Raw genomic sequence first — 56,903 nt, forward strand, 5'->3', positions numbered from 1 at the left:
CTGTGATCCAGAGATCTCCATCGCAGGTCTCTCAGCTGTGGGAGGAAGCAGTTCTTAGAGGGAACATGCCACAGACAGACCTAAAGGAAAGGCTTTCTTCTTACTGCTCCAGAATTGAAAGGACCCTCTGGTTTGAGGGCCCTGTGTAGAAGATGGTGGGTTGCACATGACATCAGGACCAGGGTGCCCTCTACTGTCTGAATTTGTTCTCTTAACTTTAACAGTTGCAGTGACCCAAGTATCAGAGGGGTTGCCATGTTAGTCTGTATCAACAAAAACAAGGAGGAGTCCAGTGGCACTTTAAAGATTTATTTATAGAAGCTTATGCCCAAATAAATCTGCTAGACTTTAAGGGGCCACCAGACTCCTCATTGTTTTTGTTGCCGTGAAGTGATACTACAGTAGAAAGGGGCCCTAAAATCTGAGCCAGGAAAAACTCTGGGCTGCCACTTGACAGGCATTCATTTGAACAGTTTCTTTGGGATCTGATTCATGCCTATATAAAGAATGTATATAAATAACATACATAGTTTGAGGTTATCCCTCTCTCTCCTCTATTGTCGCTGTGTCATCTGTCCTGAGGTCATGGGGGGAAATGGAACTAAAAAGCCAAGGTCCCATTATCACCCTGAACACTTTTTGTTTATGTTGTATCTCACTCATCTTCCCATTGTGTGCTTAGATTGCAAGGTTCTCGAGGCAGGGACTGTCTTTTCCTTTGGTTTGTACAGGGCCTAGTCATTGATCTGCAGTAACAATAACATTTATATGCTATCTCTCCCTCTCTCCCTCACACACACACCCACCCCTGAGGTCCAAACAACTCCGAAACCTTAAAGCTATAACTCCATCAAAACTACGTAGGCCTTAGCAGCAAAATGCAGAATTTCCCCCTGATCTTGATGCAATTCAGCATCAAGCTCATTTGAAAGGTTCATGAACATTAGCAAACCTTTCAGGGAATATGATTCAAAGTTAAAGCCGATTTGGACTGAAATCCAAAACCCAGCCAGTCTGTTGTGGTTTCACAGCAAACATTTCATACAGCTTCTGTTTGTAGATTAAAAATGCTAACAGCTAATAATGCCATGGGGCTAATATTGCTCACCTAGACTCACAGATGTTCTCAGGATTAATTAATATTGCTGTTCTTCACTCCCTGCCCTATGCTGTTGGGTACTGTTGTGCTGTTAAACACCTGTGGGGTTACACTCCAAAGGTGACTGCACTTCAGTATGAAGAGCAGTTCATTGTATACGTAGTTTGAAATGATTGGGAAGAAGGGAACTGTATAAAAGATGTTAATTACTATTTATTATTATTATTTTGTATTATTCACTCAGGCTGAAGTGCAGCAGCTGTTTAGCAGCAAACAGCAAGAACACTGCAACAGTGAGGAATGATGGTGTGAAGAATATCATAGCCAAATGAAACTGCAGAGGGAATTTAAATAGGCAGAAAAAAGGCACTGGAATTAATCCAAGATACCGTGGTTAGTACTGCAACTGTTGGGAGAAGTTCCATGAATCTTTAAGGATCCAGATCTTGGTTTTGTGGTTCCTGTCCTGTTCCTCTGGGAATCCTTTACAATTCCTGCACATTGTTTTCCCATTCCTTTTGTATCCAACCATTTTAACACAGTGAGTCCAAGGCTGTTCTATAATCCTCAGAAGACATGTTCTTGCCTGTTACTGTCCTCAGACCCACCTAATCCATTCTTCCTCCCTCCTGATCCAGGAAGCAAATGCTAGAGTATATGAAATTATAGTCTATAGAATTATAAATGAAGGTGTTGAATGCATTATTGCACAAGGTGTTGTAACTATGGCCAGGCAGATGAGGCCATGTTCCAGTTAGGATGAGTCTGAGGCTGCGACTCAGATTATAGGAAGACTCAAGGTTTAGATTCATGTTGCAATGTGCCATAGCATTGTTAGATTTTCCCCTGCCACAAAGTCAGCTGATTTTGGACAACTTCTGCCATCATGGGCCACATTCAAACCAGATCTGGAATCAGGCCACTTCTGGGTTTAACTCTGACTCCAACCCGAGACATAACATGAGACCCTAGAAAATTGAGAGTGAGAAGGATCAGATCTGTGATTCCATTTGGGTCCATATTTGTCCTCAAGGAGCAAGAAGAGAGTTGTTGTAAATCTCCATGGTCTAAGTCATCTTTGGTTCTCTGTTCCCTGTCCAGTTGTGAATAGTAGGTTTGATTATGTGGATACCTCCCAAGAAGGAATTGGACTCCACCCTCTAGGCGGCTCTGTCATATCACCTAACTGCCCACATATTATACAAATCCATTCATACAAATCTGGATCACATTCAAATTTGAGATCTAAAGGATCAAATCTTCACAGCCCACCAATAATTTTGACCACCCATACTCACATTTTCAATGAAATCCATCAATATAAGCATTTTTCATTCCATTTTTTTGCCAAAATAACACATGGAAAACTGATCCTCGCTCTGTTTCCAGCCAGACCTGAAATTAAAATGTACCAGAGGTTGTAAATGTTGTCTGATCTGGACTTTTCAATTAAACCCATCTTAAGAACATAAGAACAGCAATACTGGGTCAGACCCAAGCTCCATATAACCCAGTATCCTGTCTTCCAGCAGTGGCCAATGCCAGGTGCTCCAGAGGGAATGAACAGAACAGGTAATCACCAAGTGATCCGTCCAATCACCCATTCCCAGCTTCTGGCAAACAGAGGCTAGGGACTCTTCAGAGCATGGTTTTCCATCCCTGCCCATCCTGTCTAATAGCCATTGGTGGGTCTATCCTCCAGGACCTATCCCCCATTAGTCGTCTCTTTTCCAAGATGAAAAGTACCAGTCTTCTTACTCTGTCCTCATTATGGAAGCCATTCCATATCCTTAATCATTTTGATGCCATTTTCTGAAACTTTTCCAATTCTAATATATATTTTTTTGAGATGGGGTGACCAGATCTGCATGCAGTATTTAAGATGTGGGAATATCATGGATTTATATAGAGGCAATATGATATTTTCTGTCTTATTTATCACTTTCCTAATGATTCCCAACATTCTTTTAGCTTTTTGTCTGCCACTGCACATTGAGTGGTTGTTATCAGAGAACTATCCACAGTGACTCCAAGATCTCTTTCCTGAATGGTAACAGCTAATTTAGACCCCATCAAATTGGGATTATGTTTCCCAAGGTGCATCACTTTGCATTTATCAACATTGAATTTCATCTGCCGTTTTGTTGCCCAGTCACCCAGCTTTGAGAGATCCCTTTGTAACTCTTTGCAGTCTGCTTTGAACTTAACTATCTTGAGTAATTTTGTATCATCTGCAAATTTTGCCACTTCACTGTTTACTGCTTTTTCAAGATTATTTATGAATATGTTGAACAGCACTGGTCCCAGTATAGATCACTGGGGGACACCACTATTTACCTCTCTCCACTCTGAAAAGTGACCATTTATTCCTACCCTTTGTTTCCTGTCTTTTAACCAGTTACTGATCCATGAGAGGACCAGTCTTCCTCAGTCTGATCTATGACAGCTTACTTTACTTAAGAGCCTTTGGTGAGGGACTTTGTCAAAGACTTTCTGAAAATTTAAGGAGACTATATCCACTAGATCCCTCTTGTCCACATGCTTGTTGATCCCCCTCAAAGAATTCTAGTAGATTGGTGAGGCATGATTTCCTTTTACAAAAGCCATTTAGACTCTTCCCCAACAAACTGTGTTCATCTATGTGTCTGATAATTCTGTTCTTTACTATAATTTCAACCAATTTGCCTAGTATTGAAGTTAGACTTGTCCACCTGTAATTTCTGGGATCGCCTCTGGAGCCTTTTTAAAAACTTGGCATCACTTTAGCTATCCTCCAGTCAGCTACGCCGATGCAGCACCAGAGTGTAGACCTGCCCAAAGTTAGAACATGTTAAAGCCTCCGCAGTGATGTTGGTAGGTCTCCTGCTGTGACATTCTATTCCATAGGGTGGCATCCTGGGATTGTTGCTCGAAGGCCTCCACAAATCATCTTGCTCCGGTGTACGGTGACTAGGCCACAGTTTTTAGCTACCCATTAGCAGTGCTGACAGCCTACACCGCCTGAATAGGATGGCACCATTTAAAGGACACTGACATGGCTAGTAGAAACAAAATATAACATACCACTTCTTTTCTCTTATTTGATTGTAAAGCTCATGCGTTTCTTTGTGGGGTTTTTGTTGTTGTTATTGGTGGTGTTGTTTTAAAATAAGTGTTTTGATACTCTTTTTTCTAAAAAACAAAACTACTGGAGGCCCAGATCTTACAAGCAACCGTCCTGCCCAATAACAATACAGAGACAGTAACAAAGTGTGGTCATGCAATGGAGGACACAGATATACTGTACAATTAACAGAGGAACAAATTTCTGTTTGCAGCTTCCAGAGGTTTATTATAATCAATAGCAGTTCATTGTTTTCCCTAAAAAAATGAAAGAAAAATCCTTTTGACAATGGACTTTTAAGTCTTTGATTTCCCTTCAGCAGTAATAAGGAATTGTTAACCTTTAGACTCACAGTTTGTGTGTGAGTGAGTTAAGGATTGCTTTCGGAAAACCCTTAAAAGGTTACACAGCTAAAGAAACAAACTCACAGGCTGCAGAAAACCTTACTCACTATTTGTGTAAGGCAGTCTGGGTTTAGCAGGGCTCTGATATTAATATTGCAATTTTATTACAATTGAAAATCCAGAACCTGTGGTTATATGTCAGCACATTTTCAATAAGCAACTAGATCCACCACTGGGGCAAATCAGCAGCTCCACTGAAGTCAATAGGCCATATCATCAGCTAGTATAAACCAGCGTAACGCAATTGGAGCTAGACCCGTAGTTCACACCAGCATTAAATGTTTGGCTGGGCAGAACTCCTATCTCCACAAAGGCACAGCTGTCATATATTTCAGAGAGCAGTGTATTTCCAGACAGAGTGTTGTTATTTACTTGGAGTACAGGCCCATAGTAAGAGACAGCTGAAATTTGTAGGGCTGAGACTGTGAGGGACACTTAATTCTGAAAAGCACGTAAGTCCAATTGGACTTAAAGTTAAGTACATGCTTAAGTGCTTAATAGGGATGGTCTTAAACAAACGTAAGTACTTACCTGAATTAAAAGTGTTCAGTAAAGCCCCAAGTATTTATGAAAATATTTTTGCATCATGGAGTGTAGCACAAATTACAACTCTGGGCAGATCTTGCTCTTTTCTGTAATCTATGTGCAGTGCTTATGATCTACAGTGCTTGTCACTGTAGAAATGTTGATAGACAGAGATATATCTGTGTGGCACTTATTATTCAGCATTATTTATTATTCATTCAGAGATTTCGGTTGTCCAGTCAAGGAGCAGAAACAATACTGTGTGTTTTGATATGAAACACAAAGCATCAGTTGAAGTGAACAACCTGTAGTCTAGAAGTGATTTGACCAAAATATTTAGTGGCTACTTCTAAACGGTGAGGATTTTCAAAGACACTGGGGATCGGAGGGCTAAGTATTTCCTATTAGAAAAGGGGCTAAATTCATCACCAATATTATTTGCAACAGATATTCTGGCCAGTTCCACCTGTGATGAAATGAACACAGGCATCACGATTTTTTTAAGTTGCTCATGAAGGTGACAGATCAAAATTCAACCTCCTTTTAAAAATTCTTGTAGATAAATTAATTCATCCTGATTGTGAAGAAAAACAGAAAATCCCTGTTGGTACCTTTTACACGAGGGCAGAAATGTAGCTCCCATGTCCCCCCCGTTAGAACTGGGTGACCTGCATGACTCCTCTGAGCCAGACTCATCGGATTCCACTCAGCCAAGGCACTGAGGACACGGGTGCCGGGCAAACCAGGCCAAGGCCTTTGGTCCTGCCATGAGGGCAGGGGCTTGGACTCGATGACCTCTCGAGGTCCCTTCCAGTCCTAGAGTCTATGAATCTATGAATCTATGAATTAAATTTGCAAATTCACACCCAGAACTAAAGTGAGGTAGACTTGCAAAAAAGCCAAGAAAACTGTCAGTAGAGGCCGATTGAAGAAGTCACTTTAAAAGTCAGAGACTGTGTCTCATTGTCCCAGATCTAGAGGCCCAGCTTTTCATCAGTTGCTAACACCACTTTAGTCCCTTGCTAGGTCTGGAGATTAATGGTTTTCCAGCTTTTGGCAGGTTTGGCGGATTAGGCCCTCTTGCATCTGTGTGCGCTGACAATCTACTGCTGGGTATTGGAGCTGCCGCAGGGGTTCTGTTCCTTTGTGGCTCAGGATGCAGTGAGGAGTTTGGGGACAGAAGTGGAATAGAGGGCGGGCACCTCTTTGCATTGCCAGATCGTAGCTGTAGAGAACGGCTGTGATATGCAAATTGGCAGAACTACTGTCTGGGTGCAAAGTTTGCCTTGGGGGAATGACATGCCAGGGACTGTCTTCAGCTGTGATCTTTCAAGACTCAGGAGGTTGAATGAGGGCAGAGAGGAGACGTTTCATAATATTTTTCATCATTAGCTATTTAGTTACTTGGTGCAGCTTCAAAACACTCCTTTAGATTTTGTCAAACTGCTCCCCACAACATTCCATCTTGTTCCTTTCAAGGTCAATAGGTTTCCAATATGATGGCAGAGCATGTATAGTGGTTAGAGCAGGGGATAAGAGATCAAGACTCACCTCCTGGGCTCTATTCCCTGCTATCTCACTGATTTATTGTGTGATCTTCAGCAAGTCACTTCATTTCTCTGTGTCTCAACGTACACATCTCTACAATGGGCTTAACAATAGGACACTGTGAAACCTTTACAATGAAATTCAAAACCTTTGACATTTGGATGCTTGATTCACCACCTCCTCAATGCAGCCATTGAGGTGTAAAGCTGGAATAACACCATGGTGAACCAGAACCTGAGATTTTAGTATCCTGCTGCAAATTTGTTTAAGTGTTCCAAGGTAGAGAGAAAACTAAGAAATGTCAGGATCTTTTGCTTGAAAATAGTTCAGGATTTAATTTAGAGGAAAATACATTTTCAGATTAAAAACATGCACAAATTTGAAGTTTTGGAGGGGTTTATTATGCAAAAACTCCACTCATTTCACCAAAGATGAGCAAAAAGCAAAATTTCTGGACCAACAAGTGACCCCAAGATGAAATAAGTAATATTTAGTTTGCAGATGGTCATGATATTTTGTGAATCCTTTGGCACCCCATTAGTTAAACACCTTCCTTTCTTCTCTAGCATGGCAGAGCCTTAATAAAATACTCTCTGAAAAACACTGAGATCTTCAGATGAAAGGCAAGATACAAGTGCGGACAATTATAATATCTTTGAGACATCTACACCAGTAACAGAGCTGTTCAATTTCATACCTAATGAGATTCATTTGTTGGTCAGTTTCAGCAAAACTTTTGTTATTTTGTGTTTCTCTTCACCAATTACAAGTTGCTGAAAAGCACTGTTATTATGTGTTGCAGAAAGCATTTCTGCATCTCTGATTGCAACATATTTGGAGGAAAAGAGACGTCAGCTTGGTATTTCAAATGTTTCCCAATTAGATGCTTAGGTATTAATGTTCAGACATGTTTGATGCAGGTTTCTTGTCAAGGCTGTTTAGTAGTTAAACTAAAGTTGAATTAAATTGATAAATGATGCTCTAAAAAAAATTAAGAATTCCAGCAGGGAGATTGATTTGTGATGCCCTTTTAAGAAGAATGTACAGAATGTAGTCTGCATTGTTAGCTGCTTGGCACACGTCTTTCAGTATCTGAACAAACAAGAGTCCCAAAGTTGTTTTCTGATGAATTATAACATTAGATACACTCAGATGTTGATGATACATTTACACATTTGCTGGAGCTCTGTTGCAGGAGTAGTCTGGCCTCACACGCTTGTGACACTTGGCAAGCTGAAAGCATCCCACCAGCCTGTTAACTGGCTCAGATTTATTGCTTGGTTCATAGGACCAAGATACAATGTCTCTGAATTCTCGAGGAATAGAGGCTAGGGACCATAGCTCTCTGGTGGTCCAGTCCTGGTGGTTTGTGACATATGAGGCTTTTAAAAAAAAATCACATTTTTCTGATTCCACTCTTGCCTTTCTTCCTCCTGCTTAAGCCAATTTAACCCAATTTTGTGGCCACTAAACTGAGAACTCTTTGGAACCAAGCCCATGCTGTTTGCTATCATCTGAGGAACCCTTCATCCAACAACAGAGCAGCTGGACAGCCTGTCCCCAGCCTCCTGGAGTGATGATCCCATGCAGTACAACGGCTAAGACAAGAGAAGGGTGGACACTCTAGGACCTGTATGAAGGAAGAATGTGCTATGCAGAAGGAAGTTATCTTGTGGCCAGTATAACAGACACGAGGGATCAGGCAGATAATGCAAGAGTTTGCTCCCCTTCTTGAACCCGAGGGAAGGGCAATCATAAATCTCCACCCTATTACTTGCCACTTGGACCAAGTGCTTAACCACTCTGTGCTTCATTCTCCCCCCAGGCCCCAGATAGCTGTTAAATTACTTCATATGATACTCACTCTTGTAAAGCAGTTGGGAATCCTCACACAAGAGGGTGTGCTGTAAGGTAGTGCAGCACATTATTATTACAGAGTGAGGTGTCTGAAATTTCGGGTGCGATAAGCAATCCTGGAAATGTTGGGAGTCCCACCAGTCACAGTAACTCAAAAGTGCACATGGTGGTTGATGCTAGGTGTTTAGCAGGGCTGTGCATGGTATTGCTCTGTACTGAAATACTCATCACTTTCAGCACATCCTTTCATATGTCACTGCTCTGCCATGACTCCTAGCTACTAGTCAACCTGTGGAACTCTTTGCCAGAGGATGTTGTGAAGGCCACGACCATAACAGGGTTCAAAAAGGAACTAGATAAGTTCATGGAGGATAGATCCATCAGTGGCTATTAGCCAGGATGGGCAGGGATGGTGTCCCTAGCCTCTGTTTGCCAGAAGCTTGGAATGGGCACAGGGAATATATCACTTGGTGATTCTCTGTTCTGTTCATTCTCTCTGGGGCACCTGGCATTGGCCACTGTTGGAAGACAGGACACTGGGCTGAATGGACCTTTGGTCTGACCCAGCAGAGCCATTCCTATGTTCTTATGTTATGTTCTTATGTACTCTACAGTGAGCTTGACAGTAAAAACCACTCCTTGTACAGCCTTCAGCTCACTCGCTGCGTGCCACTCTGATTGCTTGATGCTGCAGGCAGAGTCCTTTTGACATGTGCACTTATTCAATTTGTTGTGACAAGCAACTGGGTCAATGAGGAGTAATAAATAGCAATAAACAAGAATGGGAGCATAATCCAGTATCCTGTCTCCAAGAGTGGCCAACAGCAGTAGTTTCAGAGGAAGGGGCAAAAAACCCCGCAGAAGATACCTAACCTCATTAGTGAGAGTCTAGTTAATGCCCCAAAGGAGACAGGTTTATACCCTTTCCAAAATTCTTGTTAGTTTTATATATAGTACAGGATGTTCTCACTCTCCATACAGATATCCAATCCGTTTTTTGAATCCTGCTCCTCTCTTGGCCTCAATAATATCATGTGGCAATGAGTTCCACAGGTCATTTGTGTGTTGTATGTAAAAGCATTTCTTTCAATGAGTTTTAAATGGCTGGATTACTGGATTTGACTCCCATGAACTCAGTCAGAGGAGTGGAAGTGGCTTTAGGCTTCATTTCCTACCTTTTTACTATAGTTATCAAGAAAGCGCTTGCACAGGGGAATTTTGACACAAGCAATGGGTTCCAAAGAAACACTCACTGTGGTTGCCATCCCACCTAAGGAGAGGGATATGAAGCAACAGCCATAGGGCCTGATCCAAAGCTCCCATTGACTTCAACAGGCTTTGGATCAGGACCTTACACCTTATCTCCAGAAGCTAAAGAAGTTAAAGCTGGAAGAGATCTATTAGCTAAGCTAGTCCATCCACTTTCCCGGCTAGTGTGGGATTGAAACCTACCATATGTTCTCTAGTGTGAGGCTGATTCCCTTTCTCAGGAACTCCAGCAGCAGGGCTTCTGACACTTCCACGGGGAGGTTATTCCTCAGTTTAATAAACCTCCTGGTTCAGAAACTGCTCCTGATATTCATCCTGAATTTCTCTTTCATTCCTTTGATCCTAGTTGCAATCTCTTGGGGTGCTACTTGCTCTTATCACTGAGAAGAACCTACATTTCCAAATCAGGGTGTGTGGGGGAAGACCAGCTGCATGACACTTCATTGGGAATTACGCAGCTCAAACCCTAGCTGTGCTTTTAAAATACTGCCTCTCAGGAGTTATAGTGCACCAGTCTGGAAAAAGGGCCACGCTTTTACTATCAAATTAATATACTGAGCCAAATTCATCCATTGATTTTAATGGGATGAATCACTTTTTAGCCCATAATTTCTTTTCTCAGATGTAGAAATATTCCTGAGTCTCCTGTGTATCCATGAATATAACAGATTTTTCATCCTGGACTAAAGTAGGGTTTTCTCTCAGTGTTAATTTCAGCACCGGTGAATTATGTTGATAGTGTATCCTATATGTGCTATTGTCCTCTTTCTTCTTGTTCTTCTCATGCCTGTAGATCAGAAAGAATAACACTGTCGGGGCTTGATATGATGCTGTATCATACTCTCTTCCTCTCTTCCAAAGAAATCAATTTCCAAGCAGACGTATGCCTCGGGTATTTCCAGATTTGTGGAACCAAGCCTTTTACCCCGACGAGGCACCACAAGCTGCATTTTATACAGAAAGCAATTTTCCCCAGCAGATGAAAGCTTATGGCAATGTCTGCTCTATTATCTAGCTTCCTGGGCTTTTTCTCTATTTGGGGATTAATAGGGATGGTGTAATTTAGACTCTGTAACAAGCTACCTATCATATACACATGGATTTACTGAGTTATCAGTCTAGCCACACACTTGCAACTTCGCTTTAATTAAATGTAGTGCCGAGGACAAGGAAAAGTTGGAAGACTGAAGATTCATATTTCGCTGTCCACTCAAAGAACAGGCACAGCTTAGGCTGCACCTTAGCAAGCTCGGGCTGCAAAGTCCAATGCAAGAGCGCCCCAGGCAAGACCTCAAAGGACCAACCTCTGGGTAGGTCAGTCTTCATGATCATTCGGGCCCAGGTCCTCAATAAGGGAAGTTAGGAGCCTAAATACCTTTGAGGCTCTGGGCCTCACCCTTGCTTGCTATCCTAAGGGTCCCAGGGTGGTCTTGTAACACGGACAGCCATCTTCTAGGAAATGACCTGTGTCCAGTAACTCACTTCACACGGGGCCCCAAAGAGGTGTCAGATGGTACCAACCTTTGGTCACTGCAACCCAGGGTGGCCGGAAAGTGATGACCTAGGGTCTGAAAGGTTCATCATCCCATAGGTCAGACATCTGAACCTCGCACAGATGTAGCAGGAGCACCAATGACTTAACTGCATTATTCAAAGCCTACTTATGCTCTCCAGATTTCCCCATGCATTAACTGAAGATTTGTGACTATTACCATGTGCCATTTCAAGCTTCATTTGCAAGTAATAGACTTTTATGGCTTAATTTCTCTGAATTCTAAATTAATGCAACTAATTAAAATGCCCCAAAGTTTTATGTAAATAACTAATTACCATTTGAGACAGAATAGTAAATTCGAAGATGCTCACACTCTGTTCCCATAGGAGAGAGGGGCCCAAGCCTGTACCTGGTGTTGTCAGTGACAGAAGTCCCATTGACTTCAGTGGGTGCCAGATCAGGTTCTGACCTCCTGCCTTGGTATGTGCCCAGACCAGAAAAAAATGATTGGGCCCTGACGCTGAAAAGTACTGAGTGCCCTCTGTTCTCCTTCTCTTCAATGGGAACTCAGCATTGCAGGATTAGGGCCCTGGTAGCTATGTTTGACACCAGGGCTTACTTGAACAAGGAACACATTAGAACTCAGATGGGAGCCTTTAGAAATACCAAGTGGTGTGTGCATGGGTAGGTGGTGGTATGAGATAAGCTTTCCAGCAGTTACAGTTTTGAATGACACTGTCATTTCCAGGCCCCAGGGATTCTCGTCTATGAAGTTTTCCTTCACGAGGCAGCATGTGCTAGTGGTTAGAGTAGAGACTGGGCATCAGGACTCCTGGGTTTTAATTCCATCTCTGCCACAGAAGGTATGTCTACACTGCAATAAAAAACAGCACACAGCAGTGAGTCTCAGAACCGGGTCAACTGGTTTGAGCTTATAAGAACGACCGTACAGGTCAGACCAAAGGTCCGTTCAGCCCAGTATCCCGTCTACCAACAGTGGCCAGTGCCAGGTGCCCCAGAGGGAATGAACAGGACAGGGAATCACCAAGTGATCCATCCCGTGTCACCCATTCCCAGCTTCTGGCAAACACTACGGGGCTACAAATACCAGTGTGGACATTCAGGTTTGGGCTGAAGCCCGGTCTCTGGGACCCTTCACCTTGGCTGGTTTCAGAGCCCAGGCTCCAGCCCAAACTCCAGTTCCAAGCTCAAATGTCTACACTGCTGTTTTTATCCCTGTAGTACAAGCCAGAGTCAGTTAACAAGGGCTCTGAGACTGGCTTCTGTGGGTTTCTCATTGCAGTGTAGATATACGTGGAGTCACTTCAGACAAGTCACTTAACCTCTGTGTTTCAGTTTCCCACTTCATACAATGACCACACTAATACTTACCCACCTCAGAGGCCCAGGGTGGGGAGGAGAGGAGGGGTGCCTGTAACACACTTTGGGAGCCTCGGAGGAAGGTGTTCATAGAATCATAGAATATCAGGGTTGGAAGAGACCTCAGGAGGTATCTAGTCCAACCCCCTGCTCAAAGCAGGACCAACCCCAACTAAATCATCCCATCCAGGGCTTTGTCAAGCCAGGTCTTAGAAACCTCTAAGGAAGGAGATTCCACCACCTCCCTAGGTAGCCCATTCCAGTGCTTCATCACCCTCCTAGTGAAAAATTTTTTCCTAATATCCAACCTAAACCTCCCCCACTACTCCTTGTTCTGTTACAGGAATGAGGTGAGTTAGGATCTGGGAGGTGGATGAATGACTAGTGTGGGGGATAGAAAGGGATATAGGCTGCCCTCAGTAACAAGGATGCAAACCATGGGGGTGCATGTGTGCGTCACAGCTGAGTATATAGTGGAGTGATAATGAGCCACCGCTCATAAATTCCAGTGGGCTGAAAAATAAATTGTTCTTCCCTGGAAGCAGCTTTTCCTATCTCATCTGCGAGCCAGATGTGGGCTGTAACAGATTTGTACTCCTTGTGGGTCTGGCCCAGAGTGGGATGGAGAACACATCCTGGCCAGTGAGTTACATGCGCTCCCTCACATTCGTTCTGTTTACCCTTCACGCCCCTCCAGTAGACTTCAAAATATGTTTTTTTCATTCTCTTCCCCTAGCTCTCTATCTATACCAGGCCTCTCCCCATGGTCGTAGTGTATAGGAACAGGGTACTATCCCTTTAAATAGTTTGTGAGCCTTCTACAGGTGCTCACTATGTTCTGTGTTTCAGAAGCCACCAGTACCCAACAAGAGCAGCAGTGCATATGTAACACCGACAGACCCTGGTCGGCAGTGGGCAGGTTTGAAGCTGGGACCTCTGAAGCTAAATGCATGAGCTAAAAGCCAAATGACTGTAGAGCAGACTCATTAATGCTCTCTAAGTGGTCTCGGTGCCACTTGATGGGACAGAACACCGCACCCAGGAGGTGTGTGGGTTATACATATATGCTGTATACATCCCATCAACACGGTTATCTGGACTGCACCGTGCCCCCATGATTTCTTCATATTGCCAGTATTGTGTGAAGAGACGTAGGCCCAGCCGTGGTACGTCTCGTCTCTCTGATTGCAGAGGCTGTTCTGAGGCCACTGGCTGATTGATCTGCTGCCCTGGAGGGGGCGAGGAACAGAAGAGGGCTTAAGGAGGATTTTTTGAATATATCAACAACAAAAGGCCCCAGCCTCCCGCCCACAGAGTCTCACCTGTATTCTTTGTTCTCCTCACTTGAATCCCCCACTGTCTATCTATTCGCACATGAACACGTCCACGCTGCCAAAACCCTGGAGAACAGACAGAGCAAAATACCTTCTGGGACCTCTTCTTTCCTTCCTCATGGCTAGTATTTCCCACTCCTGTACCAAGGAGCCAGGTTCTGTAAATCAAATAGCGATTACTGCAGACTAGCTCTGCAACCACTGGGGCTGGCTTGCCCCACAGGATTTGGTGGGCTGAAGGTGGGGGCTGGAATCCAGCACAGCCCGGTTTGCCATTCCTTCCCACCCCATTTCTAACCATCCCCGCCCACCCCGCTACCACCACAGGGATCCTTTCTGTGCATTAGGGAGCGAGCAGTGAGCATGAAGCAGAGACAGCCTCCCCCAGCCTAAATCTGTGGGCAACACCCCCCCCTCCCTGCCTGCAAAGCAGCAGGAAGGGAGCCAGGGCCCTTCTGTGCTGGATTTGTCACCTGTAACCCAAGGAAATTCTTTTCCTCCCCACTTGAATCCCATCAATGGCTATTAGCCAAGATGAGCAGGGATGGTGTCCCTAGCCCAGGGATAGGCAACCTATGGTATGTGTGCCAAAGGTGGCACGCAAGCTGATTTTCAGTGGCACTCACACTGCCTGGGTCCTGGCCACCAGTCCGAGAGGGGCTCTGCAATTTAATTTAATTTTAAATGAAGCTTCTTAAACATTTTTTAAATCTTATTTACTTTACATACAACAACAGTTCAGTTACATATTATAGATTTATAGAAAGAGACCTTCTAAAAATGTTAACATGTATTACTGGCACACGAAACCTTAAATGGTAGTGAATAAATGTAGACTCGGCACACCACTTCTGAGAGGTTGCCAACCTCTGCCCTAGCCTCTGTTTGCCAGAAGCTGTGATAGAGTGAGAGGAGATGGCTCACTTGATGATTCCCTGTTCTGTTCATTCCCTCTGGGGCACCTGGCATTGGCCACTGTCGGAAGAGAGGATACTGGGCTGGATGGACCTTTGGTCTGACCTAGTGTGGCCGTTCTTATGTTCTTATGAAATCTTTTATTTTAAAAAATATTTTTAATTGTGTTTTCAGAAGCCATAAACTTGGAGGCTCAAATCCCAGCTTGTGCTGGGCTGCTCTGCTAGTTAGACCACAGTCAGGGCTGACCAGCTGCAAGTTGTGTCAGCAGCAGGTGGTTTTTCTAGAAGAAGCAAAGCTCCCTTTCTTTTAAGGTATTGGTCCTAAATGGTCTCAACTGCTCCTAAAGAGCTGCCAGATATGGCTGCCTCTGCATCCTGGCTGGAAAATTAACCTCTGAAAAGCCCAGGCTTAATTTCAGGATGTAGGAGAGGTGCAGCAGGGTTTAGTTTTTGGTTCCTACAGGGGTCGCCCAAAGACTGGCAGCCCCATTGCAGTGCGGTTGTGGGACTTGACTTCTGATACACTGTGCCTATGTCAGCTGATAATGAACCCTCAGAGGGGAGATATTGCAGCATTCACTGCTAAACGATTCCGGACAAGAAATTAAACTTGAAAATGCATTTCAGACTGTGCCAGGTAACCTCACGCTAATGCCTCAGTCCAAAACTCCCATGCGGTGTCCAATATGTTACCAGTAACTCAAAACTGGGGGTGGAAATGCAAGTGATTTATTCTCCTCTTGTCTTTTTTCCATCCAGCAGCTATGGGAATTACAGAGGATTGAAATACAAAAGTCATTTAAGTTTTTAACTGGAAATCTCAGCTTTTTGCAACACAGTAAGAGAAGGGCAATCAGGGAAAAGATACAAATGCCAGTGCAACTTAAAATGATTAAAAATAAAAGACCCAGTATGAGCATATATAGATGGTTTTAAGCTTCAGACCTTTAGCACCTGTTAGCTGCAATTTCCCTTTAAAAACCTCAAGGGGACAAATTCTCTCAGTTGATAAATGGATTGTATTTCTGGCCCACTCCTCAGTGTTCACCTTCACTCAATCTGCCTTTATTTCCATGAGCTTTAGGTCTAATTCTCTGCATTACTGTAATGTCAAGAGGTGCAGTATTGGGCTAAATCCTATGGAGACACATACTGAGAGACAGTACCTGCCTTGAGAATGTATCTTTCAAACAGAGTGGGAGAAAGGAAAGGTTCTTATTCCCACTACACCGCTGGGGAGGTGCGCCACAAGGAGACCAACTGATTTGTCCAAGATCAGATAGGAAGTCACTTGGCATAGCTGAGAACTGAACTCAGTTCTCCTGAGTCTCTATCCAATACCCTAGCCAGAAATAAGCTGCAGGCTTACTGTTGCATGCCTCAGTTACTAGCCATTGACGGACCTATCCTCCTGATGGTTGACCAAAAAAAACCCCTGTTGTTTCCCCTCCTTTAGTCTCTTAGCATCACCCTATCACAACCCAGCTCACATGCAAAACTGTACGGCCAAAGAGTCTCTATCTCCTGCAAAAGTGGAGTACAGAGTCTATACCAAACTCACAAACACATGCCATAGACTGTTACTGGAAAGATACTGTTGTAAAAGCTGTATTCCCCTATGAACTATTCAATAAGAAAGATCTCATGCCAATCGAGTTATGTTTAGGGCCTCAGTCACTGTAACATCTGTTTGCCAGATGTTTCTCTGCAAACTGGTATTTTGGACAATTCATTACAAACTCTCATGGGAGACTTTTGGAGGTACTAAAATGTTACACATCCGGTTCATGGACCATTACGAATTTCAGCTTTCCGTAGCTGGCTATTTGTTGAAAGCAGCTATCTTGTTAGTTCTAAGCTCTTGTGCGGTATAAAAAAAGTGTGCAATGGAGAAATCCACCTTACACATAGCTAATGTTGCCTGATGTACAGAATTCCTTGGGTTTTTCTTTGAACCAGACATAAGGCTTGAATGATTCACCTCTGCTTTCTGCTAGTTTTACTGCTATTGGCCTGGAGCACGGGAGCAAACAAATGGGGCTGCCCAGGGGACATGGAGGGCAAAATCGGAGAACAATGGAATTGTCCATATGTAATGATGATGATGCATGAGAACCTCTTTAGTGCTTTCTTCACTATATGGAAGAATTGTTTCCCCTCCTCTAGGTGGGTGATGCACTGGAATCTTTGGCTTCCTGTATCAGAGGGGTAGCTGTGTTAGTCTAGATCTGTAGTCAGGATACCTGCCCCTGGACATTTCCACTACATGCATCCGACGAAGTGGATATTCACTCACGAAATCTCACGCTCCAAAACGTTTGTTAGTCTATAAGGTGCCACAGGATTCTTTGCTGTTTTGACTTCTTGGTCGCCTACAGGCAGTCACTGATGAGGATCTTTTGCAAAGTGAATGGACTGTAACGAATGCAGTGCTAGCAGTTGCATGCCTGTACTTTACCAGTACACCAATGTTCTCTACCGTCAAAGCACCCCTATGGTGAACACAGTGATAGTATGTTGGTCACAAATCACAGCTCATGACATTGACTGACTTAGCTATGCTGGCAGAAATCCCTAGCGTAGCCCTGGCCTGAACTGCAGCAGTAGGCAACCCCTTGGCAAGTGGCTGCCACCAACAAGAGCAAGAGAGATGAGGGCTGTGTGCCTAAATCTGAGGCGTGGGTCTCAATGCAGAGATGTGTCGCAGGCTGATTTGGGGCTGAAGTCTAGGACTGGGTCACAGTGTGAATCCCACAGTTATCTATAGCCCTTCTGGAAGAAGATCAGGGATAAACAAGACACAGTCGTAGGTTGTATTTTGATTGTTGCACACAAGGGAGTCAACAGGATTGTCCCGGATTCTTTATTCAAGCAAACTCACATTAGCTTAACAGCTCCAACATCTTGTTCTCCAGTATGCTCCTTTGCTTTTCTCTACTGTTCCGCAGTCTGCATCACACTTACTCCAGTTCTAATCAATGATCATGAGCTATCATGCACCATAATTTTTAAAAAAATAGAGGAATCCACCTTAACCATCGAGCACCACTGGTGAGGAGAGAAACGGTATGAGATGAAAGAAGGCTTCATGGACTTCTGGAAAAAAAGAATCAATTTGTCATTAGAATTTTATTCTGAGGGTTATTGTAATAGGACCCTGTTGGACTAAATTCTGTATATATGCCTCGTAAGAGACAGTCCCTTCCTCTAGTCAGCCTCTTGGATACATGAAGTTGTTCAGAGGTGAGTAGAACCCCCTGTCCCCACCCCGTCCAACTTATGTTTCATAAGTTTTAGGGCAAGTCAAAATTGGGCTACCAATTCCTTTCTGACTTCTCTCTTAGCCAGATATAACAAGTTCATGAAGGAGTGGTGGAAAACTAATTTAATTATATGTATTAATAAAATCTAAGGCAGAAGGGAAAATACACGTCTGTCTGTAGGGAATAACACCAGAGCTTTGTTTAGAGATAAAATTATATTAAATAAAGGAAAAGGCCTAACACTAGCTAAATAACTGAGGGAATAAATGTCTTCCTTACTTGTGGCACCTTAAATGTGTCTGTCCGTTCACCCATCTCACAGACCTCCCTTCCTGGTCCTATATTTCAGGCAAACGTCCCTCGTGAGGGTCTGCCCCAGGTAGAAGACATGGATGTAAAAACTTCCTCCTCCCCTCCCAAGAAGCTCTGGCAGTGAATTCCAGGTTTGCAGATCTTCCCCCAGTTGTGAAGACCAGGTCCTTTAGAAAAAGGGATAATGGATGGCTGCAGATTGGTGGGTGTTGCAGTATTTCTTGCTGCTCAGTAGGTGGTGCCCTTGTCACCTACCAACGACTTTCGGTGCCTAGGAAAAAGTGGGTTGTCGTGTTGATGGAAGTGAACTGATGTCATTCAGAAAAGGCCCCTTTCTAACAATAGGCCGCAGCCCATCGAAGGCAGCCTCCAGAGTCCAAGCGGACAGAGGGACACAATTCAGATCAGAAGAGAGGAAAACAAAACCATCAGCAAAAGTCCTTGAAGCCGAAGGTTTACTGGGCAGACGTTGCGCTTTTGGAGGGAAAGAGGAGAGCGACTCCACGAGAAACCCTAGGATGAGAAAACACTGGCCATTCAAGGGTTTAGGCTCCCAGCGCTGCAAAATACTGACTGCAATAGGGTGCTCATGGGAGGAAAACCTCTACCAGGAGCATTTGCAGGATTGGGCCCTTATGCTGGAAATCTTACTGACCATTTTCCAGTGATCTGTCTGGAACAAGGTTTGCCTTGATTTTTTGTTTCAGGCCCTAGATCTCTTATACTGGTACAGGAATCCTTGCTTAAATTCACAGGTTTCAATTGATCAACAAATGGAGGTCAGGAAGGAATTTTCTGTAGAACAGCAGTTCTCTAGCTTTTCAGGGTCTGTATCTCTCCTTAAGCAAAAGAGAGAGATTTTCATGGGCCCACCTCAGCTTCCCGCTTCTCAGTCCATGATGGCTTAGGGATTGAGATGTGCCCCATGTTGCAGAAGCACCAGGAAGGAATCCACAGACTGACAACAAGAGCTATAGTTTGAGAACCACTATACTAGGATGTCCTGGCAGGGAACTTCATCTAGAGAAGTGAGCAGGGATCATCCATTGGGATTAGATGGATGTATCCATGTGGTCAGTTTCCTATGACTATAGAAAGGTGGGCGTTGGTGGAGATCAACCCAGAAAAAAGTTCTTTAACTTTTCAATAAGGGATCTTACTATGCCCACAGAGACATGGCAGGGGTGATACATTGAACAGTCTTAATTGAAGCAATTCTGTGTATTCTGCACTGGAGTTCCTGACAATGGTATCTTACTGAAGTGCAGGAAGGGAATTTCAGGGAAATAATTGCAAGAGGAAGAAATCTGAAATTAATTCTGTGATGGACGATTCCTTTGAAGGTCGAAACTGTACAAGTAACAAGGTTTTCCTACCAATGCTGAGGACACATTTTTATGCAGTTAGATTTAATTTTTTAAAGACAAGCTCAGGAATGGGTATGACAGTTAAGTCAGTTAATAAAGCTGAACAGAAACAATTGAACAAATAGCACTGGCTTATTCAGCCTTTTCTCTGGCATGGTACATATGTCCCCTCCAATGTATGAGACACACTGCTGTTCAGAGCACATTGCTATGAAGATGGCAGAGATACCACTTCAGCAACCCCACCCCCCAGCCCCAGAAGAAACCCTGATTCAATCAGCTAGAATTCCTCCCCATCCACAACCTGGCCCCTTTACATCCCTGCCTGAGAGTGCTGTGGCAGAAGCTTGCCCTTAAGTAGAGATGGGCTCAAACCAGATCCAAACAGCCAAACTTGGAGGAAGCTGAATCCATATCAGGCCCATATGAATCTTTAATGATAATTAACAAAACAGGATTGATTTTGCGTGCCCAATGTTAATGAAACCGCACACCTCTTCAGTTGCAACCCCCCCCCGCCCCAGAGAGGTACACCTGACTATTACCGGAGCTTTGTCAATCGTTACAGCACATGATGGCACCACTGCCTAATGTTTAACTTTAAATTATCGCAAAACTCCTTCCCAGCAACACCGTTTGTGTTAAATCTGCAAGGCCCAAAATTAATGGCGCATTTCAGCCACGGGCTGTAAACCTCCGTGACAATCTAGTAATGAATGTCAGACAAACCAGAGCTGGGCAAACAAAGCTAAAGTGCAAAGCGTTTTCCAGCTATGCTTTAGCAATAACATCTCTATGCCTCTATCCTTGGTTTCTATCTAACATTTACCTATCGATAGCAAAGCCATATGGATCTTTGGTTTCCAGATACCTTTTGCTCAAGTTATTGTTACATTATTGCCGAAAGGGATCTGGGGGTCATAGCTGATCACAAGCTAAATATGAGTGAACAGTGTAACACTGTTGCAAAAAAAGCAAACACAATTCTGGGATGTATTAGCAAGATTATTGTACGCAAGACATGAGAAGTAAATCTTCTGCTCTACTCCATGCTGATTAGGATTTAATTGGAGTATTGTATCCAGTTCTGGGCATCACATTTCAGGACAGATGTGGACAAATTGTAGAAAGTCCAAAGAAGAGCAACAAAAATGATTAAGTATCAGAGGGGTAGCCATGTTAGTCTGGATCAGTAAAAGCAGCAAAAAGTCCTGTGGCATCTTATAGACTGAGAGATATATTAGAGCATGAGCTTTCATGAGTGAATACTCACTTCGTCAGATGCATGTGACCTGCATCTGACGAAGTGGGTATTCACCCACGAAAGCTCATGCTCCAATACGTCTGTTAGTCTATAAGGTGCCACAGAACTCTTTGCTTTTTTAAAAATGATTAAAGGTCCAGAAAACATGACCTATGAGGGAAGATTAAAAAAATTGGGTTTGTTTAGTCTGGAGAAGAGAAGACTGAGAGGGGACATGATAACAGTTTTCAAGTACATAAAAGTTTGTTACAAGGAGGAGGGAGAAAAACTGTTCTCCTTAACCTCTGAGGATTGGACAAGAAGCAATGGGCTTAAATTGCAGCAAGGGCAGTTTAGGTTGAACATTAGGAAAAACTTCCTAACTGCCAGGATGATTAAACATTGGAATAAATTGCCTAGGGAGGTTGTGGAATCTCCAACATTGGGGATTTTTAAGAGCAAGTTGGACAAACACCTGTCAGGGATTGTCTAGATCAATGCTTCTCAAAGTGGTGGTCCGCGGACCGGTGCCAGTCCGCGAGCCATCGGCTGCCGGTCCGCAGCGAGTTTCCTCATAAGAGTGTCAAATAGGATAAATAATATGGCACCAGTCCCTGGCACACTGGAAAAAAAAGTGCTGTTCCCCCACATCAGATATTTTGAGAAGCTTTGGTCTAGATAATACTTAGTCCTGCCTTGAGTGCAGGGGACTGGACTAGATGACTTCTCAAGGTCCCTTCCAGGTCTATGAGTCTATGAATTTACATGCTTTACATTAATTGAAAAATTGGTGTCTTTCATACACACAGCTTTTCATGGACAATATACTATGCTCAATTTTATTATTCTACTGTAGCGCCAAGGAGCCCTAGTCTGAGTATAAGGCAAGAGATGACAGATGGCCACAGACAGATGGAGGAGCACAAGGAAACAATGAACCAATATTGGTCGGCATGATCAGCTCTGGTCTCAGTACACCACTGGTCTAACTATTATCAAGGTTTTTGTGAGCATCATGGCAAAAGCGAGTTTTAGGGAGGGTTTTGAAAGAGGACAATTAGGTAGCTTTGTGGATGTTTACGGGGGGCTCCTCCCAAGCATGAGGGATAGCATGGGAGAAAGCATGAAGTTGTTTGTTTGAAAATTGAACCAGAAGGTGAAGGAGGCTGGGATCATAGGCTGGCTGGAGGTGAGAGTCGACCTCTCGATACTGAATGAGAGATGATGGGTAGAGTGGGGCTAGGCCATGAAGGGCCTCAAAAGTGAAGACAAGCAGCTCCTGTTTGATGTGATAGAGAAGGGGGAGAAAGCGGAGGGATGCAAAGAGAGGGGTGACGTGGTCAAAGAGACAGGCATGGAAAATGATCTTTGCAGCAGCATTCTGAATGGATACCAGCAGGGCAAGACTGCATTTGTCAAGGTCAGAGAAGGACACCCGAGAACATGGGTCTAAAGGGACTTGCAAACTCCAGGAACTTACTGTCTCATGATTCTTCCCTGGGCACAAATTGTGGTTCTTCAGTGTGCATTTACATTCTGCAGTCGTCAGATCTGTGGCTCTATCAGAATGGCTAATAGATCCTGCTACACCAGAAGGGAGAATGTGCCACTGGGCTGTGTCATCTGAAGATAGCAGCTGCCTGCACTGGGTAGGAACAGGCTGAAGAAGACGAACCATCTTAACATTACATATGTATTAGGGACACTGAGGTGAGTCTTATGTCTCCCTCTGAAGTAGCTAGCATTGGCCACTGTCAGACAAGCTACTGACACTGACTAGACTGGACCCTGTCCTGTCCTGGAGGAAGGATGGGTTTATAGTTAAGGAACTGGCCTGCGAGTCAGCTGATGAGGGCTTGGTTCTGACTCCCTGAGACTTTGAGTTAGTTACTTAGTCTCTCTCTCTCTCTCTCTGCCTCAGTTCCCTATCAGTAAAATGGGCATACTTTGACTGTCTCCTCTGGCTAGGTTGTAAGCAGGTGCTGTCTCTGGCTATGTGTACATACAGCACCTGGCACAACGTACAACTGACTGGGTGGAGGTTTCTTGTAGTAATAATAAGTATGAAATTCTTACCTTGCCTGAATTCACCAAACCTCAATGATCTGGAAAAGAGAGTTTGAAATCTCACAAAAAATATTCTTCTGATATCTGTAGGGTGTTCCCCACTTCTGCTCTGCCTGGAGACAGTGCAGAAATATCCTTTCTCGTGATATTTAATTAGGCACTGCTGTGTTCAAACCAGATCAGGATGATGCCAGTCACATGACAACGAAGAACAATCAACCAAACTTTTGACTCTCAAGGTTCAGTTTCGTCTTGAGGGATGGGCCCAGATTTGGGTTGCTTTATACTTTTATCTGAAGTGGATTGCCTACTCCGGCTTGGAATTATGCCAGAATCCACCCTGAGTAAGGGGATGACACCCCTGGAGGCTCAAGAAATAGTTCTTGGTGCTTCTTTCATTGTTAGAAATTAAAGATCAATGGCATAACCCAAAGCCCTTCGAAGTCAGTGGAGATTTTTCAGTTTACTTCAGTGAGCTTTGGATCCAGCCCAAAGGAAATGCTTTCCCTCTAGCTCACAGTGGAACTACAGCTTAGTAAATATCATGCAGCCAATAAAGGCATGCTCCTTCTGAGATCATGTGCAATAAAATAATGGAACAAGGATAAAACCCCCAACGCCCAAAGCATACAAACAAAAGAAGAATATGTATCCAAAAATAAGCTCTTCGTGCCATACCCTACTCACTCTATTATGCTTATGCACTGAAGCTGATGGAACTGTTTGCGTGAGTCAAGCAAGCATGATTTTCCCCTGTTGATGTAAGCCAGCCACCCTTACTCTCTCTCGCTCATTGAAGTCAATGGGCATTACTTGGTAAGGACTCTTCCTGCGAGCTAGGCCTGCAGGATGTAGTTCCGTGTTTGAAGCAAGTCCAGGGAAATGTACAACGTTGTGTTAATATGGAACCAGGCGTTAGCAACAGGCGTTTTTGAAAGCTACAAAAGGATTGGAACATTTGCAAGGTGCTGACCTCAAACTAATATTCCTTTAGGACTCCTGGCTATTTGAGTGTGTTCATGCAAAGCAGCATTCATTCCCTGGCTATTATTCCTGAGTCACAAGGAGCTATTGGATAATGTATTCCATGGCTCAAAGGACAATTTATAGGGATGTGTAAAAGTTCCAGCTCATATGTGATCCTATAGCTGCAGCGATAAAACAGAGCCTTACAGGGGCTTCTGTTGTTAACAATGTGGAGACCCAAAGCTCAGTGTCTTACCTGGCTGATCTCAGAAATTGGAGGCCTGTGTCTGACATTATTCCAGGTAACAAAATCTTTTACTGGGGTCAGACTTTGATTGATTTTAGGGCTCTGTTGAGCATGTTTTTATTCTTGGTATAACTTGGCAATAACAACATCTGAAAAATATCTGTAAAGACCTGCCAAGCAGTTGGGATTTTATATTCAAAACCAATTCCATTGAATGTACTGATATTTTTCTTTTAGTATATGAATCCTTTTAATCAATATATGGCTGTTAAAATTAGAAAGTGCATGTCTCCAGCCGAATTAGTAGGATTTCACTGAAGACAGTTTATCTATCTATCTACAGTGTTATTCAGGTATTTATGTGTGTCAGTAACATAAGGAGTGATCGCTTCACACAGAGACGTTTAAAGAATGTGAAAGATAAGTTACATGTGTTCATTCATCCATAAAAAGCACTCACAGCCACATATGATCCTGGTGATAAACTGTCTTTGTTTTTTTCACCTGCTTTCCTCATAATTGGCAGAAGTGAGGCAAACAATTAAAAAATGATACCCCACTATGTGTGTGAGACTTGGCAGATGAGCACAATTTGAAAAGGGCACGTCTGGAAAAGTTCAGTTTGAATTCTCAGTCTCTTTCTGTTTCCCGTTTCATTTTAAACCCTCCATGAAATTTCATAGATAATGTTTTATCTTACACTCAAAGCCTTTTGTTATACCTGGGAACTGATTCTGCTCCTATTAAGGTTAATGGCAATGCAGACAGGAGTGGGCCCATTATAGAGCCATGTAAGATGATTTATTGCTGTTCGGGGTGTTGCTAGGATTGTACAACATGGCTCTTACACTGATCCCCGCTAATTAGAAATGTGATACGTGATCTGTCCAAATAGAAATCTGTCTTATATGCAAAAGAGCTTTTCAGTTTTGACTCAAAGGAGGACACAGATTTATATGCCTGTCAGACACATGTAAAAAGAAATATGAAGTATAGCAATTATCTGCAAATTATGCATCATTTTTATTTAAGAACTGAATCTAATTTGTCACATTTTATTTATACTGTACCATTATTTTACTGCAATTTGATACTTGATTTATTTTTTTCTGCAACAGAGCTGGAAAATATGTCCAAAAATTTCCCCTGATATTCATTTGAGATTTTAAATGGATTTGATTCAGCTTGTGCTTATCAACTGTTTTGTTCACTTTTCACAGATAAGTTGGAAAATGCAGTTAGTGGCAGGAATGTTTGCCAGATTGAAATGAATGTTATAAAATATTCCCCCAAAGCAACTTTCAGATTCATAGTTGCAAAGCTTCACACCAAAGACCTGATTCTAACAGTTGCACAGTCCTCCAATCATGGAACAGAAACATTCCGAAATGACTCAAATCACAAATATTGAACATTCACAATAAAAGTTTTGCAAAGGAGCTACACACCCACAATTATTCACAGACACTGTTCAGCAACCGATTTTGAATAGCAAATCAATGCCAGTGTTGTAAACATTTCTGATTATGCTTGTTCATATCTCTTTGCTCTTGGACTTTGGCATGTCACTTAGCAAAAACATATGTCACCCATTAGCACTAAACATCTGAACAGGATGTCTTTCTCCCAGCTTTTATTAGAACACTAAGGATCTGAGCAAACTAGATGGCAGACTTTCTGCTGATTTCCACAGGAGCTGGATCAGGCCACTAACAGAAAAAACTACGGGCCCAATCCAAGAAACTTTATCAAGGCTCTTATTCTTCTTTAGTTCGGGAGACAAAATCAATGGGACTGGTCACGCAAGTAACAGTCACAAGATCAGGCCCTGAATTTGTCTATAGGTACTTTTCAGTTCAAATAGAAAAGGATTCTATTAACAAGATACTGTATTTGCTCTGACTGGTTTCCACGTGTGTTTCAGTTAGCAGACTCTGATCCGAAATGTGAACCTGATGAACTGTAAGTACTCACTCTCCACATGCTCACTGGTTATTATTTTGGATTTGGAATTTTACAGGCAATGCAAAGTAAGGAAAACACAAAATAATCTATATGCTCTAAATAAGAGTACCGTGTTCATACCATTAATATAAAAAGGGATAGCAAGCATGCTAGCTATCTGAGCTTAATTTTTCTTCAGAAAGAGAGAGATACAATGGGGAGATACCCAGCTGTTTCTTATGATAATGTATAATTTTGTTGTTTTGTTAACATAGAGAGAACAATTGCAATGTACAATGTATTTGAAGGAAAATAGTTATACACATTTGATTTAAACACATCCCACTAATTAAATGTTGTACCACTATAAATTTGTTAATGGTGCTGGTTCTTCCACCACTCAAATTAAGGACAGCACTTCAGCTGATTTCATGTCACTGGGCTCAGCGCTGTCCCAACATGTTGTCTGTTTCTTTAATTGCTAGATGTGTTAATTACAATGAGGAGCGCCTCAGTGCCTGGTATGTCTGGTAAGTACTGAGCCATTCTTAAGACAGAATTGGCGAAAAAAAGAATGTATTGATATATAGACAAGAAAGCTGAGTGAATAATTAACCAAACCAAAAAATTCAAAATCATTTAATTTGGGGTAGAACCAAAATTAAAATGTTTTTGGTTTTGCGAGGTTTGGGTTTGGTTTTGTTTTTATGTTTTGGGGTGTTTTTGCCCTTAAAAAAGAAATTGAGTTAAATTTCTAAATAAAACGCCATTTTGAAACAAAAAGTTGCCAGGTTTCATTTGGGATATGTGGGAATGTACTGTTTTGACTTTTTCTAATTTTTTTTCATTTTTTATTTGACTGACAGTATTTGCCAAATTTGACCTGAAACTGCATTTTTCAGCAAATAAAATATTTGACTGAAAAATTTCACCTAGCTTCTAAGAGATATGGAGAGAGCAATCGATAACAAGGAACATTTGTCCTCACATTTCACCTGAATTTTCTGTGCTTAAACCCGTTATTTTGTGTTCTGCCCTGACTGGATCATTTCTCCTCATCCCTTTTACTGTTTGCGGACAGCAGAGCTGATCAGCTGAGCGTTTTTAATGGAAAAAAATCAAAATTCTTAATGAAAAGTGTTTTTGCAGAAATTCTGAATTTTCAGAAAAAGCCAGCCAGATGGGAGGGCCTGATCCTAGGCACAGGAGCAATCAATGGGACTTTGGCCATTGGCTGCAACAGTTTGTGCAACTCTGGTTAAAAAAAAAAACTGCCACTCTCCCCCTTCCCCCCCCAAAAAAAGTTTTGCCAAAAATGTTTTGAAGTTTTTTGTGCAAGAGAATTTCAATAATTGGACCAACTTTGCCCTTCTCCTAGTTAGCAGGTCTCTTCTCACTCCCCCAAAACCTGCCCTCCTGCCTTCACTTCTGAAACTGTTTGCAGTTGCCACCTGCTGTTGATTGTTCCATGTCTATGTCTCTGCTTCAGGTTATTGATCTTGTTCTTTCTGGCCATGATCCTGTCCTGTGGGATTCTCTTCTGCCTGCAGTACTGGCTGAAACGGCGGAGCAACTTCCCTTCCCGGCGCACGCTCGCCATCTTTGCGCTCAGTGACTCCGATTCTCTTGGTGGTTAGTTTCCATCTAGATCTTTGCGGGGCTTCTTGTCGCTAAACCTGCTCCTGTAGGGTCCAACCCAAATTCAGTGGCAGGGCCATAGTTCCCTGACTCGGCAGGTAAAGTGATGCTGCGTTCAATCCAGTGATCTGGCCTCCCACCCAGATGAGAGTTACTGCCCTGGGCTTCCTTCCTGGAGAGCTGTCCATCTCATGGGGCATTTAAAACAATCATTAGGCCTCATATTCATTGGAATATTGTCACAAGGGAACACGGGCACTGGGTTAATTGGTCCCAGCCCCTCTCAAAATGGACCCAGGGCTGGTCTCCTACAGTATCTGGGGGTATCTCCATTAGCTTCAATAGGCATTGGATCAGATCTTAAATGAGCGCCCCTCAGAAGAAACCCCAAGGATGTCCCATCAGACCGAGTGCATGAGCCCTGATAATCCAAGAGGAAAGCCTGGTAGCTTTCTGGGTCAGGGGTTCAGAGCAAACACTAGGCTGTCTGGGGCAATCACACCAAACCAAACACTTGACTCTTCTAGTGTTGGCAGATTGAATTCAGAGCTTCCCAGCCCACAATGTATAGTTAGCTGGTCCCAGAGCCCTGAGATGCAGCTGCTGCATGTGCATGGCAGATTTCTCTTGTAATTTTCTTTCAAGTGACAGGAACCATGTGATACTTCAATATCTCAAGCTAATGTAGCTCTCACGTCATCATCATCGTCCTCTCCCCTCCCCCCCCCCCCACACAGTCACCTCGGTCCCCCATGTGTGGTTTCACTCAAGGCTCGCGTATGGTTACCAAGAAAAGCTCCATTTTTCTCTTCCCAGTAAGTGAAACTTCTCCATATGCCTTTTCTGGAGTCCATGCCCACTCTCCAAACCCAGAGCTGTGCCCTTCTCCCGCCCTGCACGTCGGCAGCAGGGGGACTGGATCGCTTCCTTCCTACGAGGATATTATGACGGCAGGCAAACACTAGGGGCCTGATTCATACCTCCCTGTGTTACTCCAGATCTACACCAGTGTGAGAACAGAATCAGCCATGAGGCTGAAGAGGAGACAGAGGAAGTATTTTATTTTTAAATTAAAAGGGGGAACAAAATGCTAATAGAATCACACCCACTTTCCCGTTACACTCCAAAGGACTCTATTGCAGAGAGGAAGTTTTCACCTTCCTTGCAGGCTCAAGATCTGGATCTGAAGTTCAGGATCCTCCAAAGTTTAGATCTGTCTGTACCCAACATTTTTGATTCAACCTGAACATTTAGCCTATTTAATATCCTAATTCCTCCCATGTACTTGCAGCTCCCTGCCTTTCAGGAGCAAAGGCTAAGACATGACTAGGCAGCAGCTTCTCAAGTTGGAAATAGATGGGTTTGCTTCAGTCAATTGGCACCAAGCCAGCATGGCACCAGGCAGCGTTAGAGTTACACTGTTATACTGTGAAGTGTGATGTAAATATTCCCCATGTAAGTGATGGACTGTTTGCCTCCCATGAAATGCGTAGTATGGTTTAAAAGATACAGACAGTGGAAAAGTGCAGCAGCTTGAAAGGCGGCAGAGGGTCTCTTCAACTGGAACCAAATTAAAATGTTGCTCTGGTTATTTTCAGTTGACGTAAATACTCTTGATTTCAGTATTAATATTGTGCCTGTCTAGGGTGACCAGATGTCCTGATTTTATAGGGACAGTCCCAATTTTTGGGTCTTTTTCTTATATAGGCTCCTATTACCCCCCACTCCTTGTCCCAATTTTTGACATTTGCTGTCTGGTCACCCTGTGCCTGTCTCCGCTTCGGTATCTGTCATAACCAGAAAAGAATGGCGCTCAGCACTGCAGCTCTGTGTGCCGGCCCAGCCCCAAAGGCCAAAGGGGACCAGCATCTGAGACCACTGCCTGCTTTCCCATTGCCACATTCCAGGTCGGTTGACTTCCTAAATTCACCAGTGCTGAGATCCAAGATTCTGGTTTTGGCTTTGAAATAACAATAGTTTATAAGTAATCAAACAGAGCGAGCTCCATAGGTGGTCTGTATTTTATTCTGCACAAAGCATTATTGACTTATAATTATTCACTTGGTTCTAAATATGTTGCTTCTTTTAATTTCATTGAATGTCACCTTCTAGTCATATTACTGGAGAGGCTAACAAGCAAAGAGGGTCCAGTTTTCACAATACATCCTCATTTTGAACACATTCAATAATTCACGTTCCTGGTAAAGAGGGTGACTCTTCTCTCCAATGTCCAGGAGAGGGCGATACAGACTATCAACAGTGATTAAGGGGCTTTTTGGTTACATCAAAATTGAGCTCGCCACAGAGAACAGGTTATGGTTGCCGTGTTATTGTGCGGGTTTAAAATTTGGTTTGTTTCACATTTTGGTGCTTTTGTTATTCGAAAAATAAAATGGTTTAATCCAATTGTGTTCAGTGGCATGCTTGCCCTGCAGTAATAACCCCCACAGTGCTACAGGATAAAGAAAATGAGCCAAAGGGAATCACAGAAATAGGCTGTGATGTATTCATGATTGTGAGATGACATATGTGACCACAATACATCCAGGCAGCCTGCTTTAACACTGGGGAGCAGCTTATGGGGGAAAGGTCCACCCACTGAAGGGCTCAATGAGATTGTTTGAGGTGTTTTTATTTCACCGGGCCGGTGAGGAAGGCCTTGGGCCATGGTATCTTGCTGCCCTTATCTGGCTCACTGATCTGAAATTCCCAGCCCACAAGAGCCAGGTATGCTTCACACTGGTCTCTACTTCACTAGATTATCTACAGGGGGAAGGTCATCAGAGGCAAATACCAGAAGGATACTGGTGACAGCTGGGAAGTGAGTAGGGAAACTTGCATTTTGCTCTGAGGCTGGGAGTTCCTTTCCCAGATCGGCAGAAGAGCTCTGTGTAGCTCGAAACGTATCTCTCACACCAACAGAAGTTGGTCCAATAAAAATATATATACAGGGTCGCCCAGAGGGGCGGCAAGAGGGGCAATTTGCCCCAGGCAAACCAGTGGATCCTGCAGGGGCCCCCACGAGAGTTTTTTGGGGGCCCCAGAGCAGGGTCCTTCACTCGCTCCAAGGGGCCTGGAAAACTCTTGCGGGGCCTGGGCCCCCAGATTTTTTTCCGCTCCCGGTCTTCGCCGGCGGGGGGGTCCTCTCGCTCTGGGATTGAAGGACCCCCCGCCGGAGAATTACCGCTGAAGCGGGACCCACCGCCGAAGTGCAGCCTGGTCTTTGGCGGCAATTCAGCGGCGGGGGGGCCCCCGCCGCAAATCTTCAGGGCACTTCGGCAATGGGTCCTGGAACGGAAGGGCCCCCCGCCGCCGAATTACCGCCGAAGCAGGGGCCCCTCGCTACTGAAGACCCCAGGCCCCCGGAATCCTCTGGGCGGCCCTGTATATATATTCCCTCCCCCAGCTTGCACCTCTAAGGAAACTCAATGCAGTAATGTCAGGTTTTGACATTCTACCCTGCCTGGTTTGGGCATATAACTTCTCACACTCACAGACACACATCTGCTCATACTGGCAACCTCCACACTTCAAGCCGGATCAGGATGCACTTCAGGATGAGCTCAGTTCCCACCAGGGTATTGCAGCATGGGGAAAGTGGCCATTGTCACTCGCCATGCTGCACATGTACAGTGCACAAACGGAAGACCTTCCTCTCCAGAGTTGTCAGTCTATCTCCTTCCACCAGCATAACATTGCGGGAGGGCTGAGCATTTGTTCCCATGAAAAGTGCACCAGGGCATGGATCCAAGAGGGTCTGAGCAGTAAGGAATTTTCCTCCTCATCGATGAGCTTGGTGTGGACCAGCTACATCGCTTATGACCAGGGGTTCGTCGTAATAGCTGGAATCTCTATGTGCCCCACAAGAAGCAGTGTGGGGTAATGGGTAAGGCACTGGGTTCAGAGCCAACATACCTGGGCGTCTATTCCTCACTCTGCAACAGCTATGATGTGTTACCTTGGTCATGTCACTGTCCTGTGCCTAAGTTTCCCCATCTGTAAAATGGGGATGATGACAGTTGCTTTCTTTTAAGAATGACTGTTACTCTCACTTACTTACCTGGAGGCATTTAGGTGTGTGGATCCAACCAGTAGCAGCTCCATTGGTGCACTCCTTCGGTCAGTCCCAGGCCCTTCTGAGCTGCCCCAGAGCAGCATGGGTGGATTGAGTTCCCTAGGTGGTCTCTCCAGAGAACAGTCACTTTGCTTTGGGCTTTATGTCCCCATGCAGCACTCAGCCCCCGAGGAAGGTATTTCTTTTTGGCTGAGCAATGTTTCCAAGAGTTACACTGGAAGATGAGACATTTTTTATAAAGTATCAGCTGAAAAATCCCTGTCTTTCAGATGTAATAGTGCTGGCGCTCCATAACTGCCTTCCAACTACCATAACGAACAATGCAACGAAATGGAAATCATGTGAAAAAACCATGGAAGGCAATAAGAGGGTGAATATTTTGCCTTTGGGATCCGCTGTTGCTAAGTTTTGATAGTGGGTAAATAACGAATTGTAGAAGGATTAATTTCCTGGGTCCAGGAAGGCTGGCACAAGGAAAGCTGCATAGCGAGGCTTTCACTTCATCGCTCCATTCAAGGATTGAATTACAAAGTCATAAATAAAGTCATTTGCATGGAAAAGCCACAGTGGCCTTTTGGATCTGATGCAAAATGGAGCAAAATCGAATACAGGCTGAACATGTTGGGGAGATGTTTCCAAAGAGAAAATAAGAACATAGGAACGGTCATACTGGGTCAGACCAAAGGTCCATCTAGCCCAGTGTCCTGTCTTCTGACAGTGGCCAATGCCAGGTGCCCCAGAGGGAATGAATAGAACAGGGAATCATCAAGTGACTCATCCTCTGTCGCCCATTCCCAGCTTCTGGCAAACAGAGGCTAGGGACACCATTCCTGCCTATTCTGGCTAATAGCCATTGGTGGACCGATCATCCATTAACTTATCTACTTATTTCTTGAACCCTGTTATAATCTTGGCCTTCACAGCATCCTCTGGCAAAGAGTTCCACAGACTGACTGTGAGTTGTGTGGAAAAATACTTCCTTATGATTGTTTTCAATCTGCTGCCTATTAATTTCATTTGGTGACCCCTAGTTCTTGTGTTATGAGGAGGAGTAAATAACACTTCCTTATTTACTTTCTCCACACCAGTCATGATTTTACAGACCTATATCATATCCCCCCTTAATCACCTCTTTTCCAAGCTGAAAAGTCCCAGTCTTATTAATCTCTCCTCATACGGCAGTTGTTCCATATCTCTAAGTATTTTTGTTGCCCTTTTCAGAATCTTTTACAGTTCCAATATATCTTTTTTGAGATGGGGTGACCACATCTGCACGCAGTATTCAAGCTGTGAGCACACCATGGATTTCTCTAGAGGCAATATGATATTTTCTATCCTATTATCTATCCCTTTCTTAATGATTCCTGGCATTCTGTTTGCTTTTTTGACTGCCGCTGCACATTGAGTGGATGCTTTCAGAGAACTATCCACAATGACTCCAAGATCTCTTTCTTGAGTGGTAACAGCTAATTTAGACCCCATCATTTGATATATATAGTTGGGATGATGTTTTCCAATGTGCATTACTTTGCATTTACTTCAAAAATCAATCAAGAATGACAAGCAACATGTAAAAAAACCAGGAAATAACAGAAATGCTCGTTGATCTGTTTTCCAGTTCAATCTGAAGACTCAGTATTATAGTCTGGAATGATTGGTTTGATGGTGTCTTTTTGGGTAGAGGGAGAGGATGAGGAATCAATTTTGCAGGGCAGACGTAGGTGGCTGTTCTTCTCTGGGCCATGAGATGTCAGGATTTCCAGCTTTTTTGCAACATGAACTGAAGACGCTAATCAAAGTACCGTACAGGCTCAACCTTGTAAGTGCGAACTGGCGACCCTTGGAAAAGTGCCCTCCACGCCCATTGGCAGTGCTGAGCCCCACAGGATCCAGCGCTATGGGAGATCTGTCGAGTTGCATGCTGCAAAGAAGCCAAAACATGTTTTTCTTTGGTTCCTTTCTATCGAAACTAAGGCCGTGATTCTGCCATGATCCCCCTGCCACCAGATACTTGCAGCACCCAAAGAGAGCTCCATTGAAGTCAGCTGGATCCACACAGCACAGGGGCTCAAGTATCTCTTAATAGTGCTTTGAATCTATAAAAGGGTAGTGTTGTCTATTGATGTGCACATGAAACTGAGAGACAGGAGCACCTGGAGTCTAGCTCCAGTTCTGACACTGATTTTTTCTTTAGCCTTGGACTAGTCACTTGCCACCTGCCTCAGCTTTCCCCTCTGTAAAATGGGGACAATAGAACTCACCTGCCTATTAAGAGGTTGAATTTCCTAATACTTGTGAAGCTTTGAAGAAAAAATCACTCCCAGTGCTAAGCGGTATTATTGATTATTATATATTTGTTCATTATTATTAAATGCTGTCAGCATCTGCAGGATGAACTCAATATCCTGGCGATCTTAACAGGTAAAAAGTTGTTTGGTTTCCCATTTAAAGAAGTGGGGCAGCCAGGGCCTGTTGTTTAGTCATTGTGTTATACAAACTAATCTCATTTATACTTCTGCACATTCTTGGGACTCATCGATGCAGAAAGCAGCCTGTATGAATGCTTCTTCCCTATGGGTTTTCTTTTCAGAAGCATTGACCCTTTGGAAACATTAAGAACAGATTAAAAAACATGGATTCAACTAAAGCTCACAGCAAAGGCTCCTAGATCTTGAAAAGCAAGTGACGGTGATATGCAGTGGGATCCAGTGTTAGCAATCAGAGATCAAACCTCTTCCTAAAGCCTCTTCCTATTTGTGCTGCTGCCTTTTGCCCCTCATTTCCAGGAGGGACATTATCTATATCACACAGATCATGATCTAGCAGAACTATCACCTGAGCACCTCTCCTCCTCTCCCACCACCATGGGAGAATCCTGCAGGGCTGGAAATTACATGCGTTTCTCAGCGTGCGTTTTATTACAGTTCTAAAATGTTTTAAGTAAAACTGTGCTCTCTGGATCCACATCCTCATTCTAATAAAATCACCAGAGCCCCGTGCAAATAACTCATGAAAACAAGGGAGGAGGAAACACTATATTTAAAAATATATACAAACCTCTGCCTCAGCAAATTGTTTAATCGTAAGAGGTCACAACAAAGTATATTATTTACATGGTTAACTGAGACTGAGGAAAGTAACAAGAGGGTGAAATATTACAGACAAAATGGGTAATACAGATTTAACTGTTTTATTATAAGACCATTTTATTGGGTGTGCTGCAGTCTATTTACAGGGAAGGAACTAAACTAATCAAAGAGGTTATTTACAAACAATGTCTATTTTTCCATAAAGTACCTGCATTTATACACCTAAAGGACACTCATCCTGTCCGTTGAATCCAAGACAGCCATTCCAACAGTACCGGGAAGTGCCTAGCACCATGTCTAGATGGGGATAAAAATGCATTGCTGCCATATTAGCTAAGCTATGCTAACTAACGTGTTCTAAAACTCTTGTCTAGACAAGGGGTGTAGACTTAACACATGCTAAACTGGGTGAGTTAAACTTAAGACTCCCACCCACGGTCTGTGGCTACCAACAAATGTGTTGAAAATTGCCCTGTCTACACTGGGGTTTTAGCTTATGTTAGCTAATTTGTTAAAAACATGATTTTTTTTCCTAATGAAGAAAAGGCCTACATCCTAGCCTAGCCAAGATCTACATAAGAGCTGTAGATTTCATGCCCAGTAAAATAGCTCTGAATTGGATAAGAAAGTGTTTTGATTTAAAAGGGGTTCAGGTCAAAGCGATTTTACAGTCAGTTATATCAGCTCGTAGTTAATCCATTCATCATGAGACATGGCCAGTTCTGCATCCTCACCCAATCTGTCCTTGTCTGACTCAGGAAGGGAATGGTTAAGTACTGAATTAGGATTTCCAGAGCTGGGCAACAGAGAATCCCAAATGGATTGCCTGATCAGCTACTTAACATTTGGTGAAGAGGTTTGCATTTCGCAGGGCAGAATGCATCTGCGCCTACAGTGTTTTCTCCAGCTGGTGATTGTGGGCGAGCCTAAGGCACAGACAGAAGAGGAGGGTGCAGGTTAGTACAAACTCGTTCCCTTCTGTACTGATCTGTTGTTGCTCTGGAGGACAGGACACGCCTATGTCCTGACTACATGGATTCCAGATGTTGACCTGGCGGCCCAGCTGCCTCTCAGCAGAGGCCCATATGTGTGGTCTCCCTGGTCTGTCAGTGCCTTATCACACATGAATTAGCTCTGTGATTTCACACTGCCCCCTTCGTCTTTTGGTTTCTTTATACAACATGTAGGTGCCTACTCCTGCAAAGAGCTGATTTCTTTCAACTCACAGTGAAGTCACTGGGCCAAATTTTGACTGAGGCTGAACAGCAAGATTAATGGAACTCAGCTGGTGTTTAGCACCTCTCAGAATGTAACTCAGTGGGAGTCCTGCATTCGTGATCCTTCCTGGCAGCTGCTTTCTTGCCTTGTTGCTGCAGAAGATAATTTTATTTCAAGCTCCTGATATAGGCCATTCTACACGTATCTGTGAGGCACAACTTAGCATCCCCCTCACAAACGCTGGAGGCCAGGCCTCTGAATAAGCAGTTCAAAATAAAAGCAGCACTCTAGTCTCCTCATTTGCTGTTCCTCATACTCTGGTGTCCATTGCGTACATTTTGGCAGTCGCTGTCTGAGATGTTGGATAGTATGTGTTTGCCACAGTCGTTCCAGCTGGGGAATACATCTTCCTCAAAGAATTGGGGGAATAGAACCTCTCAGAGCCAACATCTGTGTTGCAAAGGGAAAGAAAGAGGAAAATCTGATTAGCAATGACCTGGTCATTTCCATCAGCAAAGTGCCCTCAGAATACAACGCGATGATGTTTCCAATTTGTTAATAAGGTAAATTATAACAATGCACTTTACACTTAGACCTCATCTTCTATCCGAGGATCTCAAAACACTTCACAAAGATAGGTAAAGTATTACTCTGCACATTATACAGGCAAAACACTGATGCACACTTAACCATCACACATGATGCCGGATAGGAGATGAAGCTTTCTATATAGGCTCTGTGATATTGGGGACTGGGCCTTTAAGGGCTGAGCTTCCCAGACAGAGCACCTGGGCAGGGTGCTCGGAAGCTCTTGTTTTGCTCAGCCAGTTGGACTGAACCAGACACAGAACACAGCAGATCTCTTGTGAGCACATGAAGTACTGAGTGATCGCTGAACGCCACGTTCTCCAACGCAGTCAGATCAGGCGTGAGCCTCAGGTAATAGCCTCTGATAGGCCGCTGGAGAGCTATAGAAAATGTGTGAAAAATCTTGGTCCTGTTCTAAGCTGCTAAGGATCCACATCCCAGCAGTCAGAACCACAGTAGTGAATTTGAGGGTCTAATGGACACACAGACTTGAGCTCTCCTTTCTGCCCAGGAGATGCCGCCTGAGCAACATTCTATCGCTCTGAGCATGTGTAACAGCTCCCACAAGATTATTAACCTTATCTCGACTGTATTTAGTTGATGCCATTGGATCTTACCTCGGAAGAGATACATGCAGCAGGTGAGCACAGCCCCAGATAAGAAGCAGCCCAGGGACCCAGCCATTCCGAGCCAACAAGACCAGCCAAACTTATACTGGATGCCAAGAAACACATTATGCAAAACCAGGGAGGAGCGCTCCACATATATCCCGAGGGCATACCATACCGAGCCAATAAGGCCTGGGAAGCCTGCAGGGCAGGAGAGAAGAGCAGCGAAGAGAGCTGTCAGACAGGTCACAGTGATTTCCAGGACTATGCGATTCCTGGCGTATACTCTGCCATCTCCTAACACTCCCATTAGCTCCTGCTGACTTCATCTGGCAGGTCCCATGTGTACTCAAGTGCAGTTTATACTCGATGGGTTTGCTTGCTCAAAGTGTCATGGACACTCTAGCTGGTTGACATCTTTCAAATTTTGAAACTTCTACTTAAAACTGTGTTGGGAGGGAGGGGAGATTATATATCTATGCAATTCCCCTCTGCCCCACTATCCCCTGTTTATCAACTTGTAGCTGATCAGGAGTTTTTGAATTTCAACGTTTTTCAGGAATATTTTGAATTTGGACACACAACCAGAGGAAATGGCCAACAAAATGTTCACAAAGTGCTTTTTGATTAGCCCTAATACACACTGGCCCGTACAGAAGCGGATCTCTGAGCACATTAGAAGCACATGTATCCATGAGCCTCCCAGTGACCTTTATATCTGTGAGGGAAGTGACACTGGGAGAGCTTTTCTAATATTGGTGCAAATCCAAATATGACTTTGTCCAAAGTGAGCTGATGCTATAACTTGGCACCTATTTATCCTAGTTACTTCTCTGGCCCCCAGCACGCTAGTATCTAAGAATCTCACATGCTAGCGTTGTTAGCCTTAGAACACCTCAGCTGTGAGGCTAAGGCAGGGCAGTGCTATTATCCCCATTTTACAGATGGGAAACCGAGGCACAGAGAAGCTAAGTAACTTGCCAGGGTCACAAAGAAAGTCAGCGGTATAGCAGAGAATTGAATTTGGTTTTCTGGCTAGCGGCCAAACCATTGGACCTTGCTTCCTCTCATAGAGCGTGTGTCTCGGCCCACTAAACTACTCTCACTCCTTTGCACTAATTATTTATTTTTAATCGGGCCATCTATGATCATGTGACCGCACTGGACAAATACCTGCTATGAGCAATGTAACTCCAGACACGAGACAGATACGCAGCTTGATGGTGGGCTCGTCCATGAGGAATTTGACACAGTCAAGTCCCAGGAGCAGGAAAGCGAATCCAAACCCCGCCAGGATGTCTGCTGTGATCATCATGGCTCTGGTCAGCACCAGCTTCACTGCAGGACAGGGTAGGGGGTTGCAGTATAGCAAGGAAATACAGACAGGGTCCTAAAAGCTAAAGAACTGGGGGCAGGTCTACACTACCGCGTGAGTCGAGGTAACCTACGGCACTCAGCGGTGTGAAAAAGGCACCTCCCGAAGTAACAGTGACCGAAGCGCTGTCCACACCAGCGATGTAGCTTCCACCTCTTGCAGAAGTGGAGTAATTATGCTGATGGGAGAGCGCGCTCCCATCGTCACAGAGCGTCTTCACCAGACGCGCCCATTGAAATCAAAGCACCCGAGGTAGCAGAATCTCTCCAGAAAGGAGTATTGCGTGAAACCTTAGGCCTGGTGATCAGCTGACATCTGCCACTTCCCAAAAGAGAGTGACTGCTATGCAGCACTTTAAAATGATTAAATCCCACATGTAAAAATCACCCCATCTTTTGGACAGCATCACAGTGTTAGGCCCCACCATTGATGTCACACCCTGGATGATGGTAGTTGACAGGCCCATAGTTGATGCTAGTTATCCGTAGTCTTGTTTGTATACCGGACATTAATAAAGAAGGCTTCTTCTTCCCCCAACCGGTGACACATCCTAAATTAATCCCGCTGCACTATGGCTAATCTAACCATAGATACTTTAAGGATAAGAATGTCTGGAAGATGAAGAGATGGGATGGCAGCAGGCACTGTGGGCAGGCCTTTGCTGAGGCCTTTTTACTGGGATGTGGAGGCAGCCAGAAACATGTCATCTTGTCCTGAGCACCCCAGCCAGCTGTGTCTTTCATGGAGGTTCTCCTGACAGACTGAAGGTGAAGCTGACCCTGTGCAGATGGCCAGCGCCAGGTGTACACACAGCCTATGCCCCACCTAAGGGTCCGTCGTCACTGCCGAGTGGATAACTGGAGTCACTCCTCTCCAGTTACCTTAGCAAAAGTGAGAGCAGCCATATTGTGAAACCCTGCTTGAGTTGCTTATGTCCACACTGGAGCTATCTCAAAGGTTTCTGGGACTGTATCCCATGGTTCTGCCATAAGCTGAGCCACGCTACAAATTCTTTCCCAGTGAATTATGGCAGAACTTCTCTGAACTTTTGGGGCACATGTGGGAATTATGGGAAGGCCTTGGAGGACTAGCAGCATTTGAGTGGCATAAACCTGCTTCCACACTACTGAGCAGTTGTGTTAGTGACTGATGAGTTGTGCTCGCTCAAATGCCGCTAGTCCCCTGACGGACCAACTGCCTCAAGTTAAAAGCACCATCGCACTCAAGTTAAGGATTCTTGTGTGGACAGGGTGGGAGTTAGGGACAGCACTCAAGTTGTAACTCATTCACTTTGCAGTGAAGACAAGCCCTAAGCCTTCAGGTTTCTAAGAGTATCATATCAGCTTTACATTTTGCAATATGATCAAAATCTCCTGTGGAGTCTGCCATCAGGGGCGGCTCTAGGTATTTTGCTGCCCCAAACACGGCAAGCAGGCTGCCTTCAGTGGCTTGCCTGCGGGAGGTCCCAAGTCCCGCAGATTTGGCGGCACGCCTGTGGGAGGTCCGTCGAAGCTGCGGGACCAGCTGACCCTCTGCAGGCATGCCGCCGAAGGCAACCTCCCTGCTGCCCTCGCAGCGACAAGCAGACCACCTCCCATGGCTTGCCGCCCCAAGCACGTGCTTGGTGTGCTGGTGCCTGGAGCCACCCCTGCCTGCCATACAAAATCTGTCCTTGGAAAGGAGAATGTTTGAAGCTCCTTCACTGGAAGTTTTCCAACAGAGGCTGGACAGCCATCTGTAACAACTGCTGCATCTTGACAGGGGATTAGACTAGATCAGGAGATCTCAAACTTTTTTTGCTGGGACTCCCTTTGAAAATATTTCAGGCTGTGACAATCTCCCCTCTCAAAAAGTGATGACTCCTCACATACCATGCCACCCTTCCATGGTTTGTGAGTGAAATTTGAAGCATACGTACAGGGGTGCTCAGCAAATATAGAGTCATACTCGTCACAGGTTTGAATCCCATCAAACACGTTGGTGACACATTCCCACCACAGGCCACGGCACTTCGTGCTCACCTAGAAGTAAAAACGCAGTGAGTGAGGACACCCAGATGAAACAGCAGGAGCCAGAGGAGGGAGCGCTAGGGACATTTTAGCCCAGCGAAGTCAATGACAAAACTCCCATTGACTTCCACAGGGGCTGGTCTTCATCAGTGGACAATTGCTCAGGCAGAAGTGTTCAGTGTACTGAGCCCACTACCTATCATGCTAATTCATATTGTCTCATCATTTTCTTGTGCTCCCCTGTCTGCAGCCCCCTGTTGTCTCTTCTCCTATGCTTAGATTGTAAGGTCTTTGTGGCAAGGACTGTTTATATAACACCTAGCACAAGGGGGTCCTGGACTGGGCCTGGGATGCCAAGTTCCTACAGCACCACAAACAGTTAATGACAATAAGAGTTTTGCCATTTCCAGAATCAGGCTCCGGGTGGTTACCAACATGCCTGGAACTCAGGTCACTCGGAACTGAAAAGTCACTGTACAACTTGGTTCTGAGTGAACATTGTTTTAAATTAAGACAATTCTGCCCGGATAATTTTACCTCGAGCTGCCAGGAATTTGGTAGGGGAAAAAATCGCATGGCTTGTGCTTTGGGGTTTCCTGTTTCAAAGTGAACTTAGTGGGAATGACAGCTGCTGGACTGACATCCTCAGGGACTAAGTGTGTGGACAAGATGGGCAGCAGCAAGACATCTTCCCCCAGGCTGCCTTTTTGCCCTGGGACCATAACTCGGGTTGAGGTCATTCACCATTCATGCCCCCTCGCTCAGATTCCCAGCCCCCTGAGCCTTCCCACCCAACCCCTTATAAGTCAATCTAACACGGAAGATATTTTTGTTAGCACTGTAAATATGCCAAAGGGAATTAAGCACTTCTTGCATATTCTTGGCATTGCTTGTACATATAGCAGGGAGCAGGGCTAACGTTTGCGCTACCTTGGACTCGAGTCTGCATTACGGCTGCCAGAGAAATCCCAGCCTAGTTTAACAAAAGAGTAACCCCCATGGGAAAGATGAACAGTACCGCTTGTTTGGATGATGAGACAAATCTCCTTTTTTGGATGGCAAAACGCACCAAATATCAGACTTAAATTTAGTCAGATAATACATAAGAACATAAGAATACCAGGTACCAACCAGTTAATAGGACACGTTACACAACTTGTAATCTCTTGAGCTAGGGAAATGATGCCACACTATACTGAAAGAGAATACTCTGTACGTCTATGGCTGGGTATATAACCTACCCCTATTGGCGTAAGACAATACCTTACTAGTTTTCGTTACTATTACAGACTGGACTGGCAGTTTAAATGTTGGTTCTGTCAGTTCAGCCGGTCCTTTCCCTCTAGCACGTTAGCTAAGCCGTGGCCATTTAGGCTACTCTTAGAAGGGGTATATTTATACTCAAGCGCAATGATTTACACTTAGCCACATTCCATTTCCTAGTGTCAGAGTGTCAGAGAGCTTAAGGCCAGACGGGACCATTAGATCATAGGCCAAAAACTTGTGTTAGACTAAAGTATTTCAGTTCTCAGGCTGTTAACCTGTTGTGTGCCACAGACAGAGAACAGCAGAGACTGAGGCTGCCACTCAGCCACCTCATCCTGAGACCAGCTAGCACCTACAGTCAGGCACCCACCCCCCACTCGCCCACAAGTTTAGTGTTGCCTTCCAAATGAATGTTGTCAGCTACATCGATACTCCAAATCTAGAGCTTTGCAGGGCTTCAGAACTCATCAGTTTCCATGGAGAATCCACGCCTCTATGTGCCAAACTCTACCCTGGGCCTGAAATCTGAACCGAGCCCTTTGCTAACCCAAGAGAGCTCAGTCAAAGTTTTGTGTGTCTTGGTGTGTTTTGAGTGTCTGTCACCCTCCTCTCCTGGCCCTGAATTCGTTCAGACAGCAATGGCAAAGCCAAAACACCAGGAGAGGCTCCTGTCTTCCCACATTCTTCCAGGGTGCCTCTTACCTCTGCACTGCCTTCCCTGTCTGTACCTGTATGGCCACTCCCCACCCCCCATTCAGTGCCAGTATGGAGTGAGCCATCTCACCCTGGCTTGGGGAGGAGAGCATGGGGCTAATTGGTGCTCTATTGTAATGGGCCTGTTTCATCCTTGGGCTACTCCAGTATATTGTTCCCTCCCGATCACTCCTGCATCATCGGTCGTTTCAGGTTGTGAGTTAGACTGTATTTCTCTAGGTGCTGACACAGCTGTCATCACAACAGTCCCTGAGTGCCTCCCTGGTTAATAAAGAGAACGGCCACCAAACTTCTCCATCTGCAGGGCAAAGGCCGTGTTCACCTTATACGTTTGCACCATGCCTAGCAGAATAGCACCCTGGTTCTGTGCTGACAACTCCACACCTCTGGCACAATGGAAATTTCTACCATCAGAATAGAGCTCATCTGGGCAGCAAGACACAGCTCCTTGGGGGCCGGGCCAAGACTGTGGAAAGAACTTCCCGGATCTAAAACTCTCCACCTTCAGCTCTGCCTGTCAGGTGCATTTCTGACATTTCTTCTGTAACAAACATAGAGAATGTGTGTCGCTAGGTCTAAAGAGCATTTTAAAAATGACAACACAAAACACTGCCCTACATACACTTTCCCCCCTACGGAGAGGATGAGAGACCTAAACAGATGTCATGGAACGTGCTGTTGGAAGACTCTCAGATACTGCGGTGATGAATATGGTAGAAGAACCGTTAGAGAATACAATAAAAATGTTAGTAATAATTTCTAACCTGGCTGAAACCAGAGAGGGATGACGTCCCCCGAGAGAGCTTTTTCTGAAGCAGTTTCCAGGACCAGGAAAGTTCAGAGACCTGTTCAAACTTATCCCAAGTGAACTGAGCCCATAGTCCAGAAGCTCCCAAACGTCATTGGTTCGTGGTCCACTTTCTTAAAAGATGGTTGTGAAGTGAATAGAGGGAATATCAAGCTGATGGTCCCCCAGTAGTACGTGCACTCAGTTTGGGAACCCCTGTTCTAGGGTACTGCTATCCTAACCCAGCAACGTGCGTAGTGATGCTCACAATAAAGGAAACCTAACTCCAGCTCAAACTAACAGCCCCGAATAAAAAGTGCTCAGTGATTCTTACTGGAAACGCAGCTCCTCTCCCTGCAAACCGAAAGCTGATTGAACGATTCTTTGTCGCCCGCTGAAACCAGGAGCAATGTCAATTTCCGAGCTCCCAGAGAATTGATCATTTACCTGCATGCCCATATTTAGAGAGGCAATGAGCTCATTAGGGGAATTAAGAAGCTCATTCTATCAGGTATTAATGCTGAGGGCACTTTGCTGTGTGGTTTGGTATTCATGCTCAGGGCAGGTACGTGAGAATAGTGGCTACCATTAACCCAACTCCGCGTTAATGGAGCACTTAGGTGAAACCCAGAGGGAGGGTGAAGACAAGGTTAAAAAGCCTTTTGTTCATTGGCTGGATCCTTTATATGGATTGTTTTATTCCAAATGAATTCAGGTCTGTGAAAAATGAATAGCGAGGCACAATATAGTTACGATGCAGTCAATATGTTTAGGTGCTTTACTGTAAATGGCTAGATTCTGGTGTCTCTCTGTTGTCTTTTAAACTTTCCAAGCCCCGTCAAATTCAAGCCATCTGCTGCTAGAGGCAAGGAGAGAAAAAGCTTCCAATGACCTCGGATTTCTCACATCTGCCTGCAATACATTTAAAAAAGAGCTAAAAGAATAGACTGAAAATCCAGGGCCAGCTTTGGTATAGGTGGACGATGTCCATTTACATCTGCTGGGGATCAGTCCTTAAATGTATCTGAGCTTAATACTTAGACATGCTAAACATCATTGTTTCGTTTCTTTCTACAGTACAGATCTCTGAGCACACATCACCACAGTACCTAGGCCTTGAGACGATTAGGGTTTGTGTTGTTAGGGGAAAGCCATCTTTCCCCGTTGCTATTGTGACCTTTCACTGTTCTAGGTGGGCCCTAATATCATACTTATTGCTGTGGCATCTGAAAGCAGATTCTGATCTCTGCACCAGTGATGCCCAGCCAGCGTGACCCCCAGGACCGGTGCCAGGGTTTCTGGTGCCCTAGGCGCCAGGCCATTTCGCTGCCCCGCACACGGGTCTCGCGGCTCTGGTGGACCTGCCGCAGTCATGCCTGTGGAGGGTCCCGTGGTCCACGGCTCCGGTGCAGCTGCAGCAGCGATGCCTGCAGGAGGTCCACTGGAGCCACAGGAGCAGCGGACCCTTTGCAGAAAAGCCTGCGGCAGCTCCACTGGAGCCACGGGACCAGGGGACCCTCCGCAGGCACGACTGCGGCAAGTCAACCGGAGCCGCCTGCCGCCCCCCCGACAAAATGCTGCCCTCTCCATAATCCTGGCGCCCTAGGCGACTGCCTAAGTTGCCTAAATGCAAGCGCCAGCCCTGGTGACCCCTCTGATTCCATACATTAGCAAGTAGGTGGGAGATAGGAAGTCTGTCTGTAAAACTGCCCAGGAGTGAATTTAACCACTACTGTGCAAAGCACAGACTTTTCTGGAGAACTATGTTCTCCAAACTGCAGTCCTTCAGCAGGGTCTGACCATTCTGGGGGTTTCAAAGGCAGCAACAGTAGAACTGTGTGGTGCTGGGTACTTGTGAAAGGGGTGAGTGTTTGGGAGCCAGGGGACTGCTTGGGACTGCGTGGTGGGAGGCAGGGAGGTCAGTCTGCTGCTTTGATACTCGCAATTTACTTTTATTGCAGTTTTTCTAAACTGCTAATCTGCATAAATGTTAACGGGGAGATTTCTGAGGCTCAGAACTAAAAGCCAATCTCTGCATTCCCCCCAAAGTTCTGCTAGCCCCATAGGTGCGTCTCAGAAAGCCATTCAATTACAGACCTAAACGTTGCAATTCTTTAACACAAAAACCTTCAAAAACAGACTCCAACAAGAAACTGAAGAACTGGAATTAATTTGCAAACTGGACACCATTAAATTAGCCTTGAATAAAAACTGGGGGTGGATGGGTCACGGCTACCACTCTGAAACCTATTTTCCATGCTAATTTTCCCCTTACTGTTACTCACACCTTCCTGTCAACTGTTTGAAATGGGCCATCCTAATTATCACTACAAAAGTTTCTTTTCTCCTGCTGATAATAGCCCACCTTAACTGATTTTCTAGTTAGAGTTGGTATGGCAACCCCCATCTTTTCATGTTCTCTCTCTCTATATATATATCTTCCTACTGTATTTTCTACTCCATGCATCTAATGAAGTGGGTTTTAGCCCACAAAAGCTTATGCCCAAATAAATGTGTTAGTCTCTGAGGTGCCATGAGTACTCCTTGTTCTTTATCCAGATCAGAGGTTCGCACTTTGGCTTCTTTATTCTACAGAGTCTGATCTATAGAATTCACAAAGCAAGGAAAAAACAACCAGTCCAGGGTATCCACCTGGATTGGAAATGTAGGACCAAATTGTGCTCTCTTACACTGATGCAAATCCAGAGTAATGCTGTTAAAGCCAATGGAGTTATTCTGCATTTACACCGCTGACGCTGAGAACAGATTCTAGGCTGTGAAGTTTGTTGCAGTAAACAATTTGCTAGAGCAAATACCACTCTCCAAAGTCATTAGCTGCTTTTCACTCAAGATAATAGGGGGAAAGTATGAGAGACAGGGGAACAATGATGCTAGCAGGAGCTACCAGGGACCTAATGCCTACACTCTCCATTTTCTTGGCAGGCTCAGTCTGTAGGATTCCTGAGCAACCTGGCAGCTTGTTTTCTTACAGACGGGTAAACAGAAAAATCAGACTGCAGTGGCACTTGGCAGCCTTTCATGGAGAAATTCATTCCGCTCCATTTACTACTGGCTCATTAAACTATTTCCAGCCTTTCGCTATAGATGGAGGTTCCCCATATCAATATTGCCTCTGAGCAGGTTGTACCACATATCCATCACCCCAGCAGGTGTTTTAGCCTCCCAAAGGCTGATGTGCTGGGCTCTCATGATGTGGCTTTTTGTTGCCTATGCCCAGGAAGCATGACTGTCCCCTTTGGTTTCCAAAGGAACATTCCCATTGCCATGTGTGGTCACCCTCATCTCGATCTTACCTCCAGGGAGTCATCAGCGTTCACCATCCAGCAGTCTGTCCAGGTGGCTGCTATCAAAAACCCAGCAGAGAAGAAGGCGAAGAAACACGCGACATATTGGAGAAGGTACCTCATCCCAACGAGTGTTCAGCACGTCCAGGGCATAAAGAACACCGCCTCCCAGGGAGAGTCCGGGCCTTAGTTCACTGCTCCTGTCTTTCAATGGCCATCAAGCGAGTGAAGTGCCCTTTTCTTTTGCAAACACTAATGCTCAATTGTACAAAACTTAATGTTGCTGTGAGAACAATACACATAGGCTGCAACCAAAGGAGGAGGGTCTGAGAGGTCATCCAGAGCAACCGAGCCCTTGCAGCCAATCAGATTTGTTCAGGTAAAACTCGCTATGGCTGGGAAAAAGCAACTCAAGTTATGCAGAAAGTGCACGCAGGCAATTAAAGAGTCCAAAACTTCCTTGGAATCATGGTCAGGGTTGGTACAATTTGCAGTTTATCTATGAGCTGGGGAAGCGATAGAAGAGGAATCAAAATGTAAGCTTCAGGATAGAAGTTTTTTTAATTCCCAGAGATCAGGAAGGAACTCGCCCCTCTCTCTCTCTGTCCGTGTCAGAGCACTAGGCAATTGATAGGGGTGCACTTACAAAACAGGCTATGTTTTACCTTCCTTTGAATCATCAGGGTCTCTGCTGGAGGCAGGATGCCAAACTAGATCCACTGCAGATCTAATTCAGTATGGAAATCTGTTACCTTTAAAAGGAAAGGAACGTTTAGGAGACAAAGGCCCAGACAACCCAACATGGACACACACACCCTTCCCACCCCCTCCCTGTGAACAGACCACCCTTACCTGGGTGAACTCAGATCTGGAGCTGGACATTGCAAATGAGTCAAATCAAAACACGGGGTCCAAGTTCAGTGAGCTCTAGGTTGGTCACAATCTGAATTCAGACTCATATGATGGAAGGGCTAAATTCTTCTCAAACTTTTTTTTGTCTGCTTATCCTCGTCATTCTAAATTCAGGCCCTGTCTACCCTGTTTTACCTGAAGGATGTTATAGATGAGTAGACAGCTGATACGATTTGGATAGGAGAGAGAACATGTCATTAAACCTGATTCTTTGAGAAAGGGAGTGATTTGTATTCAGACTGTTAAAAATGATTTGCCTTTTCTTTAAGCCTTGTCTACATGGTGGCACAGTCCAGACCATGGAGAGGTGAACGGCAGAGTGCACTAGTTCTAACTAAAAAGAACAGGAGGACTTGTGGCACCTTAGAGACTAACAAATTTATTTGAGCATCAGCTTTTGTGGGCTACAGCCCACTTCTTCAGATGCATAGAATGGAACATATATTGCGGAGATATATATATACACATACAGAGGGCATGAAAAGGTGGGAGTTGTCTTACCAACTCTGAGAGGCCAATTAAGTAAGGGAAAAAAAAACAAACCTTTTGAAATGATAATCAAGATAGCCCAGTACAGACAGTTTGATAAGAACTGTCCCATGTAGACATGCTCGTGTTTATGTAGTTCAGTTTCAACCAGGATTATGTTATGCTCACTTGGTACCTTTTCATTCACACCAGCAGGATCTACACAGGCAGTTAGAGTGCTACACATTAGCACACTCTACAAGTCACACCGCTTTAGACCACACTGTGCCACAGTGTAGACAAGCCCTTTTTAATCTCACACGCCTGAACAGGCAATTGAGAGAAGAGATGTGCTTGTTCAAGGTTCCTCACTCGCCACCGCGTTACTCAAGGGATCAGAACACTCACAGTGAGGGCTGGAAATGGTTTTCTCATCCTGTGAGAATTTCTGAGGTTCCAAAAACTGTCCCCTCCTGAATCAGGACAAAAGGTTAAATGTTTGAAAATTTTCACAAGCCAATAATCTGAAAAAATAAAATCAGTTCGGCTCAATTGAAAAGTTTTGTTTCAATAATTACAAAATTTTTCTTTTTGATTTCTGACCTATTTGTGGTAGAAATAAAATTACATTTCAAAAGAAATGAAAAATGGAAACATTTCATTTTGAACCTGTGGAAATGGGATGTTTCAGTGATTTCAGAACTTTTGTTTGTTTCAAGTCAGAAAATTCTTCCAAAGGGACCCTTTTCTGCAAACAGTTTCCATTTTGGTGAACTGGCATTTTTCAGCAAAACGTTTTGTCAAAATTTCCCAATCAGGCTGTACTCACAATCCTTGCCTGAGACGTCCAATGAGTCCTCCAGGAAAAGCGAGGAAGACTAAGATTAGAATTTCTGATATTTCAAAGGTACAAACAAGCAGAAATCCCCATTTCTCTAACGTTTTTATTTGGGGGGGGGCAGAGACATAAGTGGAAGGAAATCCCTGACTCTTAGGAAACTCTCTAATGATGGGTAAATCTCCAGTTAGATTAAACACTTGGCTGGGAGCCTGGAACTCCTTAACTTAATTCCAGCTCTGTTACCAACTCTGTGTGTGACGTGGGCAAATCACTTCACTTCTCTGTGCCTCAGTTCCCTCATATATCAAATGGAGATAATGATCCTTACCTGTCTCACAGGATGGTGATGTTAATGCAGCACTCTGAAAATAGAAAGTGTTTTATAGTGCCTCGATCCTGCAGAGATGAGTATACTAGAAATGCCACAGATAGGCAGGGCCTGACTTTAAATCAGGCTTCCATTCATTGCATGCACAACTTATGATGTCATGTAGATGTGTAAATACCTGATTGTGCATACGGATTTGGTACTTAGATGTGCAAGTGACAGTGCCTCCATTAATGATTACAAGTGCAAAACTGCATGCACAATTTCTCCAGGTGCTTGTGTGGCCCTCATCAGTTCCCAAGTATATTAGCCAGGTGTAAAAATGGAGACCAGCTTTTAAAAATTAAGCCCATCAGGCCTAAGCAGAAACATTATTACATATTAACACTTGCTTAACCATGGAAAGTGAAACTTCAGTTACCAGCATTGTTGGTGCCCCTAGGCACTCTGTGACTTCCAGCTGGTGCTTTAAACACAGTCTGGTGAGGGATAGCTCAGTGGTTTGAGTATTAGCCTGTTAAACCCAGAGTTGTGAGTTCAGTCCCTGAGGGGGCCATTTAGGGATCTGTCTGGGGGTTGGACTAGGTGATCTCATGAGGTCCCTTCCAACCCTGATATTCTATTTAGTGCTCCCCAGCCCCAGACGCTGTGGAACTCTGGCCAGCCAGGACTGCCAAAGCAGAATAGCCCAGAAGAGGTGAAGGGGGATGAAGTTACTTCTTCTTTTAAATGAAAGCTGAGATTCTCCTGGAATAACCTGATTCCAGCAGCTCAGGCTTTAGGAAAAATACCAACTATCACAGTAAAATCACAGGAGCTGGTGATGCTGGATCTGCACCTCTATTTAACATCATGCCCTAAGCCAATGGGTCTCACTAGAAACCACAGGGCACAAGAATCGACCTCCTAAAGGAGCCCTTGACCAGAGACACTCTTAGCACCATAAACCTGCTACCACCACAATTACATCCTTGCTGGCCGTTCAGAGGGGATAGGATTTAAACCCAGTGTGTGTTTTAAATACATTAGGGATGGAAAGACCCAGGAGACTATCCCAGCCATCTCCCTGCCAGTGCAAGATTATTTCCCTTGGTATGGTCATCAGTGATTTTCTCCAGCGCTGTTTTAAATCTCCCAGAATGATGTGGTTTGTACCACTTCCCTTCTGAGCCTCTTTCCTGCTGGTCATCTAAACTCTCACCTGAAGGTGGCAGCAGTTATCAGAGCTGCTCAAAGCTCACCATAAAAGCATGCCTCTTTTGTGATGCTTAACCCATTATTATTATTTACAATGACACAGAAAAGCCCCTTTGGCAAATCTCACAGATCTTCCCTGCAAACACCTTTAATTCCACTCACTGCCCCCTAGGAAAAGGCAGCCTCCCAAAAGCAGAGTGAGCACAGAGGCTTGGCAGGGGCTGGGTCTGGGACAGCCGAGGGTCGCAGCTCATCCGGGTGATGGGAGCTGTGTCTGAGTTGTGAGAGTGGATATGGGGTTAGGGGTTAGTGCCAGGAAGATCCCGTGGTGTCTTTGGCTGTGCTGTGCCTCACCAAGTCTGACCCCTGCTCTTGGGATGGTCCCGACTGCAGCCTTGTTTATCATGCCCCAGGCCCTACATTGTGGGTTTGTGTGTGTCACCATCCTCTCCCCTGCTGCTACACCATCTGCCGGGACTTGCAGGTGAGCGACCTTCCCCAGAGGCAAATGTTCACGCTTGCCCAGCCGCGAGCCATCACACAGAAGTGGCCACATGCTGCCTGTTTGCACCCAGCGCTAGGGCTCCAAGACACTCTGGAGCTGGCAACCTGAGCAGCATGACTGGTCCCCCCAGAGCCTGCAGCAGCTGGACCTTTTCAGCAGCCATTAGGTGCTCTATGGATGCCTCTGCTGCCAGAGAGAACTAGACTGATGCTCCAGCCAAGCTAGTGTCCCATCTCCTGCTGCCATTAGCCCAACCAGCAGATGATATGAAGAGTTCCTCATATGTATACGGTCCAACTGGGGCATAGCCCCTAGAACTGGCAAAGGGAGGGGTAAATTAAACCCCCAGTGCCAGCGGGCATTGCCCTATAGGAAGGCAGGCATGGTTCTGCCACCACCTTCCTTGGATTTCTCACTGAGGGGCAGGATCTTCGAATTGCACCAAAGGAATCACAGGAGCTGCTAAATAGCATCATTCCCATCTCCTCCAGCCAAGCCCCCTTCCTGACACCTGTGGCTGCTCATCAGAAGGGGGCCTCCCCCTCTGGCCGACTTTCTGCTGCTGAGAATCTGTGCTGGGATGTCCAAAGCCGAAGCTGCAATGAAGCCCCGGATGAATGTAACCTCAGAACCAGCAGTATTGAGCTGGTGCATGACAGCTTGCAATGCTGGTGACTTGATCATGTCCCACCTGCACTTTGCTTTGGTTCGAGAGCTCATATGATGTGAGTTGGCAGTGGATGAGCTGCAACTTCTGCTTTTCTGCTCGACTCTGTCCATTGTGTGATCTCCTCCCTCTTCCTCACTCCGTGCATCTGTTCCATCCTCCTCTGGCATCCTGTCTGACATGTAGCTTGTCAGCTCTCTGGGGCAGGGACTGTCTTCTTGTTACTTGGCCGTACAGTGCCCAGCACAATGGGGGACCAGGCCCTGACGACTATAATATAAATACAAAATAATAATCGTGTGTTTCAGCCCTTTCCTGCACTCACAGAACCCCAGTTTTGCAGGATAGAGCCCATGTCAGAGTGAAACCAGCCCAACAGGCTGAATGCTAGAGATTCGCTGGGAAGAACCCATCATTCCTGGAGTCTTGAACAAAGAGGTCTCTTGCGGTCCATTCTAATGTGGCCAGGGGCAGGCAGACACACATTTTTGGACTGAGTGAATTCTAGCATGGGGCAGGGCACTGGTGAGAAAGCCCTGCTCCGGAGACAGGTATCTGTAACACTGCAGATGAGCTGAGCTGGGGTGGCAGGTCAGAAAAGGACAGATAGTCCCTTGGCCTTTGGCCGCTTACGGCTTTGCAAAGAGCAAGCAGCACCTCCGGTATCACCCAGAAGAGAACCAGGCAGCACGTGCAGGCTGGGGCATGTAAGTGTTGTATAGTCTTGCTGGCCTGCCCCACTTAGGTGAACACTAAGCAGAGCTTTGAATGGCTGCCAAGATCCAGAAAAAGCCCAGCCCTCAAACCTGTAGGTAATAATGATGCTGTCCTGCTTTCTAACCCAATGTCCTTAAAGAGGCACAAAAACTGTGTGCAGATGGAGGGAGGGACCCAGGGCAGAGGACAGAAGGCATTTTTAGCTACTGAGGTAAAGGCAAAGGCAAAGTCCAAGAGCAGTGAGTCAGTTCCTAGGATTGTGGGTCACTCTGGGTTTGTCTTGAGTAGGATAAAAGATTATTTGGGCCTGGGTGAATTAATTATTATTATTTACTACTTGTATTGCAGCGAGGAGCCCTAGTCGTGGACCAGAACCCCGTTGTTCTAGGTTCTGTACAAACATACTGCAAAAAGATGGCCCCGCCTCAAAGATTTTACAATCCAAGTAGTGTACACTCTGAATGTGCTACTTAATTAGCATGTTTTAAGCGACACACTCTAGAACACCAATGTAGCCAAGGCTGAATAAGCATATTTGTAAGCATATCACTGGTACTCTCACCTGTATTGATTCACTCAAGCTCCCCAGGGGTTTCTCACAGAAGCATATTGCTGGCACTTTCTCCTCTGCTGACTCACAGTCTCCCCGGGGGTTTCTCATAGAAATTGAACAAGTGGAACAAGAGGACTGAGCTTTGCTGGAGGTCACACTCAGTCACAATGGTCCCTTCTGGCTTTATAATCTATGAATATGTGGCTTGCACGTCAGAGAGCCTGGGGGAAGGGGACTAGTTCTCCATCACCTCCCTCTGGAAGGAGCAGATCCTCACTGGAAGGGCACTTTCCTTCCAAGCCTTGCAGCTGCATCAGCAGCATCGAAAGCTGCAGTAAATTCTAATATCATCAGCAAGAACTTCTGAGCTCTGACTAGCAAGCCAAGATCATCCCCTGCCCAGATTAACGCCGTACTAACGCATGCTTAGCTGGCTAGGAGCCAAGGAATTGGGATATCGATGCTGCTGGAGCTGGCTTATCACCCAAATGCTGGCGAAACCGAACAGCTGGTTCCGAACGTGACCTTCACAGTTCAATCGCATCTGTGTTTTCAGTACGGCTCTGCCTACAAGGGCCTGTCCGCAGCCTTTACATTTTCCTAACTCCCATACTTTAACTGAAAAGAAAAATGATCCCTGCAGGAACACACATGCAGAAATGCATGCCCACACACAGAGAGCTGTACATGCCTGCATGAATACACAGGCATATAACCAGGCACACGCATGCCTGCAGGGATAATTTATCAATGATAAAGAAATGTAAACAATACCTGGTTGAGACCCATATTTCATTAACAGGCCCCAGGACATCTCAAGAGGGATAAAGACAAGAGCTGGAAGGAGGAAAATAAGCACATTTGAAACAGAGAATGACTTTAAAAGGATTGTAAATGGTAAGGATTGCCAGTGAACAAATGTATGTATATAATGCATGGAACTAGCTGTTACCACTCAAGAAAGAGATCTTGGAGTCATTGTGGACAGTTCTCTGAAAACATTCACTCAATGTGCAGCGGCAGTCAAAAAAGCATACAGAATGTAGGGAATCATTAAGAAAGGAATAAGTAAGAAGACAGAAAATTTCATATTGCCTCTAAATAAATCCCTGGTACACACACACCTTGAATACTACGTGCAAATGTGGTCGCCCCATCTCAAAAAAGATATATTAGAATTGGAAAAAGTTCAGAAAAGGATAACAAAAATTATTAAGGGTGTGGAACAGGTGCCATATGAGGAGAGATTAATAAGATTGGGATTTTTCATCTTGGAAAAGAGATGACTAAGGGGGGATATGACTAAGATCTATAAAATCATGACTAGTGGTATGGAGAAAGTAAATCAGGAAGTGTTATTTACTCCTTCTCATAACACCAGAACAAAGGGTCACCAAATGAAATTAATAGGCAGCAGATTTAAAACAAACAAAAAGAAGTATTTTTTTCACACAACACACAGTCAATCCGTGAAACTCTTTGCCAGAGGATGTTGTGAAGGCCAAGACTATAGTAGGGTTCAAAAAAGAACTAAATAAGTTCATGGAGGATATGTCCATCGGTGGCTATTAGCCAGGATGGGCAGGGATGGTGTCTCTAGCCTCTATTTGCTGTGAGCAACAGAGAAAGGTTCACTTGGTGATCACCTGTTCTGTTCATTCCCTTTGGGGCACCTGGCATTGGCCACTGTCAGAAGACAGGATACTGGGCTAGACGGACCTTTGGTCTTACCCAGTATGGCCGTTCTTATGAATATCTTTTAAGGTAGATTTTTTTCAGACACTCTGAGAGGTGTAATACGAAATACAATAATAATAAATAAGAACTTGAACTTAATCTTTTGAGAATCTCAGAAGACTTTTCAAACCCTTACATCTTTTCATGTGCTAGAATATATATTCTGCTTACTGTATTTTTCACTCCGTATATCTGATGAAGTGGGTTTTAGCCCACGAAAGCTTATGCCCAAATACATTTGTGAGTTTCTAAGGTGCTACAAGGACTCCTTGTTGTTTTTGCTGATACAGACTAACACGTCTACCACTCTGAAATCGTATTCATGTGTATATTTTGTTCTTAACCGTGAATTAAGTCCCACGCCGTGATGTGGATAACCCCACCAACGTATCATTATCTTTCTCTTACAGATGAGAAAACTGAAGCACTGTTTCCACATCAAATATATGATAGCGCTGCAGTCCCCTGGCCGTAACCCCAAGAGAGCACTACTTGACTGGGCGTGGTAAAATCCCTGACATACAGAGGATGTGTGATTTCTAGATTTTCCAGGAAGAAGTCACTAAGTTTGCAACTGCTGTCCATACATATCTGGCCTGCATGGGCGGGGGAGCCAGTAGCTGCATAAACCACACCCTGCCATGGCATCTCGTCCAATTAAGTGAAGCCTTCTCCCCTTGCACTGAAGGCCTGGGAGTTGTTGACACACTAACATGTTCCAACACAACCCTCTCCTGCTCCAAGTTAATTCTCTTCTCACCGTGGCCCAGAACTACTGTGAATATTGCTTGAAAGAGAAAAATATAAGAGAATGCCGGTGGGAGTTGTTTCATTAGCAATAACCACAGTAAAAGCCAGGGGGGGAATTCACAGAGGGCAAAGTGTGGTCATAAAGCATGCGTGGTGCAGATGATTTGCAATGCTTGGATTGCACTCTGCCTGCTGCAAAGCCACTTAGCCTAAGCAAGGACCATGAGAGAGAGAGAGAGAGAGAGAGTGTGTGTGTGTGTGTGTGTGTGTAGCTTACCCTTGAGACTCTCCTGGCCGAAATCTGACCTCTCCCCGGCTCTCATTACAAGGGACAAGGGAATGCGCCCTTTATTCCCAGACAGACCCTGTTATTGTCAGGGCCTGTAGGTCTCTGCTGTAGGGATGAGGAAAGATCTTGCAGGAAAGCTATCAACAAGGGGTCTGAAGCATTTAGAAACGTGCAGTCTGGTAATGGGACCTCAGCTGGGGTTCGTAACAGGCAGGTGGTGGATATTTAATCTGCATCAGATCTTTGAGCACCATTGTCAAGTTGCTGGATGGGAACTGTCAGGGCTGCAGGAGAACAGCTGATGCTGTGATTCACGGGGCAGAAGGTGTGCTAAATGGGCTAGCTATCAAAGTTGGCGGTGGTTCCAAGACAGACCTAGATTTGGATTCAAATCCCAACTTTCCAAAAGTTTGGGGTGTTCACAGTTGAGCCCGATTACAGGATTATGGGGGATCTCTGGTCCTCAGTAAAGAAGGGATCCAGTCCTGTTCAGATCCCCCTCCTCACACTCTGTGAAAGTGGGCAAGTACTGATACTATTCCCATATGGGGAAATTACGGCACAGGTCACTGAAGCAATTTGCTTGAGATGACACTGCATGTCAGAGGTGGAGTCAGGAATAGAATCCAGCTGTTCAGTGTCTTGTGGCAGCCACTAGCTCACACAGCTCCCTACTGCCACTGAGTGAATACACTGAAATCCCGGTGTGCCCCAATAGACACAATAAATCTCACGCAGCAAAAAAGGACCTGCAAATCAAGTGGAATGATTATCACTGTCCAAAATCAACAGAGCTCTGCCTCAGTAAGGACATATGGAGTTAAAGAGGGAACACAATTGATGTGGGATCTGCAAGGAATTTCCCAGGGCATATTGGCAGGGACGGGCCAGTGTGCTGATGGGGGATCAGTTTCTTGCAGTTGAAGA

General features: G+C 44.7%; 2 protein-coding genes across 2 annotated transcripts; one reads left to right on the top strand and one right to left on the bottom strand.

Moving 5' to 3' along the window:
* The first annotated feature begins 24,376 nt into the window (after nt 1-24,376).
* Nucleotides 24,377-28,943, top strand: TMEM207 (transmembrane protein 207). The gene is made up of 5 exons (XM_032777370.1): nt 24,377-24,451; nt 26,321-26,358; nt 26,826-26,870; nt 27,830-27,972; nt 28,795-28,943. Exons 1-5 carry the CDS (start codon nt 24,377-24,379, stop codon nt 28,941-28,943), a joined length of 450 nt encoding a protein of 149 aa, XP_032633261.1.
* A 7,727-nt stretch (nt 28,944-36,670) lies between these two features.
* Nucleotides 36,671-47,135, bottom strand: CLDN16 (claudin 16). The gene is made up of 5 exons (XM_032777369.1): nt 47,022-47,135; nt 40,850-40,952; nt 38,730-38,894; nt 37,566-37,757; nt 36,671-36,810 (listed from the first exon to the last, which is right to left on the bottom strand). Exons 1-5 carry the CDS (start codon nt 47,133-47,135, stop codon nt 36,671-36,673), a joined length of 714 nt encoding a protein of 237 aa, XP_032633260.1.
* Between the last annotated feature and the right edge of the window lie 9,768 nt (nt 47,136-56,903).

The sequence above is a fragment of the Chelonoidis abingdonii genome, chromosome 8 (genome assembly GCF_003597395.2).
Source record: "Chelonoidis abingdonii isolate Lonesome George chromosome 8, CheloAbing_2.0, whole genome shotgun sequence".
Classification (NCBI taxonomy): Eukaryota; Metazoa; Chordata; order Testudines; family Testudinidae; genus Chelonoidis; species Chelonoidis abingdonii.

Coding starts and splice junctions, on each gene's coding strand:
- TMEM207 (XM_032777370.1), top strand. CDS start 24,377: ATGTGGAGACCCAAAGCTCAGTGTCTTACCTGGCTGATCTCAGAAATT. Junction 26,871..27,829: donor CTCAGTGCCTGGTATGTCTG/GTAAGTACTGAG, acceptor TCTCTGCTTCAG/GTTATTGATCTTGTTCTTTC. Junction 27,973..28,794: donor TGACTCCGATTCTCTTGGTG/GTTAGTTTCCAT, acceptor TTCTCTTCCCAG/TAAGTGAAACTTCTCCATAT.
- CLDN16 (XM_032777369.1), bottom strand. CDS start 47,135: ATGAGGTACCTTCTCCAATATGTCGCGTGTTTCTTCGCCTTCTTCTCT. Junction 38,895..40,849: donor TATATTTGCTGAGCACCCCT/GTACGTATGCTT, acceptor CCTGTCCTGCAG/TGAAGCTGGTGCTGACCAGA. Junction 36,811..37,565: donor CTGCATGTATCTCTTCCGAG/GTAAGATCCAAT, acceptor TTTGCAACACAG/ATGTTGGCTCTGAGAGGTTC.